The 72,089-nt window shown below is 35.5% G+C and overlaps 6 protein-coding genes and 1 non-coding gene across 8 annotated transcripts in view; 3 read left to right on the forward strand and 4 right to left on the reverse strand.

The window, feature by feature from the left end:
* The window catches only part of LOC139694751 (uncharacterized), a 2,452-nt gene extending 803 nt beyond the window's left edge, over positions 1-1,649 (reverse strand). Inside the window, exon 1 of the mRNA XM_071593256.1 lies at positions 1-1,649. This exon is cut by the window's left edge and continues 803 nt beyond it. Coding sequence (XP_071449357.1) covers positions 1-928 — 928 coding nt within the window. The 5' untranslated portion in view covers positions 929-1,649.
* A 100-nt stretch (positions 1,650-1,749) lies between these two features.
* Positions 1,750-10,383, reverse strand: MED9 (mediator complex subunit 9). Its single transcript, XM_071593254.1, has 5 exons — positions 10,337-10,383; positions 10,144-10,252; positions 9,868-9,973; positions 3,530-3,818; positions 1,750-1,861 (listed from the first exon to the last, which is right to left on the reverse strand). The coding sequence occupies exons 2-4, from the start codon at positions 10,242-10,244 to the stop codon at positions 3,552-3,554; spliced, it is 474 nt and encodes a 157-aa protein (XP_071449355.1). The 5' UTR covers positions 10,245-10,252; positions 10,337-10,383; the 3' UTR covers positions 1,750-1,861; positions 3,530-3,551.
* Positions 10,384-18,078: 7,695 nt separating this feature from the next.
* Arfip (ADP ribosylation factor interacting protein arfaptin) lies at positions 18,079-37,063 on the reverse strand. 2 transcript variants are annotated; one of them, XM_071593295.1, is made up of 8 exons: positions 36,998-37,063; positions 36,509-36,717; positions 35,483-35,914; positions 32,426-32,535; positions 29,000-29,211; positions 28,165-28,414; positions 26,478-26,675; positions 18,079-22,650 (listed from the first exon to the last, which is right to left on the reverse strand). In XM_071593295.1, the coding sequence occupies exons 2-7, from the start codon at positions 36,678-36,680 to the stop codon at positions 26,511-26,513; spliced, it is 1,341 nt and encodes a 446-aa protein (XP_071449396.1). In that variant the 5' UTR covers positions 36,681-36,717; positions 36,998-37,063; the 3' UTR covers positions 18,079-22,650; positions 26,478-26,510. The 2 variants fall into 2 exon arrangements, with proteins under 2 accessions (XP_071449396.1, XP_071449395.1); XM_071593294.1 differs by having other exon boundaries at positions 35,483-35,917; positions 36,998-37,058.
* TRNAS-GGA (transfer RNA serine (anticodon GGA)) lies at positions 23,329-23,401 on the reverse strand. The gene has a single exon. It is a non-coding gene; the product is annotated as a tRNA-Ser (tRNA).
* A 10-nt stretch (positions 37,064-37,073) lies between the features above and the next one.
* On the forward strand, positions 37,074-37,612 carry Tim9b (Translocase of inner membrane 9b). Its single transcript, XM_071593298.1, has 3 exons — positions 37,074-37,158; positions 37,225-37,320; positions 37,407-37,612. The coding sequence occupies exons 1-3, from the start codon at positions 37,135-37,137 to the stop codon at positions 37,608-37,610; spliced, it is 324 nt and encodes a 107-aa protein (XP_071449399.1). The 5' UTR covers positions 37,074-37,134; the 3' UTR covers positions 37,611-37,612.
* A 3-nt stretch (positions 37,613-37,615) lies between these two features.
* On the forward strand, positions 37,616-40,718 carry Pstk (Phosphoseryl tRNA kinase). Its single transcript, XM_071593297.1, has 2 exons — positions 37,616-37,730; positions 39,330-40,718. The coding sequence occupies exon 2, from the start codon at positions 39,405-39,407 to the stop codon at positions 40,632-40,634; it is 1,230 nt and encodes a 409-aa protein (XP_071449398.1). The 5' UTR covers positions 37,616-37,730; positions 39,330-39,404; the 3' UTR covers positions 40,635-40,718.
* Positions 40,719-41,542: 824 nt separating this feature from the next.
* LOC139694757 (uncharacterized) lies at positions 41,543-56,577 on the forward strand. The gene is made up of 8 exons (XM_071593264.1): positions 41,543-41,640; positions 41,703-41,819; positions 42,124-43,485; positions 45,204-45,323; positions 47,003-47,197; positions 49,048-49,206; positions 53,886-54,023; positions 56,070-56,577. Exons 1-8 carry the CDS (start codon positions 41,572-41,574, stop codon positions 56,328-56,330), a joined length of 2,421 nt encoding a protein of 806 aa, XP_071449365.1. The 5' UTR covers positions 41,543-41,571; the 3' UTR covers positions 56,331-56,577.
* The last annotated feature ends 15,512 nt before the right edge of the window (positions 56,578-72,089 follow it).

Here is a 72,089-nt window from a genome sequence, read left to right on the forward strand (position 1 = left end):
CATAACGAAATGTTGGGTGCACAAAAGAGGCATGAAGAACAATGAGTAAAAGTAGATGGCATAAACAAAGTATTGTCCCCAGGATCATACGGCCAGGAGGCGACTGGATTGGTGAGAGGAGCACAAGGGCAACCCGCAATGTTGCTGGCCCTGCCAAAAGGGGCAACGAAATCAAAAAGGCAGTGTCTCCGCCTTCGTTCAATGAGGGTCGACCGGAATTGGCAGCCATCATGGGATCCAAATCCTCTCCAAGGGCCGCGGCATGAACACCTGTGGATAACCCGGCATAGTCTCCAGCATTTGACAGACCAGATATCCCAGCAGCATCATCTCGAGGCATAACTGCACCTAACACTACATCCCTGGCATTAGCAACTTGTCCCAGTTCAGTTGATGGGTCCTTATATGAATAGAGTGCAAAAGAAATCAAAAGGGAGAGGAGATGGCCAACAAGGGAATATCCCAAGAGAATCAAAATCTGAAGGAAAGATACAGGATATCTTCCACCTGTGAACACATAACCCAGGAAAAAAACAGTGGAGGATGAGATGATCACATACAACCCAATGATTACGACAGCTTCAAGCGCATGGTACTTGAAAGGGGCGGTTTTGGAAGAGGCATATGTAAGAAGACAGATGAGGAGAGTTATCACAAGAGTAGGTCCGACAGGATCCAGAGTAGGTTTCGTTAGAACCCTCGAGGGATGGAGTGGAGGCACGAGTGATAATGCCATTCGCCTTAAAATTTCGACTGGTGTGGCATAAGAGAGACGATGGAAAGCCGGGAGCAAAGGAGCTTCACTGCCACCTGAACTCTCAAATGAAGAAACACTGGCATCGGATTCGTCATCCATTATGCCCACTTTGCACCTCTTCCTTGCTGCTACGAATTCTTGATTAGAAAAACTTACATTATTTGAGAACATTTTCACTGTCGGAAATAAAAAATCCAATGAGATTTGATAACCTCCTACATTACACTTTTTTCTATGATTGAATCACTTTCCGAACATTCCCATAAATACATAAACAATGGCTTTCCTCACATTTACCTTCAATCAGAATAAACTGAGGAAATGAAAAAAATTAACTGAAAATCATCACGGCTATCACAAAAGAATTATTACACAGGATACAAGTTTAAACAGTATTACTCAAATTATATTACTATGGTATCAATCCCCTGAATATTTTGACTGCTCATAAATTATATTTTTTCCAATACTGATAATAACTTTTACGTCAAGACAGCACCCTCATAACAGACACCAAATGACATTTGGTTTTGAATTAAACCAGTATTAATGCTTGAATGCCATTTAAAAGATACTGTAAGCCAAAAGGTACTCATGCCACACTTAAGTAAGTGACTTTTCCACAATTAACAATGCCAAATCATCAACAGCATTATCACATAAATTTCACTGTTCAGCAAATTAAGAGGTTGATGACATCGCAAACACTCATTTAAATACTTTCTTCCCTTAATTGTTTGATATTCATAGCAACAGCAATTTTGAATAATTTACCGTAGTCCTTCATTGTTTTGATAATATTTACAAATATAAATACACCAGAGTTTTATTTCTGACAAAACTGCAATGATATGATGAGAAATTTTGAAACCTTATCCCAAGTAATGCAGCAATCAAGGTCTCCTTATTTTCTTGAGTTCCTCAGACAGTTTAGACACAGCTCTTCTCAAGGTCTCATCACTTTCAATGGCTCTTTGGCTTTTCACAAAGCCCTGGACCAGTTTTCTGGCAGCTGTTCTTATTATCCATGAATCAGCCAGTTTTTGAATGACCTGCTCATTGGCCAAAAAACGCAACAAAAAGCGTAACACCATTACGCTCAACCTTAAAAGAGGAAAAGAATGATAAAATAATTAAAAACCGGATTTTTACAAGGCCTTCTCCAGCAAAAAGAGCCATCATTAAGCGGGGCATACAGTTTCTGAAGTGGTGGTCACACTGACAAGAAAAAAGTGCTTCAAATGAATTACTGAAGGCCTACTACTACCCATGCCGTGATTTTTTAAAAAGCAGTAACTGCAGAAATCATTTCTTAAGCAGCAACAAATAACTATATTTTTAGCAGTTTCAAAAATATTTATACAAGGGAAAAGATGAAATTACACATCACACTGACAAAAATAGGTAGTGTTGCAAAGATGTGAGAGAATTTCACTTCTTTACATGGGCCAATCTTTGGTTGATTAATTTAATTAAAAATGACTTAAAATTAGGCCACTATTGACTGTTCATAATTCAGAAGAGAATTACAAGAGCAGAACTTGTTCCTGAATGAGGGCAGGGAAGAAACAACAGCTCTTTTCATTGGAGTACCAAGAATATTCACCAGAGATACACATCAGGAGGTGGAATCTATTCTGATCATTAACACATGGGTTGTTCAAATTGAAACATATCTAGCATGAATTGCAATCTCATGCACTTTTTGTCAGAGTGAATAAATTGTAAAAAGTGAACTCCAGCAAAGTGAATTTCAGCAAAATTTCCAGTGCTCAGTTTTTTATTGAAAAAAATAATTTCCCCTATGCAAAATGAACACAGTAATGTACTCATTGCTGTATCAAGATTTTTAAATCTCATGCAATTTGGTTATTACACCCAGGCATTGTTCAGGAAAATGATATTTTATAAAATGTATTTTTTTTCATTTTTGGCCATTTTTTTATGCTTGAATGCTTCTCCTCCCTATACCTATAAAATGACTCAGTCAAGTACATACTGCTCATGAAAAATGATTTAAATTGATCTTATTTGGCAATCTTAATAATGTTCTTTACAGATTCCATGCTGTAAACATGGAAGATTATTCAATATCTTCACTTCCATACCCTGCGAAATCTTAGGCAGAGATATTGGTTCAGGCAGTCAAGTAACTGAAGGTATTTCAGAAAGTTTCTCCCTATTTCCCAAACTTTAAATCGGTTCTGCACGTGTACACTGCAATTTTTTTGTTAGAGAAAGCAATTCGAAAATCCCAAAAATAATTGGCAAATAAAAAATGAAAAAATCAAGCAATGATTGTGCAATTCAATCAATTTTGTAATGCAATCAGTATTGCATTGCATTGCAAACAGATAATTATTCTTTTAGAAAAATTTATTCCAATTCATTGAATAAAACTTTCACATGAGAGAAAATGAACCAATGCATTCTGTATTTTTTTGTTCCCATAGTCAATTTTGAGGTATGAGTTCTAATAATCCATTAAAATTTCATTATAAGTATGGACATTAAAATAACTTGACTCTTTTCACAAATATGTTTAATTTATACATTCTGTCAAATACAGTTACTACATAGATGATTTCTTTCTTTGTAAATGTCCTGCGACCATCCAAGTTTTTAAGAATACGGTGCCTCGATTATCTACAGGTTAGAAACAATCATCCCACAATTCATTACTAATTACTCAATACACTGCTCTGCACACTTTTCACAAGAATGTCAAAATACACTACTTCAATATTACATAACTTAATTCTAACAGCTTACCTAAAACACTAATGAAGAGACACTATGCCTTTCCAGTGTTGTTGACTATGGGTTGTGCATTAGATGTAGGCAAGGAGTTGGTATTAATCTGCTGCTGCTGCTGAGCAGTAGAAGACAAAGGGGATGAGAAAGAGTTCGAGTTGCTGCTTCCACTTGGTGGTATTTCAAAGGTACACGTAGTCCTATACTTAAGGAGAAGTTCCCTCTTCAGACGCAGTTGTGTCCTCAAAAACTCCAAACGTTTCAGTTGCTCCTCCCGACTGAGGTCTACACCTGGTAGCCTCTTAACCTGACAGAACAAAGAATGAGACATTATTATTCCACCCATATCAGTATGGAATTTGCAATGGTCAATCGACTGCTCCCAATCTTCAGTGACTTTATTTACAAGAACAAGGGTAAGCAGGTTGTTGTAATCTACACTCAGGTTCAAAGATAATAAAAAATTTGATAAAGTGGACCACAGGTTTGTCAAAAGCTTGATTATTCAAAGTTGGCATTTGTCATGTGCTCAGTTAAATCCTACTCAAGTGAAAGAAAACAGCATGTTACATTCAAAGGTTGTTAATGTGACTGGTGAGAAGTCATGTCCAGGGCCTTGTTTGGGGCCCTTTATTTATGGAACTATTTATTAATAACCAGCCTGATCAAATCAATAATTCACTATGATTAATGTCCATGGACAGTGTTATATTATTCAGGAAGTTAGTAGTAGTAGTATTTAGGGGAGGCGACCGACAGCTGAGGGTGGAGAGAAACCCGGCATCGGCATTAGCCTACTCTTTATGAAAGGCGCCAAGGGATCCGCAGCTTAACGTCCCATCAAACGGATGGCGTACTCACTCAAAGTGCCCTCCACAAATCACCTCAAGTAGGGATCGAGATACCTCTGAAAAATATTCGCCACCGCCAGGATTTGAACCTGGGCCCTATGGGTGGGAAGCCAGTACGATAGCCACCTCAACATCTTGATCCCTTCAGGAAGTTTAAAGCAATTTGAGATGGTATTTAATTACAAGAAAATTTGCGCAATGCATATGAGTGAGTAATCAAAATTTTTTGCTCTTCAGCATATAAAAATGATATTATCTGTCATAGGCTGTCAAAAGGTTACAGGATTATTGCTACATATTCAGCGATTCACTAGTAAAAAGGAAAAACAAGTTAAACATCTTGTGGGTAACACCTGATGATAAGTTTCAAAATGCATTTTGGTCAAAGGATTCCAGTTTTTCTCAATGTCTAGATGAACGATTTTTCATCAAGTTTCAGTGATTTGCATTCATTGCCTACCTTGTATGAGGTATAAATTGTCCATCACAAACAGCCCTTTTTACTCAATTGTATTGACACTGTTACATTTATTCTGTGGGGGATTTAAATTTTGCACCACAGAGATGCTGCGTGCATAAAATGCATCACGATTGACAAGTAGATGAATACTTTGGTGTCAAACACAGAATAATGAGGATAAAAAACCAAGGATTACACATTTCCAGTACAATGTTATGATCTCAGAATTACCTATTCTGTATAAAAGTGAATTCACCTCACTTATAATTTTTTTAATGTGATGACAGGTAGCATTTTTCAGTTAAAAATCAGTTATAAGTTAGCTATAAGGTTTCCCCTATTCTGTGCGAGAAGAAGATAGGTTTTTAACAATATATGTTATTACATGACAATATTTCTGATTATTGTAAAGCATTTATCATTCTACAGTTAAACATTTAGTGCTCTTAGGACTAAATTTAATGAACTTGAGTTACTTATTGTGATATATAAGCATGATATCCTCTGTTCATGCAAGCATTGGTACAAGGAAGGTAATTAATTCATACTTGTGCTGCAAAATTGTTGCTTACTGAAGTAAAGAAAAAAATGGAGGGGTTAGCATTTATCCCTATGCCCAGCAATACCGTATAAATTTAAACTGCTAAAATACTAGGAATTAATATTGATACAAAACACTAACTAGGAGACCCACATCAGTCAGATCTGTAATAAACTGGGTAAAGCTGTTTATATGTTAAGAAAGCTCAACTTTCTTATTTCAAATGAGTATCGTTTAACACTTTACCATGCCTTCTTTCAATGTCATTTGCATTATGGTGCTGAGTTATGGGGTCATTCCCCACATGCTACACAAATTTTGCTAGTACTAAAGAGAGCTATTCGCTCTCTTGCTAATATACCACCACATTATTCCTGCAAACCTTTTTTTTAGGTATGGAATCATGATTGTATTCAGTTTGTACATCTTTAAGGCTCTGATTCATGTGAAAGTTAATTTAGAAACTTACCAATTAAGATCTCACATCCATAACTACTCCACAAGGGGTAAAGTGAATCTAAATATAACTTATTGTTGATTGTCATCAACTTACAACACATTTCATAATGTGAATATACAACTGTATAACTATCTGCATATTTAGTTGAAATTGGATGGTATCCAGAGTTTCAAGAATAGGGTAGATACCTGGTCACTTGCTCACCTACTTTAATAATAGGATGAATTCTTTTGAGGCAATCATCATCACATTTAAGAACTTATGTTTATATATTAAGTAATATTTATATTGACGATATTTAATATGGTTGTACTATTTCTCATAATGAATAAAGTATTATTATTATATTATATCACCTCATCCAGCACCTATCAAATGATTTTGTAAAGTTCACACCAATATTGTCTGGATGGGATGATGTGTGTGTTGGTTTTGAGATAGAAAATACAAGACCAAATGATTTGAATAATTTATAAAGTGTTATGCTCTCCTTAATTTTTCAAATCTTGCTAACATTAAAAATCTATTATGCCATTAAAATTCAAAATCAGACACAACACTGCCTAAAATTGCTCCAAGCATGCATTCAGATCTTTGAGTGACCAATTCACATCGGCAAGGAAGATTCCTTTACAACGAAATATAGCTCCATAACATAATCATTTCATATTTTTGCATAATAAATTTTGAATTCAATTATTGTTTGAAACTTTTAGCACAAAAGCAACTTTTGCTCACACTAAAACATGGCTGAAGATATTGAGTTGTTGGACAGAAATTCCGTGCCAGGAAGCTAAACATTATCTTTTAAAAGGGTGATAATTTTGATATTTTTTTTTAATTTCCACAGGTCATACGTAGCATGTAGGTATGGGAATCGTCAAACATAAAGAATAGTACAAAATACAGGTAAATTACAGCATTATGAACATGCTTGAAAAAGAACATATGCATGCGAGTATGTAATAGAACAAAATGCACAATTGCTTTCCATTTAAAAATTCATCAAATAAATAATAGCATTTCATTTGGAGGAGTTTCTTGAGCTTCAATTTGAAAGAAAATTACTATGCTTAAAGTTTGTCTTAAGTTACTTTTACTTTTTATGTGATTCCATAGTAAAAACTAATTTCTTTAATGCTTTGGGTGTTTTGACAGGAGTGATGTTTTCAGAGGCAAATGAATACAAACGGCCAATGGTAATACTTTACAAAATAGTGCAAGATCATTTGTTTCACTATTTCATATAAGAGTGTATTACCTGCCACAAACTATTCATAATATAACAGTGCTAATCATAAAATATGATATAAGGTGAACCATGACTATTCAAATAAAACTATACAGGTATTCAGTGAACATTAATAATCCGAACCTGCTGTTTTTCAATTGCAGGGAACTATCATTTCAACCAATGGCATTGATTGAAAGAATATGTTTTTCTTCTATCAACTTTCCATCAATTTGGAATATCATGCATTAGGCATTAACTTCACTTTCCTTAATTCTTCCTTCTTCTTTACAGAATAACTACAAATGAAATTCACAGGTGATATTCAAAGAATAGCATTGAGCAAAGATGAATCAAGGAATAACCCCCTTGGCATCCCAAGTTTACATCATGGGCCCCTACTATTTCATATATCTATATTTTATGCAAGCAATGTTATTTTCTCATTTCTTTCACCCCACTCAATGCACGTCAACAACATAAAAATATTTAACATAAAACACAACAATGATGAATTTCTTCATATTAATGCTTCCCTATCAATAATTTCTGATTGGCACAAAAAAATTAATGATGTTAGACATTAAGAAGTGGATTTAATAATTGTTTTCTCAATACAAAGTCACCCATTAATTTTAAATATTCTTTCACAGGGGATACACCTGCAAGAAATTCAGTAATCAAAGTCTAAATCTTAGTTGATTAGTCACCAACATTAAACAGGCAAATCTGGAACTAAATCTTTTTGCATGTTAAGATTTTTAAGAAGACTTACAAAAGAGATAAAAGATATATCAATCCTAAAAACCTTTCTTTTATCACTATATCCATTATGTATAAATGTGCATATCTTATGTAAATGTATTAGTATATATTCATATGTATACTATGAAAATACACGTATACACATGTGTGTATGCATACATGTATATATCTCATGAGATGCAAAAGAAAATGAAAATAACCTGAGAATATTCAATGAATATTATGCATACCTACATAATTGTACAAAAAGGAACACACTGAAGTCATAATCTTGCTCGACTAAGACCCAAAATTGAAATGCGCAGTCATCTAGTTAACTTAATCAATTAGCTGTTCCTTCTCGCAGCTAACACTGTAACATTCAAAACAAAATTATTACTTGGAATTAATCAAGCCATTCTATTCCCTTTAAGATTTTTCTGAGAAAAGACTTAACCCAATGAGTTTTCCGAATGAGTACAAATACATACAATGTACCAAGCATTTAACTATTATATTTCATGGAGCATCATATTTTGGCAATTTGTATCCTGACATGTTAAACCTACATGTCATCAACAAATATGTACTATTATGATTACGAAAAACTGTTGAGAAATTATTAGGATTACAACATGGCCCCTTAATTCACTTCTTAGGCATCAATAGCACAGTATTGCTCAAGAGAAAAGCCCATGTCTTTTAGAAGTCCTTCCAGGAGGACTGGAAATAGTAATTAGCCATTATATGAAACCTGAGTTTAAGATTTGAAATAAAACTGGCTAATGGATTATCTGACTATTCCATGAAATGACAGGAAAGTACTTTGCATTAGTAGACATTATCTAGTCTTTCTAGTAACTTTAGGGGAGGCAACCGACAGCTAAGGTCACTTGCCCTCTTGGGGATGGATGGGAAAGGAGGAAGGGTGGAGAGGAACCTGGCATTGGCATTAGCCTACTCTTAACTAAAGGTCCCAAAGGGTCTGCAGTTTAATCCGATGGATGGCATACTCGCTTAAACTACTCTCCAAAAAGCACCTCAACTAGGATTATCAATACTATTGCCTGTATTTATACAAACCTGTATATCTTTATCAAGAGTCACTAAAAAAGTTCTAATAAAGCTATCAGAATTCCAAATATAAATTAAATTAAGGAACAGGAAGATGGATGTGGTAAGACAAGTTGCATTATCTCAGCAATGCCTAAAATCCAACTGAAAAAGATAAATTTTTTTGCACAAAGCTTTTGCTGCCTCTTCTCATGTTTATCCTCTTCTACCAGTCGATAGATTAATAGAAAAATCTTAACCAGTGGGTTACAGATAATAATACATTACTGTAAGTAACAGCCTCCATTAGTTTCACATAAAAATATAGGGGGGATGATATACATTAGATCCTAAATGGGCCTGGACCAGCACACAAGATATCATGACGAGACGTAGATGTGGGATTAGAGACCATTCTGAATTCTATTGTTATAGATTCTTTTCATTGGAAGATTAACTTTCAAGTGTTTATATCTGTTAATACACACATGGGGCAATGGAAGATATAATATATGCTAAGTGAAATTAGAAAACTTCAGCTTTTCACGGGTATCATATAAATATGCTGAAATTTCTCGTGTACCTCGAGGCTTACTACCATTTCTACCACCAGCTTTATTGTACTAATCACATTCGATAATAATTTATAAAGTCGTCAAAGTATTGTGATGTGTAACTAGAGTCGGCAATGTTGTAAAACATAGAGGTAAAATATAGTCCAACTGAATTTCCCGCACCACAACATTGTCACTCAAGTTAAACAATGTATTTGATAACTTGATATAGTAAAAGATAAATATTTTCAAGCAGTGAATTGATTTGGTTAATTAACGTATTTATGACTCTTGCAAGGGGGTAACTGCTCTTCTAGAAGATTCACAGCCCATTTTAATGAGAGTTGACGTTGATGAAATATTAATAAGTCTAACTTTATGTAACTATTTAAATATGCGCAATCAAATTCTATAAATCTAATATACTAAAAGTCATCACTACATAAACGCTTGGATACAAACCTGATCTCTTGCCTGATCAAGCTTCTTCTGCAACTCCAATATTTTCTGAGCAGTATCCTGCGATTCTCTAGGTTTTTGAGTGGCGTCGTGTGGATCTCTTTCAATGCTGTAACGAAATACAAATCGATTTAAATATAAATCGGGTTACGAAATCCCGCACTTCAATTATTAATTTATTTATATCCGCCAACCACACGTTAAATACAACAGACTCAAATTTTACTCGGAACTTTATACATATAGTAGCCAGTATCCATCCATCCCTGAGCTTTATACCTTCTGATTATTTCATAAATTAAGGGCAAAATTTCAACATCAACTTCTTCAGCAGATAGTTGCGGTAGAGGTACAGATGTTTGCTGCTCCTCGGCGTCCATTACATTGTCTTGGATAAGATATTAAAGAGTAATAACTTTAAATATATTATAGCAACACGAGGAATAATGAAATTATATATTTTAACAATTACCAAAAATCTGTGCGCTATACTAAAACTTCAGATGCTACTATTCAAATGTTTGCAATTCGAAACTCCTTTGTTAGGCATCGAAAAAGAAGCGCAATTTTGAAACCTACCACATTTGCCAAAAGATCTCTTATGTCAATTTCGATTCTTTATTTCAGGAAATTAAACCAATGAGAAAAAATTGAGCATATTTGAAAAAAATTGCATATGTTAAATAACTGTAATAGTTGGCAAGTGACAGTTGGCAGCTATTAGAAGATGTATCACGAAAAACATATGTACAAAAAGATATATACGAGATGGTATGGTAAACATTTTATATAAGTACGATAAAAATTAATTAATATAGCAAGCACATTACATTATAGTTGAAGTAATAATGCGATTAACAATCAACAGGTCTCATAAGATTCAAAGAAGAGATTTTGATTTATTGAGATTATACCAATTATCAACATTAGAAATGTGAAGCATTTATTCATATGCTACTCAATCATTCTTAGTAGTCCCGAATTGGGATACGGTCAGTGAAATATTAATGCTGAAAATAGGCAAAGCTGCCGGGAAATTTCTTGCATTCTGAATATAAGAATTAAAGCATAGTTTGGCAAATAGTCTACAACAAATGGACGAGGGTTACATGGGTAGTAATTGGGCGTATGAAAGTTTAATACTGAGAGAAGTTGAGTGTTGCCTAAGTGGAAGTTAATACGTTTATTAAGGATTATTAGGTAATTGGAGGGCCTTCTGTCACATTTAGATTTCCATTTGTGGATTGAAAGATGATGAGAGGGATTGGAGTTGGGCCTGAGCATTCCTAGTTTGTAATTTATGAATTTGAGGAATTTATCTGAAACACATAGTATTTTAATTTGGAATATAGGTATCAATCCAAAAAATGTTATCCTCAAAACATAAATATCAACAAAATTATGACAAATACTCATAATGAAATTCTGTGTATTCAATGGTTTTTGGCTCAACTTTGTGGACCTTCATTTAATGAAGAACACAGTGTATTTTTCCACTGACCCTGAGTTCTGTGCCCCAGCTCTCCAAGAAGGGTTCCCCATCCTCTAAGCATATCCTAGTGTCATTTGAGTTTACAAACCTTTTTACGAGTATTCCGGTTTTTGAAGCATTGGTAGTGGCAGAAAAACTGTATAAAAGTACTGGGGCCAAACCACCCTTCCTCAATGAGTTTATGCCACTACTGAGATTGTGTGTTGAAAAATCTATTTCCAGTTCGACAATGAATACTACAGACAAGTGGTAGGCTTAAAGGCTAATACGCACTGGGATTCTTTGTTCAGACTCTTTGTCAGGCAAACTGCATCTGGGATTGCTTTTTAGCATCCGGGACTCTTTGCAACAATGAATCTTGCATCTCATGTGATGCGTTTTAGTATTTTTCGAATCCAATCTGAGATGGGATTCTTTACACAATGTTCTGCAATATTGTCTTGAGTATGTGAATCTTAAACAAGGTGAGCCTCTCTACCATTTTCACACTTTCCTGATTGTTTTTTTTTCACTTTCCTCTTGATAGCAGTGATAATGTAGACAACAGATTCCTCTTTACAGTTGATTGAGAAGTGGTAAGTGCGGACAGTCTACCAGAGAGTCCGATTTTTCTACCAACCAAGTGCAAAAGAGTATTTAACACTCCTGACAATATCAGCATCGAGGCTTTGCAGTGCATGAAATTTTTGACTGAGGTGGTTGCGAAAAGGGATAGTCATTCAACTTTTTCCGATTTCATAAGTGATTCTTTACGAACCGCCAACAGGCCACAATACAAAGTTATAAGCAAAATAGAATGTAACTCCGATTATTCCTAATTTACTAAACAGTTGATACGCTGATAATTCACATTCATTGCCCACTACCCCTTCACACTCCACTGCACCCTACCCTGATGGCCATATTATTTGTGCCGTTCCTTCACAGAGTGGGAGTGATAGCACATTCGACTACAACACAGTCATTATCCTCCTACATGAGGAATTTCATGCCAATGTAAACTTAGTTTTAAATCTCCAATTTTTACATTTATAAAAATAATATTTATTTTTAAAATGTAAATTGAGGATTAAATAATTACAAAAAATTTTTCCTTTTTTTATAGCAAATTGAGCAATAATTAAACATGCTCCTACTCCATTCAATAAACAAAAAGTTACCTTTATACACGTTCTCAATGTTGGTGGCTGTGCAGACTCCAGGAAAAACCTCTGATATTATCTGTTTAGAAATGTTGAAAGTATACATGAGGCTTGTATATGAGTCTCAACTTGCAAGGAAGCGGAGAGTGACTGCAAGCATGTTGGTAGCAGAGACAGCCATCCTATAATTCGTCACCTTTTTTGAAATATGTGGTCCGACCATTTCCAGAAGATTTTCAAAATCGACTGGACTCATATGAACAAAATTTCTTAATCCTATTTCATTCTCCAATCTAAGAGTGTCAAGGAGATTGTGCCCATGCTTATTCCCATCCATAACTAAAACACGCATCCACCAACAAAGGTGGTGGCTATTTGATAGCCTTTTTATCTACTCCGTAGAGAGATATACAGTGCTACTGCAATCTCTGAAAGCACGACCTCGTTCAACATGGCTACAGACTAGATATGTACAAGATTTCCAGGGCAACAATGTTGCGGGGCAAACAGTCTGCAACATGAATCTAAGTATCTGCGACAATGAGTCCAAACAAAGAATCCCAGAGTGTACTAGCCTTAATGATTGGGTCTCCTTAATCACCTCTCCTTGCTAACCTTTACATGAACAACTTTGAAGAAAAACTATTCAGCAGCTCCTCTATTTTTACAAAGAACATTCACTGTTGGTTTTGTTACGTAGACGATATATTTGCAATATTGACAAGCACTGAAAGACAATTAGACAATTTTGTGAGCACCTTTAATTCCCAATTCAAAGCAATCAATTTCACATGTGAGAAAGAACATAATGGGAAACTCAATTTTCTAGACATCATTGTGTTGAAAAAGGAATGGGGTTTTGAATTCACAATTTTTCGTACAAGAACCACCACAGACCGCATCCTCCCCTTCAACTCCTGCAACCGCATATCTCAAAGGTTATCCACTTTTCATTTCCAGCTAAATAGACTGCTGGACATGCCTCTCTCTAAAAGTAATTTTGTTCAAGAACTAAAGACGTTAAAAGATATTCCAGTGAAATATGGGTACAAAGAAGATTTAATAGAAAAAATGTTACACAGAAAAAGTTCCTTCAGAACAAAAATCTTTTGTTTAAACCAGTTAATATGGATGTGAAAGATTACAAATGGTGCAGATTCCCTTCTTATGGATTGATTTCACCAAAGATAGCCAATCTCTTCCCTAGGGAACAATATCGGTTGGCTTTTTACATTGTGAACAACCAAAAATCATTCATTAATACTACAAAAGACAAAGTGGAAAAACCAAATAAAAGAGGCATTTATAATGTTAACTTGTAAGGACTGCAGTGCTATATACATAGGCCAAACAGGTATAATTAAAAACATGAGCGGAGGAACATAAACGCTGTTTTAGGAAATGTGACCTCACGCAATCTCATTTTGCCAAGCATCTGTGGGAAGAAAATCATGGGAGCGATTTCAACCCGAAACTGATACACCAAATGGAAAAAAGGAAAGATTGACAAGTGGGAAGGGCTGGGAATTAGAAAGAATTTGAAAAAGGGTCATTTGGTTAACAATTTATTAATTAACTGAAGAAAACAATGTACGAGGGTCATCCGGAAAGTAGTACCCGTTCGTGCCGCATAAAGTGCTGACGACGCGAGTAGCCGCTGGACGAGGTCAGATAGCTTCAGTGGCTTGTCTGCCTTCTCTGAGCCAAGTTGCGTGACGCTAGCATTGCCTGTGTTGTTTCTGTGATTGTTTACAATGTTTAAAAAAATTGAGAACGCCGCCAGTTGTGAAGTGAGGGCAGTGATTAAATTCCTCAATGCAAGAAACGTTCGCCCATGTGATATTCATCGCCAATTAAAGGAGGTGTATGGAGACAATGTAATGGACGAGTCGTCTGTTCGGCGGTGGTGTCGCAACTTCAACATGGGGAGGGGGAACACACACGACGATGAGCGTTCGGGGAGACCGTCTGTCATTACAGACCAACTGGTGAGCTCAGTTGACGAATTCGTGAGGAACGATCGGCGCGTCACAATTGATGACATCTGTGAGCATTTTCCCAATGTTTCTCGAACAATTGTTCATGAAATTGTTAAACACCATCTGCATTATGCAAAAATTTGTGCAAGATGGGTCCCTCGCGTATCTCAATGAGCTGGCGGCGAAGGACTATGCAGCAGGAATACAGAAACTTGTCACACGTTATGACAAATGCCTTAATTTGCTTGGAGATTATGTTGAGAAGTAGTTTAAAGTATCCTCTTTCAAATAAAATTTTTTATGTTTGTTAATATTTACTTTTGTGTCTTTATTTCACGAACGGGTACTACTTTCCGGATGACCCTCGTATATTCCCACTATTCTGTATTTTGGTACCACTAGTTTCAACGCTTAGGTATCATCATGAGAACCTGATGATAACGCCTAAGCATTGAAACTAGTAGAACCAAAATAAAGAACAGTGGAAAAATACATTGTTTTCTTCATTTAATGAATAAAATCCAAGTTTTTCATACAGTAGAGTCCAAGCATCACACATAGATGAGTTCATGTGAGCCTTACAAGAAATTTATCATGTAACTACACTCCTAAATCACCAACAACTATAGGTCTGGATAATCTATTGATCAAAAAGTGTACTCATGGAAGAAAGAAGTAGATGAATGCTGAAAGCCCATAACATTTTGATACATTAAATGACAAGCTATTAGCATGGGCCCATTTCACTAGTTGCTCAATATTCTGTAACAGTATGAGAAAGTTATGAAAATATGTGATATAGTTAAAAAAATTTCACTGTTAGTAAAAATCAATAACTTAATATCACATAATATATTCTTAATGTCATTTATTAAAAGACAAAATAATAAATGGCTAATGTGGCTACTCTGGGGTATGCCAGGGCAAGAAAAGGGGTAAGAGAAACTGTAAATAGCTCACACAATAAGAGACCAAGAGTTCAGGTAACTCACAAAACAACTTATAACCTTGTCATGAATGCTCTAAGAATGTTGCTCAGATAGGAGTAACTAATGGCTTACTCTAACAAATGCCTTGATGAAATCAATATATATATATTTATATATATATATATATATATATATATATATATATATATATATATATATATATATATATATATAAAGAGTTAAATGGTTGGACCAAAAGCCTCTTTTTATGAAGTCTTGCGACACTAATTAAGTTGTTGAAGGGGAGCAGCCACAAGTGAATCTTTACTGTCATGAGGTTATAACGCATTCAAATTAAGGGGTGACTTGAGAGATTAAGATTTTCTTCACAATAATAGGTTTACAAAAGAGGATCACAACAGAATGGTAATTATTAAATTCAAGTTTGTAACCAGATTAAACATTGGTGTGATATATCCGTTTCTAAAAAGATATCCGCATTTATGGAGAGCTAAAAGAACAGTAATGGCAGCTATAATGAAGTTCTTCAATATTATTGGTGGGATCCCATCTGGCCCAGGTGACTCATTGATTTCTAGGATATTTCGAATCTTCAATAACCTCTGAGCTAATGATTTTAAGGATTGTCAAATTGATTGAGTGAGGGTAGTTATGACAATTTAGTTTATGGTAAAAGGGATGTTTGAGAGTATAATTTGTCATTTCATTTTTTCCCTCTGCCTCCAGCATTATAGCCTTGAGTTTAGTTGGAGCAGCTGGCCATAAAAAAGGTGCATATCAGAATTCTTCAATAACTGTACCAAACTTGAATTCAATACAAACTCTGCAGCAATCACAAAGTGGGATCAGAATTTTAAAAATTAAAAACCTCATAAAGCTGTACAAATGATAACAGAGAAAAAATTGTACATACCACTTCATTCTATACTGGTGGTGAAATAATTTTTACTATACCAAATACTGTAATCTCTATGTTTACTCCTATGAAGAATGGATACTCTCCCCCCCTTTATTGGTTGATGACAGCTATTCAACAAGGGACAATAAAATATGATGAGTTTGTAGAATTTTTCTACCATAAACCATATAACAATCACCATACCATTATCACAAAAATCCTGACTAAAATAATTAAAAGACCTTCAAATATTGTGAGAGTAACTCAGAGTAATAAATGCACTGAGGGTAAGTAGATTACACTAATACAGTCTCATTCTTGAGAACTGCTTCATTGTATTTTGGGACAAAATCAGATATTCATTCCCTGTCGATCATAATAAAGATTTTTTTGCAAATTGTACCCTATCACAGGAGATTTTACGCCCTATTATGTTAATACACACGGAATTTCAGTGATGTCTACATTATGCTGGAAAAGTATAGGTTAAAAGAAAATTAAGTCTAAAAAATGCAATATGTACTTATCCCATTGCACTTCCTTTGAAACTTCAAATCAGTAAATATTTTAATGATAAATATTTGACTTTCTTTTGATCTAAGAATCATGACTACTGCTGATGATAATACAAATGAACACATATGCATGAAAACAGAAACTGCTTTCTATATTCAATACTATAAACATGAGAAAAAAATCAGAGAAGCTCATTAAAATATGACACGTGAGGTGCTTCCATATGATGAAGATCTAATCTGACCAATTTGTATTGATCATTTGAAAACACTGATAATAAAAATGAAAAAATAAAAACTTGAGTAATCTATGCACTCAGTAATAGCATGGTCTTCAGCCAGACGAGATACTATATGAAAGCGGAGAATCACAGAAGCAACAGACTATGTGAAATGGATGAAAAATGGAAAAAGCATTTAAAAGCAAAAAACCATGTAGAAATAAACCCATGTATATGTACATAGGAGGCATGATTAAGCATCTTAAAGGATTTATGTTGCAATGACAATGGTTGATGCACTTTAAATTCCAATTTCATAAGCCAAAATTCTTATGGTGGAACCAAAAGCATTACTTCCAATGTTCATTGATTCATTCATGACATAACTTTATATTTGGACAACTTAATTTCTTTCAATATTATGCATAATATTGCCCAAATAATTATCACAAAATTGCATGAAGTTACAGCAATTCTGATGAGTAACTTTTAAATTTTGTTTGGTAAGCAGAGAAAAAAGACATTTGAACCAATCTGCATGATACATTGGGTCAAAACTAATGGATACACGTTGAATTCAACAAATCCAATAACATGACAATTTTATTTATTTTATAATTTCACCTACTAGTCATCCATCACAGTAGCCTTATGGATAAGCACTCAGTTACTGATATTATTTGGACAATTCATCTGGGCACTTCTTGCTGAGGCAACAAGTAAAATTTTCTGGATTTAGGAACATTATAGCGAGAAACCACAGGAAGCTAAGGAACAATAACTAGATCTCCTAATATGAATTATTCAATTTAAATTCCAGATAGTTTAGTGCAAAGTGAGCCCTACTTTCCTGTCAAAACATTCTCCAGGATGATTATGACATATATGGTAATAGCTTACCAGGCCAACAATTTGCACAAAAGGTTATTCAATATATCTCTTAACTTCAGCAGGTATCATGTACATAATTAAAAAATATGCTTGCCAGTAGTTGTTGAGTAAAAAACACAATTAATTGCTTAAAAAGTAGCTAACTTTCACAATTTATTTCAGAATATTAAAAGACGAGCTCAACATTATTTCAATTTTGAAATACATGTTTCCTGAAACAAGCTACCTCATTAAATAATATTGCATTAACAGGATACAGAATAACATCACTTGCTTTCACATGACATTAACTGTAAAAAATATTTCAACTATTGTCGCATTTATTTCAGTGAACATTAAATGTACAAGCTGAAATTTCACATTCCACTTTACTGCCACAATCGATTCATTGAAAAAGATAATTGCAAGAGTCATGGCAGCTTATCAAGGGAAAATATAAGAGCAAGGCAGCAAAAATCATGCAGCAGAGACCAAGATACCTAAAAAATTCAAATTGACTAGAGTTATTTCTCTTCACAGCTATTTTCAAGGCTACAGACTAGATTGAGAGAATCAACTCTCGTACATTTTAAATAAAAAGAAAACATGGCCAATAATGAGGAAACAAACAGGCATAAGCCAAATAAATTTGATTTGGAATGTTGAAATAATATCACATTCACAATGTACATACACCAAAAATGTAGTATATAAAATACATCATAGGGACCTGTGAATTGATTCTCAAATCAATTTTCTATTGCAATTTGATTTGGATTAAAATGGGCTCATTTAAATTCACTTTTGTAGTCATACAAGTTTCTCAAAATGTCACATCAGTAAACAAATTAATCATTTTGAGAAGACATACTCAATTTATTAATTTTAAGCATACTGCTGATGGGCATTTAACTTCAGCCAGCATTACCATGTACCAAATGCAAAACAAGTCTTAATTTACATCAACATGTGATTATGATACATCAATAACACATAAAGAAAAAACGTTTATCAAATGGGTACCATGGTTTAGATACCATGTGTCCTGAAGCAACTGCCACCATATCAATCACTTTTCAACGCAACTACAAGTAAATTCTCAGAATTTTTCTGTGATGTGGGTAGGGTAATCTTGGAAGATATATTCTAACACAATAGACTCATTTCATACATGAATAAGCAGTATGCAATCTTTTACACTGAAACAAAATTCTGAAAAAGTGAGTTTGGAAAGAATTGTAAAACATGAAAAAATCAACCAAAACAACATCATTTAGACAGGACTGTTAAAAATAAGGGTCAAATTTCCGATGGCATTGTTGGCCTAGATTGTCCAATAAATTACGTCACTTTGGAAGGAGAGGGAACTCACCAGACTAAGTAACAAAAACATTTATGGCATCAATTTGTATATCCTTCTTAGTGAGCTAAAATATCTGAGTGTTTGGATTGCACCAGTAAATACGGTAATCACACATCAGTTAGGACAATTATGCCAAGACCTTTTAGATAATATGGCAAGTGAAATGAATTAATTCATTTCAATATGCATATGTATTAAAATATCCTAGATTTGTGATTTTCATGTATTTAATGAGGCAGACAAAAGATTAATGTACTGCAATAAATAAAAAAATAGCATACACCATAATTGTTATTGGAATTAAGCATTAACCCTCATATCCAATAACCAATTAAATTATTAATCTGATTTGACACTGAACCAAATCTAAAGTTTCACAGATCCCTATTGTGGTTGTAAAAAATGAATACAATGAAAACAAAATTACAGTAAATACACTTAAATAAAAAATACAATGGAGAATAAGTCATTTTTGTAATGGAATACAGTGCTTATTAATTGAATATTTCTGCCATAAACAACCATGGAATGTTTAGTATGATTTCCTTTGTGTAAATATGTTTCAAAGGACTTAGACCAATTATTAAATAAAGCACTTGAAGATACAAAACTTGTTTGGCTGTAAAATGAAGATCACCATTTGAGGTAAATAAGTAGTCAGAGTGATGGGAAAGTATAACCTGAAAGATTGATTTCCAGTGAATTTCTCTCAAAAAGAGACTAACACATTGCTGATTAAAAGCAGCTGTAGAATAGTCAAATTGGGTCACCTCGGTAAAAATAAATATGAATAACATATGGGTTTCACATTAAAAACACTTAAGTATTTAAAAGTTTGAAAATAATAATAAATCAAAATGATGACAGCAATATTATCAACAGTCATTGATACAAGAAAGAAAGGAAAAGGGTAAAGAGTAATACTTACTTCATTTCTAAATGGTTAAGACAGAACAATAACTTAAAATACAAACAATTAGTTTCTTAAATAGCTGAATATAACAAAAATATTAAGTGGAAATTTTGGCGTTTATCATGTACAATTTCAAACCAAAAAATAAAATTCATAATAACATACAATTTAAGAAACATTCATGAATCACAGATTTGCACAGTAAAGAGAATGGAAAGTTATGCATATGAAAAGGTATTTTATTTATAAATTACATTAATGAATATTTGGATATTTTGTGTATAAAGTGATTCTAATATGTAAATATCCTTTGTCTTACTGTCACAGTATCCCTATTTCACTATGCATACAAATCGAGAACACAAAAAAACATTAATATAAATTATTCCAAAATAAATCAATAGTTATATAATTATTATAAATAATAACATGTTTTTATCAATTTTTAAATCTCTGGGTAAATGACATATGAAATTGAATGCAATAAAGTCCTAAAGAATAAATAATCCAATTCAAAGTAGTACAATAAACATAACTTTGACTGATTTTATTTTATATCACCTATAAACTACTATTTTTGGCTTTTCTTTAACAACTACAGGCTCTTGTGTAAGTGGCATGCTAGGATTCTGGGTAGAGCATTCCCTTACGGGCCAAGATGTTCCATGTTCAATTCTGGGTGATGCCTTTGGACACTCCAGCTATGCCTGTGTGGTTTTCCTGGATAACAGACTTTGGAGGGAAAGCACAGGTGGCAAGAGGAAAGGAACTGGCTGAGCCACCCCAAGTGGATAAATGTCACCCACAGAGGAGCTTGGCACAAGGTGAGCTCTACCCTCTGATTAAACCAACTTTAAGGTACTGAGATTAAAGCCAAAGCTTTCAGGGTGTAATTAAATGGCATTTCCAAAAAGGTAAAAAAATGAATTCATCAAACTGAGAACTGCAATGATTTCAAAAGACTATGTACATTATGAAGCCTTCAAAAAAATTACTGATTCTCATAATGATGCAGTAGTCACTGTATCGGATATGTCACTTTCACATAGCATCTTTCGTCCTAAAAATTTCTCGATTGACACGCACATGGGATTTCAAGAGGAACTTTCTGAAAGGTAGTAACTTGAAGAGGGCAACTGGGGATATTCGGCAATCCCTCATCAGGGATTCAAGTATAACAAATTTTAGAGCTGAATTTTAACACATCATAACTTTCCAATCTCCAATTAAAGAGCCACACATCAAACCAAGTATCTCAAGAGCTCATGGCCAATCAATGTATCAGTATTGAGAATACACTCAATATGGCAAGAAAAATTACTGGTTCACTAATTCCAAGGCTGCATATTATTAAATTAAATAATTCAAATGATTCTATGTATAAAGTTGGTCCACAATATGACAGATCTCTTTCAATACAGTGCAAATATTTCTTAATGCTGCTATAACTACAGATCAGCAAGCAGCTTAGGACTTAAGTGCAATATAATACTTGCAATGCAGTTTCCAGCAAAAAATGGATGAAATAAAACTGTCATGTGTGCATGAAAGCAGACTGATGAAAAATTGAATAATGTACTTCATGTCAAACATGGATTTTGCTTACCAAATGACAATTGACAACAAACAAGGCATTATTCCAAGTTGACCAATTCTTTATGAAAATGAAAAGTTAATACTTCATTTTTCAAATAGATATCCCCTCTGCATTCCGTCCTCGTAAAATTGCTTCATCCTCAAACAGTCTGACATCATATAAATATAGGATGGACATTTTCAATTAAAATTATTCATACCAAATGTTCCTTGATTATAAAAAACAACACTTTAAAGCCACGGTTGATGAATGTTTAACAATCATTTTCCGATGTAAATTTCAAATTAGAGCAACAGTCAAGTCAGTCCACTGCATACTTTCACATGAAACATAGCAGATCATCTAGAGAAACATGGCGTTCATAAATAAATGCTTATTTTGACCTTTGCACACATATTTGGAAATATAACAATTAATCTCTTCTCAACAAACAAATTTATATTAAATTCAAATAAATATCATAAAATATAGTGAAATCTTTTTTAGGACACCACTTCTACATCCAATGAATGAGTACCTTTCACTATATTGTAGGTGACAATAACTGGACATATCTACACTGTGTAATGTTCATCAAAGAACTACATTTTACACTCAGAAAAACTCAACCATCCATTTCTTACTAAGTCTTCAGAAACTGGGATGGAGAAAGTGATTAAACACATCAAAGTAATCCATAGCCAGCTGGGAGTGCTCCCAAAACAATATGAGCATCTGTCCATAAAAAAGTAGTGAACATCACACTCGCATAACAGCACTTTGCTTCAGTTCAATATATTCTCGGCAGCATTCACCTTCCTCACATCCAGGGGATCACATTTTCTAAAAATTAAAAACCTCATAAAGCTGAAAAGAAGGTAAAAAGCTAATTAAATCCTAAAGCAGATTGCTTGGTAATCATATGGCACTAAAATTTAATTACTAAATGCTATGAATGCTAAAAAAACATTTTTAATCACACGCCTACACTAGAAATATCCTTATGAAATGTGTATAAAAACATTGTAAAAAAATATTTCCATTAAAACATTATAATAAAATATTTACATTTAAGTTTTCAATATTTTACATTAACTACTAATGATTAATTCCATGAGTTGAACAGTAATGGTAAGTTTTGGATGAGCAAACAAAATAATCTCCACTACACTTCTATGCCTCACCTAACGTGAGACAACACAACACCCAATTCCAAAATAAAGTCTCCTTCAATTCCACATGCATTCCACCTCCTCCATTTTGTCCAACATGACAATTATTCTCTTCCTTATTTGTCCAACATTCCACCCTCTATCACTGTCTTTAACATGACATCACCAATCAAAATGCCCAGGATTGATTTTTCCTGCCTTCTTTGAATTTCTCTCCAAGCCTTTCACTCATCTCCTACCATGCCTACAATTTCTTAATTTGTTTTCCTTTCTAACAATTTTATTTCTTCCACATCATCCACATCTACATGTCTAAAGCCTCTCCTCTATGCTTATCCTTTTGATGCAACAATTTCAGAGCGTAAAAATCATTCACCTTGACTGGGATTCGAACCCAGATCCCTCAATATCCAGTCGAGAGCTTTGGCCAGTTCAGCTATCAAAGCGTTCTCTTAAACTCTGAAATTTTGGGACTTTTAAAGGAACAAGATGTTGTGATGAAATACCGTACATACAATGCCTCAGAGTTTAAGAGGATGCCTCGATAGCTTAACTGGCTAAACCACTCAACTGGATATTGAGGGATCTGGGTTCGAATCTCAGTCAAGGCGAATGATTTTTACACTCTGAAATTGCTGCATTGAAATGCACATTAGCAGATGACTCCGTTAAAAGTTACTCTTGCGGCATGTCCCGCAGTTTCTTTGGCACTTATTCTTTTACTGCATTCATTAAGTTTTAGAGTCCTACAAAACTACGCCCCAAATCAAAGTTTTCCCACATTTTTTTAAACGACTTGACTCAAGGCCAAGGTCCTTAATAGCAACTCCTTACTCTTTTTTAAAAGCTAATTACCCAATACAATTCTTCTTCTTCTATTCCCAGTGCTTTGGCCATCTTTACCCAAAACACTTCCTAGACATGTGAACTGGTCAACCACCTTAAGTCTATGCTGCCTATTTTTAGTTTAACTTAGCCTTCCTATTTCTTGTGGACCTCAATACTTCGGTTCTATTTACAATGATTATCATTCAAAACCTATCTCACTGATTCTATAGTGTGATAGGTCAGGAGTAACTGTGATCCTTTCATTGACTGACTAGACTAAAACTTGATCTTATGCCAATCTAACTGATTTTATGAATTCTCCACCTCTGTTAATTTCTACCTCCAGCCCATCTCATGCCTTACTTATCTTTTCCTCCTCAAATATGTTGAAAGAAACAGGTAATGATTGACAGCCCTGTTTACCCCAGCTCTCCAACTGCTCTGGGACATGCACAGACCCCAGATAAGTCATCTATACCTTCAGGCTAACCATATTTTCAGGAAAGTGTTAATCAACTTCGTCCTGTGTACAATGTCTAACATATCAAAACTCACAAAGCATTCAAATACATTCCAGTTATACTCTATGCTCCTTTCTATTAAGGGTCTCATCAGTGTGATGATATCATGTTTTCCTTTCTCCCTTCTAAAACCAAACTGATCCTCTGCAAATAAATCATTTGTCCTCTTTTCCATTCCCTTGTTGATGACCCTAAGTACCACCTCAAGTGAAAGTTAAAACAAACTTATTGTCCAAACATATTGTACTATGTGGACTTTTTCCAGCAGTCACCTCTCCCTTCTCCAACCTGCGATTCCCCGGACAAAAAACAAAATAGTTCTTGAAATGAACCCAAAATTACAGGTATAACCAGAAATGTTGGATGACTTGGAAACCTTGCTAGATTCCAGCTTGGAGGTAGTATTTTTTTAATTACAATTAAAAGACTAGCAACTCTAAACTATATGTACATGATTGATGCTTGAGGGGTGTTAAAGCTTACTTTACCACCTGTGCCACTCACCTATGCCATTTAGGCTACCACTGTCTTCTCCACTACAAATTAAGTGTCACATTGCCATTAAATGTAGGTGCTTGCAAAATTACTCCAAGGGTCCCCTACTTTACCTCTCACTCTAAGGATCTCTATTTTATAATGACAAAAATGTTACCTGTGTGGGGCAAAAAAGGGATGGGTACTGAGGAATCAATAGGAGTGCAGAATTATGTGGAAAGGGGATCGAGAAGGTGCAGTAACTATCGTACTGGCTTCCCACCCAGAGGGCCTGGGTGTGCATCCCGGTGGTGTTGAAAAATTTTCAGTGATATCGCCATCCTTACTTGAGGTGTTTTGTGGAGGGCACTTTGAGTGAATACGCCATCTATCAGATGGGACGTTAAGCTGCGGACCCCTAGGTGCCTTTCGTTTACAGTAGGCTAATGCCGACGCCAGGTTTCTCTCCACCCTTCATCCTTTCCTGTCCATCCCTAATAGCGCAAATGACCTTAGCTGTCGGTCGCCTCCACTAAATACTACTACTAGCACGTGGAAATCTTTTAGCAAGATATTTTTACCCAAGCAGGTAGCCAGAATATTTAGCGGTCAATAGGTCACCAAAACAACTATTTCATCTCCCTCTGTTCTACGTAGGTCTTATCTCAAGGACTGCTGATTTGCTGGAATGACATCGCCTGAAGTAGTGCAAGGGGAGGCCTAGAGCAACTACCCTTATCAGCTGAGCTGATTGAATTCTCTTGATCCATATCTCTCTCATGCATCCATACCTTGAAAGTAAGGTTGTAGGTAACACTTACTGTTGTAGGTAACACTTTATAGAAGACAAAGAATTCCACAGATATTTCAATGCTTAAATTCGGGTAATATAATGAAAACCCACTCTGAATAACAAAACAAACTAGATTATTTATAAAAATAAAAATCCTTTATTTAAATTATGCCAGAGAACAGCAGTGACAGTTTGTTGAGTCACTATTTGGGAAAATAACAAAAGAGAATAAGTATAATTTTCTAATTTAAGCTCCCTTTTTTTAAAAAAAACTGGATCATTGGATATCTTACAAATGGAAATAGATAAATGGGACAACAATACAATGCAGTTTGCATAACCACTGTTTCGTTCACAAGTTTTTACAAATTCTGTCCCCTTAATCTTAGTTAAAAACGATGATACATTTAATTTCGTTCATTTCAAATTTAAATAGTATTCTTACTCTTTGGGGCTTTAATTAATCATTTGGAATCATTCAAAGTCATCAAAAACCAGAAGTGCAAAAGGTCAAATAGGGAAAATGTCCCATGGAGTTGAGTGTGTCAAAACCCAAGATCTATATTTCGCCTAATCTGGAGACTCAACAGCACCACAGAGCCTAGATTAGAAAAGGCTAACCATTATTGTATTTTCTACAGATGATATCCACCACATCTGATACCATGCTATGGATGAATAAAGAATATTGCCTGGAGTCTGCCAAGGGTTCAGCATATTAAACTGCTGGATGATTGTACCTTGTCAGGTACCATGGATGGAACAGATTCTTAATATTTTCATTAAATGAATGCAGTTCTTACAGTTAAGAGATCAGAAAACAAGCCTATTTTATATGTTCCCTGTATTTGGAATGTCAAAAACAAGATCAATTCAAACAAGTAATAAAATGCAATTGTTTCTTACCTCAACTTATCACTTAAGAGGTTACCACTATCATTAAGGTGAATGCCCTTCAAGCCATGAAGGTGATCCGGCAGAAGGTGACTGAGAAGCCTTTATATTAAACTGACGGAGAGTTGCTTCCAGTGCCTGCTGGTTTCCAGAGAAATAAGCAGAAATTGCATTGTGGAATAGCAGGAGCTGCTTATGCATTACCTTGATCTGAAAAAGAGATATTTTCAATAAACATCAGCGAATTAATGTCTATGAGATCACATATACTTGAATTCAAGTCCACAACACACATTCTGGATGCTTCTCTGAATTAATGGAACAGCACCCATTTATTTCAATACGATATAGTATTCTCCCGATGAAAATTTGTGAAATGAGGTCATACATGTATGATACCCTTGGGCTTGCCAAGGTTTTGCCTCGCTGTACATTGCCTTATCAATCAATCAATCTTCTTCCATCAAAGAACAGCACTTGCCAACATAGATGTCGTCAAATTAAAAACATATCAATGCATGCATTCATCACCGTGGTGAAGAGATACACATGTATTATAATTTCACTCCTGAGAAGTCCAATTCAAATTTTTCACTTCAAACATAAAAGGGGTTTGGAATCAGTCAATCCTCAATTACATTTTTGAACCTATTACAGCTAGTCTGTTTTGTGGTATGGGGAAGTTTGATATAAAACTTTAAGGGAAGGTTATCCAACTGGTTGCATAGTTTATAATTAAGTTCTTACATGCATAATTTATAACGATTTTATACAAAACTGTAAATTATAACACCTATTAATTTCACAACATGGTTAATAAAAAATTAAAACCTAGGTAACATTGATGGCTGCAGATATTTAAATTATGTGTAAGAATGGATGAACATCTTGGCAATCTGAAGTTAACCATAAAATTTATCACATGAAAGAAACTAAAATGGAACCTACATTTCTGAAGAAATGCTTCTACATTCAATTTTTTTGAGATAACGGCAATTGAAAATTCCCCATATTGGACCATGGTTGGCTGGAAGGTCATTATGTAAATTTACTCGCATACATTATATCCAGAAGAGCATGCTAGATAGAACAGCTCACGCTAGATAATCCAGCAACCAATCCTGTGGTATGTGTTTGATCCCCCAAAATTCCAATGTTTGTCTTTTATTTAGTTTAGCATAATATTTAGCTACTTGAATCTTCAGCATTATTTACACAATCTTTGATTGTGCTTAACGCCAAGAGTTAGCTCATTAAGTGCTTACTATACTTGAAGACAGAAAACTAAGATACTCTGACAGCTTACACATTTCAATATCATTCACTTTACAGCCTGTAAGGTGTTTACAACTACGACTCCAACCAAATTAAAATTATTTGTTATCTGTCTTATCAGCCAGATTGGGAGAAGCCAGGCCATTGACGTGACCATTGGTCTTGGCCACTGACTGGAGGGGTTAACATTGTACCTGGGAAGAATAAATTGACCTTGTAGGAATTTCATTCTGTTCCAAGTAATAGTGGTAATTGGAAGGAATGGCTGTTTAGAGAGATTTCACTGAATTTGATTAATAACCTTTTACAAAAAATTAACACATTCTGCACAACTTATCTCATCAATGTTTTGATATTTGAAATTTATAAAACAACAAATTATTATTTTTAATTAAATGAAAACAAATGCAGGAATGACAATTACCCTATTCTCATCAAGGAACCTGAGTTTTACTGAAACATCAGAGCGTAGTCTTTCAAAAGCGGCACGCTGTGCATCATACTGTCTCTGGGCATCTTCCAAGCGGCTATTCGCTGCAGCAGCTCCTGGTGAGCCAGAGCCAGCGCCCACTGGCTGACCTCCACCTCCCAAAGGTGGAGGAGCAGAGGCTGGTGCTTGCGACACTGCTTGCATGGCTGACTCCAAGTCAGCTCTATAGGCATCATATTCTATCCTATAATGGCAAAAATAAATGTCACAAGCCAACATTACAAATACAACAAAATATTTTTATTAATTTGGCAAAAATTTAACATCATGACTGAATAATAATGAAACAAATTAGGTTTAGACAGTTTCAATTAAATCATGAGTTTGGTATTTTTCAGAGTAATTCCATTTTTCAAAGCATGAAACTGTTCATTTGCAAACATATTTCTAGAAACATTCTAACCAAGCACTTGTCTTCCTATTAAATGACCACCAGTCTTAATGACCATTTTTCAGCGATGGTCATTAAGGCTTCACTCTGAATGAACCACCCAATTAGGTTCAAAAAAACATCATACATAATTGTCAAATGAAATTATACACCATACCAGCTACATGGATCAAATGAATTCTCAAATAATTTAAGAAAAGGAATCTTTTTCAGGTGCATATCAGGAATAAATAGGAATAAGTTAAAATTCCATTTGTTTTTTATGTAGGGAAACAAATGTTTTTGCGGTAAAATATCTCAATTCTAATTTAAATTTTAAAAATATAATGGGAACATAAGGTCTTTTTAAAACACACTAAAATATAGACATCCATATACCTTGCAGCTTCATAATGACGTACAGTGAGAAGAGTATCTTCTATTGTACGATTGGTGAGTGTGGCTACAGAAGAAACAAAGAAGTGAAGAGCATGAAGAAGGGTCTCTCCATTACGTGTGAGGCGTCTCTGGGCTTCAGCATTCCATACAAACTCTTCTCGGAGCTCAGGACTCTTCTGAGCCAATTCAGAAAAGGATTCTCCTAGAGCATGCTATGAATAGAAATGGAAGAAAAATCCACTGGTTGCAGAAACATTCATATTCATGATTAAGAATTTTGTGAACGACTGGTTCTAGTCCCTTCATTGACATAAAAGCCAAAAGCTATCTTGAATATTGTCAAAAGATGGCCATGGAATTGGAATTCACACTCAATAAATGAAACATGTACTTTACTAAGAGGCAAGAAAATTTGAATGAACATATCTACGCTATCAGGTAAAATTGACTAAAAATTATTCTTGAGAAAAAAATAAATATACTTTGGTAGTTAAATTTGAATGTGACACACATTCAGTGTTACCCCTAGATAAAATATGATATTTACAACCTTAGCTAAAAAAGGAATATTCAGGCCCGCTTAAAAATTATGTACAAACAATGCATCTTTTTACATACTCTGGAAAGTAAGTAATATTTTGATCTAATAACAAAGAACAGAAAATGTTGAAATAAATTCCTTCATGCAAATATCCATAGAGAATAGAATAAGAAGCCCAAATCAGGAAGGAATATAATTTCATGAAATGAGCTCAAAGTAACTCAAGAGACTGGTAATGACTCAATTAACAGAAAGCACAATTAATTCTCATTTCAACAAGAACAAAATATCTACATCATAAAAATTCAAGGAGATATAAACTTTATAAGAAATGAGCCGGGAATATGACTGCAGAATACCTTGACTATGAGGCGGAGAGATTTCTAATACTCAACCAATTTTCTTGACTTTTACATAAAGTTTACATTTTGAACAACGGCACTGATTCCATGAATTGCAATTTATGCAAATAAACTAAATTGAAAATCCATGTCGTTGATTTTTGAGCTGTTTACACCGAAACAAAAAAAGATCTATCTGCTGAAAATTTGACAGACATATAACTTTAACAACTTATGAGGGCAGTTTGAAAAGTCTGTCCAAAGTCAGAAAGATAGTATTCAATTGTTCCCGGCTCAACTTTGTAGAAGTTAATGTTCATTAAATGAAGAACATGATGCATCTCTCCACTGTTCTTTATTTACGTACAACTAGTTTCAATGCTTAAGCGTCATCATCAGGTACAAATTAATTAAGTTGCAGTCCATTTACATACCATTCATTAGGGAGAGGTGGGAGAGAGGGGGGAGAAGGAGGAGAAAAAGTGGGGTTGCGATCGGTGTTGATGGGGAGGGGGGAGAGGGGTGTTAAGTGTCAGGAAAGGTGATTGATGGGTTCACAGTGAGGAGGTTTGTTGGGTCTTTCTGTGAAGGAAAGGGGTACTTTTAGGATTGGGGAGAGGTATTCAAACAATAAATCATTAACCAAATGACCCGTTTTTAAATTCATCCGGATTTCCAGCTCTTCCCACTTCAACTCCTACACCAAATGGGAAAAGGAATGAGGATGGACAAGTACCTAATGGATTAGTCTTATCATGGATTGAGGTGTACCCCATTCCCCTCCCTCGGTTTTGAATTTTTTCTGCAAAGCCATCGAATTTTTGTAATATATATGGTTGCCCTAGGCTTCTTAGATATTGAGTCTTCCTAATCGTTCTGTTTCCGCTATATGAAAAGGCACTCTATAAGGAATATAAATCTATCAAGTCAGTCCTTATGATATATGTGAGTTCTTTGCATTTATGCTTTGTCCTCAGGTTCTGTTCATCTTTATTACTTGATATGATCTCCCTATCTAATTTCTCTGGAACCATTTGTGTATCATTCTTTCTTTTTCTTTCATCATAGCAGTTGCAGGGGCAAAAGGTCTCACCACCATCTATGGTCTCAATTGCCAGATTTCTTTCTTGAGAAAGAGAAGTAAAAAAGCCTCGTAAATAACCCTCCTAATGGATTCCAAAAGGGACAAGCTTTTTTAAAGTGAAAATAGTATACAGAATTTAGTTGAACACTTGAATGGAGAAAAAGAGAAGTGAGTATTGAATGTGATAGTGCAAGTTCAAGGGAGGAAGATTGGTCGAGAGGCACCACGTTGAAAAGATACAGCCCACCCGGGAGAAGTCCAGGCCTCAAAAGAAGATGCCAGCTGTGCTCTGCACGAGGTAAAAGGAGGGATACAGTGTACTAGTGCCCCGACTGCAATGCAGGCCTATATTTAGAGGATTTTTTTCAAATTATATCGCACAAAACTGAACTTTTAGAACTTATCCACATTATCTTAAAAAAAACCATAAACACAGTAATCAACCCAAAGATCAGTTTGGTAGGTGATGGTAGGAATCACCCAGTACTGAGCCTGACGGGGCTGAAATTCACACATCAGGGTAGGGGGGCCAGTTCCTTCCCCTGTGCCGGTTATGGTTTCCCAGGAGGATCTGGCAAAAAATCACATAGCTTGGGTGGAGCAGCAGGTGCCCAGAGACTTGCCTCGGGGAACGAACCCGGGACCCTCTGGTCAGTAGTCCAATGCTCTACCCACTGGACTACCATGACCCATATTATCTTATGATGGTAAAATTAGGATAATCAGGATGTGCATAAATCTCAAATCCAAAAGGTACGGGATACCTGACATGAGTTTGCAGTGAACATAGGAGAGAAAGGGTGAGGAATGGATCGATGAGAGAATGTGGATTGGGAAGACTGGTAATATTGTCTAACGTGAAAGAGTGTACTGCTGTGTGCTGTTTGTACGGCATAAGCTCTGTACTTGTTTCTCTAGGTTGACAGTCAAACTACCAAACAGGTTTATGGGAAAGGGGCAATGGTAAGACAGGGGCAAATCAAGAAACTCGCAAGTGAATGTGGTTGATGGGAGTCTCAAAATAAGGATAATTAGAAAACTCATAGGGATATGCAAAACACTTAGTTAATAATGACCAAGAATGACAATGACCAAATATGACATCATGAGATTCACAGAAGAACAGCTATTTGTGGAATAAATAGCCAGCATTTAAAAATGATACAAAAATTTTCCCAAAATCAAAATTAAATGTTTAATGAAAAATGCCGGCTTTTTTCCAACTATGTACAGAGAGTGGCAACATAACTTCCTTTTTTATAAAGCAAAACACCCTTAAAAAGGACATTATGTTGCCACACCCAGTATAATGATCCACCTTAGTAATAAAATTCACATTAGGGCATCAGTTGCTAAACTAGGTACTCTTTACGCTCCATTTTAACAGCAGTAGAAATATTCTCTAATCAATCAATTAATACTAGTACCAATCATTAGTGAATGCTGAGGTGAACTCTTACCTGAGTTTGTACAACATGATAAAAATGAGACGTTAGAGCTCTGGAAAGTCGTAACACATTTGCATACTTTCTTTGGGTGTCTCGCACTAGCTCAATCTGTGCTTCAAGTTCTGAAACAGACCAAAATAAAAATGATGTAGCAAACTAATATCACGACAATATTGATAAAAATTATTATTTCACAAAATATAGATTCCATGAGTAACCATTACTACAAATGACCAATGAGTAACCATTACTACAATAATGGCCAATGATGAGTTCAGTCAATATAGAGCCAAGTGCAAGAAAACGCACATGAACTGTCAACCCCATGATGAAGTACATATTCCATTCCATTCCATATACGTATATGTGGAATGTATGAGAGATGAAAGTTATACGGTCCTTGGGAACATAAAATTATATATTTCTTCCAATGCCAGTCTTGTATCAATCGACATCCTTTCACATACAACTAAAGTAGAAAGCTTCAAATTCATTAATAATATGTACCTAAATTTTTCTCAAATCTATTTATCAAAGAAGAATTTATTCATCTATCTCTTCTCCTCCTTTTGTAATTCCTGACTCCTTTTCTTTTGGAATGGAACTTGAAAAAAGCTCATATGATCACAATCTCTAGTAAATACTCACCGAGGTAAATGCAATGGGGAAAATACATACAAGGGCATAAAACTCCATTTGACCACATGCTGCAACTGCTATTTCACAGCATCTCAGGGGAATTTTTCGTGAGCGAAGAGGTCTTGTGACAGATCGAAAGCAGACCCTTCTCGGTCTTTAAAATCAACACATAAGCAAAAGTTGACATTGAGTGTGGGCCCCCTACTCTAAACCAGTCACCCATCTTCCCTGTCTTGGGGATTTAGATCTTACGGTGGTGCAACTTTGTATTTCCAACATGTGGACATTATTTTTGTCCAGTATTCACTGTAGTGAATCCAAAGTAAATTCAGTCTCTGGACACAAGAGACTACTTTTTCTTATCTAATTATCGTGTCTAATTAAAGAGGAATAAATTGGATATAAAATTTTTCTATCCCCTTGGAATTGCAATTGAAAAGCAGGAAAAGGCCATTCACGTGAAATAATAAAGAAATTGAGGAAACCTTATCCTTACTCCTGAGAGGTCGAAATGATGAGCTCCCAATTGTGTGTTGCACATGATATACTACAGTGCAACAGAACTCTTCCGGCCATATACCTCCCATAAGAGTATGGAAACAATAAACGTGTTCTGATTAAATTAGAGCACGAACTAAAATGAGAAAAGTGAGGAATGGGGCGTGCAATGTGGGGAAAAAGCCATGTTATGGGACAGCATTTCCTAATATCATAACATAAAATTACCTAAATTGTAGTTAGTTTTTCCATTGCCAAAGAGGACTATGAGGCCACAGTCTCTGGACCAATACTAATAAATACTATGACATAAATGTTGAGAATAAGGGTTCTTAGGTAACTTGTCAATAGCAGAAAACGTTTTGGAATGCAGTACAAGAAGACCCATTTCGAAAGTGCTTTAAGAACCATGTGGTGATTAATTGTGAATAGCACTACACACCAAAGGCACTGACTCCCTAAAAAATGCAACCCAGACATGCCTAACAATATACTGATAAAGTATCAAGTAAACTTATTCTGAATTAATTCCTTACGTAAATTGCAAAGAAACTGACATTTTATTTAATATTTGTATAATAAGATGTACTTATTGATCTTTTGAATTGGAGTCTTGAACATCACCACCAAAATTTTCAAATGCACATTGAGAAACAGTAGCCATATTTAAATTTGTGGTTTAATCCATTCTGAAATATACGATTTTATGCACATCTACTTTGATAGAAAAGGATGGGTTCAAGTAGACTTCCTCAAGGCTTTAAGGGATTAAATAATATTATCTCTTAATTTAACACTTCATCCCTCTATCAATCCACTTTCTTGATAAATACTAGGGTAAAATTAAGTACAAAGCTGCTGGAAAGTGTTATGGTTCAATCAACATTCAACCAACTAGTAAGTGATACCTATTGTATAATAAAAAGGCATGAATCCCCAGCACTATCATCAGCAAGAGATGAGTAATTCCTCTCATGCTGATGATGGCGGCAGCTAGAACCACATAATAAGTGAGTTGCTTTGACATTTTTTAGCATTCCTTTTCTATTTATATCTCCTATATATTCTGACTGTTTTACCATGATGTATGAATTTAATCAACCATGGTTATACATGGTTCATTTAGATGTGCGCTAAAAGAAATAGAAAAAGACTCAAAGAACTGAAGGAGATGTCATGGCAGTTACTTTAAAATGAGTCATCATCTAATGCACATTAATACGCAGCAATTTCAAATTTTAAAAGCATTCACCTTTACCAGGATTTGAGTATGGACCCCTTCATTTCCTGCCCAAGTACTTTGGCCTATTCAGCTGCCAAGGCATCTCCTTACACTGTGACTTTATAGATTTCTTGTAAACGCATTGTAATGGAGCAGCTGAGGAAGAATGATCAACCAATTCACTTTTCTCCTGCTGATGCAGGGGCTGCCTCAGAGTGAGTTTCACCCATACCTATGAGTTTCACAACTGTATTTTTACATTCCTTTTAGCATCCGCCCAGGGTATATATATAATACATATATATATATATAATATATATATATATATATATGTATATATATGTATGTATGTGTGTATATATATATATATATGTGTGTGTGTGTGTATGTATATGTGTGTGTGCGTGTGTATATATATATATATATATATATATATATATATATATATATATATATATATATATATATATATATATATATATATATATATATATATATATATATATATATATATATATGTATATTTATATGTGTATATATATGTATATATATATAAACACATAAATATACATATATATACACATATATATATACACATATAAATATACATATATATATATATATATATATATATATATATATATATATATATATATATATATACATACACACACACACAGCATAAAAATTCACAAAGTGGTTACACTAACCAGCATCAACAGTGCGTGCAGTTTTTCCAAGTTTTTCAAACACCATCTGACGAGTACATTTATAAGTTGAAATCCCCCAGTTTCTCAAGGACTCCATTCGAGACTGGGCAGATGGAGAGGCAAGGGTCCTTGGCAGCTGGTTAGCTGCATTCTGCCCTGTTGGTGATGATGCACTACTTCCACTGCCTCGAGGTGTAGTCGGAGCTGACTGTCTTGTGGTGGATGATGACAGAGGCAGAGTTGGAGCCCATCCCATGCACTCCCCATCATCTCTTTTTCGATTACTGTTTCCTCCATTCACAGGTGATGATAAGGATACTGGATACAGACTAGGACTAGGAGAGTTTGTTTCACCAGTACTGGGAACTCCTGTTGGAGTGCTTCCTGCACTAGAAGTTGGAAATGGTGGTGGTCCTTGCGGTGGTAAGGGCACTGCTAGAGAAATAAAATATAATTAAAGCTCTTTCTGGTCATTATTCAGAATGTAAAGCCAACGAAAGCAACTTTATACAAAAAAGAAATCCTAAAACGCTCATTAAGAATGTGTATCAGCCAAGAGCTTAAAAATTCAATTTTATTCGATTGCAGATCTTGTCAAAATAAGTATACCCCACCGATGAATTTATTTCCTAAACTCCTGATTGCCTTACAGAAGATGATTACGATTGATTCATCAATTAAAAATGTTAAACATTGGCATTTCTGAAATAGCAATCAAATCTTATAAAATTGAAAAATATCTAAATGACAAAAATCTAAAATTGCCACAACTTTACCAATTCTAACTTTTAGAAAGAATAAATAAGTGTTCACGTTTTCATCGTCCACAGATTCTAATTATCTTTCTCAACTAAATAGATTGGGAGGGTTTTTATACCAATAAAAATTAAATAATTTCCAGTAATTAACTGAGGAAAAAATTAGACAGTTCACGCAATTAAAAATGCATAGTGCTTCCAATTTGAGAGAATTAATTGGGTGCTAAATTCATTATTTCAAGAAAAAAACAAATAACAGTCAGCTAACCAGTAGTCGAGGACAGAGACAGGCTCATAGGATGCTGGATAGAAGGCTGCCTCTGTGGTGAAGATAACGGCGAGGACACCGAATTAGCATTCCTATCATTGACTAAATTATCAGCACTATCATCTTCAGACGTCGCATCACTTCTCGGGGGTGGCATTGTCGACTGAGACATTTCTAATCCCTCCTAAAAGGTCTCCTGCAGGACAAACCTAAATCGCCAGTGGAAGAATGTAGCGTCTATATATAATGCAAATTCGATTCTTAATTAAACGACTACACTACATTATGAAAATATTATGGTAATAGCATAATAAAATGCAAACAAAGTACTTCATATTATAATTGAAAACAAATTTAAAACGAAAAAGGCGTTGTGCTCAATGAAAAACTACTTGCGAGAAAGCCCATGAAAGAGGTAGAATTCTCTCATAATGCTTAAATACATTTTAATTTACGATCTGAGCAATTGTGTAATATGTTTCTACTCACCGGAAAACGTACGACGTCCAAACAAAGTGATTTTTACCCCAACATGACGTCATGCCACGCAAAATTTTACTCGGAAGTAATACTAAAGATGGCAGTAGCGAGGTCCATATGAATGTCTGTCTCCGAACTTTCCTATAATGGATCACATGGACCTACGAAATGTAAGAACTTATTGATGTTTTCCGTAATTAATCTTTGTCTGATTGATACTAAATTTATATTTTTAGTTCAAGGACTTCTTGCAACTATACAACCAAATGTCAGAACTTTGTTTTAACCGTTGCGTGTATACATTTGGCGGAAGGGATCTCACGCGAGAAGAAGTAAGAGTTAAATACTTGTACACGATTTATTACGGCATTTATCTTCATACTCGGCATTCATCTTCATATAAAATAACTCGTTTCAGGCTCACTGCGCCGAAATATGTGCCTCAAAACACGTCAAGATTAATCACAAGAGCATGGCGGTGTATATGGAAGTACAGCCTTTGATAGTGAATAAGCGTATAGAGGAGATGAATGAAGCTCAGAAAACATTGGAGCGAGAGGCAGAAAAGAAAAAGTTAGAAGAAGACGCAGCAGTAAATCCCCAACCGACTGCTGAAGGATAAAATATGTTGTGACACCATTATTATACTGAGTCAGTAAAGACACTTCGTCTTTTAAGCTCTTTATCATTTGTTGGGACCATTAATCCTTCACGAATGATGACGTACTGCAATCATTTTCGAGTAAGTTAACCTCATTGGTTTTCAATAGTATGAATTTTAGCTTTTAGGGAGAGAATATTTTATATTTTCCGGCGGGTCCAACTCTGGTATTATTGTATTCTTATCGGCTCGAACAATGTCTATCTAAACAGGTTAATTTGTTGGGAGAACAGGCTGTTAACATGACATTTTGTCTGGTGATAATTGAATGGAGAATGGTTTTGTTTGTGATTTGGGTTTAGGTTAGAGCAATATATCCTCGTAAATTATTTTATTTATTCAGATGGGTGATGATTAGGTTTGTATTTAAGTTGTTAGGCGTGACATATTCTGTAATGAAGTTGAAAACTTTTTCAATTATCTGAGGAGATATCTTGTGGATTGTAAGTACCATGTAAAATACTTAGGGCTAGGAGTTAGTAAATTAAAGTGTCCTTGGTGTATTGAGACAATATTTCAGTGTGAATGTCATAAATATGATTAATAATAATTTATTGAGAATATATATATTTATAATCATTGAATTGCTGATCACACTGCTTGATTTTTCGGGTGGCAGCACAGGGACAGTTTTTGGCCTCATCTATCAATTTCACTTGCCATTGGCCTTAGTACTTTGTGAGCTCACCTTTCAAACTGACCTTCAGGTTGGTAACTTTGGTATATACGAAATAAATATTAAAAAAACACCTACAAATAGGTATGTCTTCATTATACTGTCATACTTGGTGAAATTAATGTTGTTTTTATAATAAACTGGGATTTTAATTCATGAGCTACTTAGGGGTAATACATCATTTGGGTGGTAAATTAGATATCCATTGATAGGACCCTTGTCAATATATTTGGTTTTGACCCTCAAGCTTGATCTAAAAACTATAAATTTGAAGTTTTAGATTAGAAGTTGATGAATTTAATAAAGCTAAGAGAAACTGGTCCAACAAATGGTCCTAGTGCCGCTAATGTATTTAGTTTAGATCACAGACTGAACCCATTCTGGATTGGCTCATCCGAGGCCTTCAAAAGAGCTCAGTTTGAAAGATGAGCCAGAGCAGCACCCATTCCAGCGGTTGGAAGGTATTATTCTTCCCTGAGCAGAGGCCATTGCAGACCTGTTTGAGCCAGATGGTTCAGTTCATTTGCCATCCCTGCCCACAGCAAATGTGCTATCATAGCTGTTGGAATTCAAAAGGAGTCCTGCTATTAGTATTTGAGTGCACATGACCTACTAAGATATGCTTTTTATTTTAATTTCATATTTTCTATGGCATATTTTTTATAAGATGCCTTTCAATTAAAATATTATAAAGCCTCCTAATCTTGCTGCCAGTGTATCATGTATCTCTCTCCCCTCATTCATTATAGCATTGGGTCACGTTTGGGGAGTGATCAAATTGTCCTGTCCAATCAATGGAAGTATTGATTGGCTCCTGTTGTGGCCGTCATGTATTTAGGAGGTTTTATTGCTCTCCTTCCTTTTTAGGGTCTGTAAATTACTCCTTGTTGATGCACTTAACCAGTTATGAATTAGTACATATATTTCTTTCACATATTTTTATGTGTTGGGTGATTTTTAATGTTATTTGATCAGTAATAATGCTTAGTTACTTTTTTTTCCAGACACAAGTCCAAATTATGAAGAAATCAGTTGGTTTTGATAGATGGCTATGAATTCCTGTGAGACTCCTGAAAACTATGTCTAATTCATCAAAAGTAGCTGTTCTTGTTTTGATTGGGTTGCCTGGCAGTGGAAAAACAACGCTTTGTGTTTCACTGCCTTATTTTCTTGGACCTAAATACCATATTATTCACATTTGTTATGACCAAATTATCCCATTCAAAGAAGACAGGAATTGGGAAGAAAAAAATGGCTTGTGGAAGGATGAAAGAGCCAAAGTTGTGCAAGCTGCGGAAAGATTAATATGTAAAGTTATTGGTGCAAATAGGCCAGGAAATGAAAGATGCACTTGTGATGAAGTTTTCCAGCAGAAACCCAAATTAACTGCTAAGACTAGTTGTGGCTGCTATCATAAAGACCCAGTATTTCAAAATACTAGTGGTGAAGTCGTAGTTGTAAATGAGAATATTGAAGATGATATTAACAGGAAGCATGAAGAAATTGACCATTTGACCCAAAGTATGGGCTCCTGTTTCAATTTAGAATGTGCTGTAATCAATAATAAAGGGCATTACACCATTTTGAATTCTATCAATGATATTGTTTCTGTGTGTGAAAAAATTAGTGAATGTGTTCCAGAGGATGAATTGTTTATTATATGTGTTGATGATAATTGTTACTATAGAAGTATGAGAAAAGAATGGTGGAACCTAGCTACAAAATATGAACTTCCATTCTGCTGTGTGACACTTAAGTGTGATGTTGAAGTTTGTGTACGTAGAGTAAGAGAACGGCTTAAAGCTTCGACTTTTCATGGCCCAAATGTTCCAGAAAATGTTATTAATAGGATGGATGAACACTTGGAATTTCCAGATGGCGATTCCTATCCTTGGGAAAAGTACTCCATTGTGATTGACTCAAATTCCCTTAACGTCCTTGTGGTAAAATATTCTAATCTTTTATCAGAAGGGCTTATTTTAGATAGATTTTCATTGGAGTCCTTGAATAGGATAAAACAGCTGATAAATGCTTCCCTGCTTGAGCCAGCTAAGCCTTTGAGTAAAGATAGACATCATTGCAATACTCCTGTGGCAATTTCTGTTAGCCACATGGCCGATCTGGCCTTGCGAAAAATTGTCCGTGAAAGTGATCCTGCAATTAGACCTCTGGTCAATTTAAAGCGCAAAAACATTTTAGAGGATATTAGAAATGGGAAGTTGTCCATTCCAAGTGATGCAATAGAGGAACTTAAGGATGGCTTTGGCAATAAATTTGATGAATACATGGCCACATTAGTTGATATATAACATAATTCCTGTAAATTGTATAGTTGACTAATGATGAATTATGTATAATTGGTTGCAATTGTCATTAAATGCAAGCAAAGTTTTCGTTAACTAATGGACTACATGTTATTATTTCTTAAATTTAAACAAATTTTCATGTGAACAAATGCACAAAAAATATTATTGGAAGAAGACAGGGTTTTCCTTCAAATCTTTCATTTTATTTTGAAAGGAATAGTGCTTGAATTGTTAAGTTGGTGTGCTAATCAATAGTTGTTCCATCTAAATTTTATAATAATCCTGGAAGAGCAAACAAATTTCATTATTTTCGTTTTAATTTAATGCCCGGCAAAGATTTTAATTCGTGACGTCGTAATACATATTGTTGGCCTTTGCGTATTTGTTACAGATTAAACTATCATACGAGAACTACCATTTTTCTGTTATTGCTTTAACGGTGAAGCAAATAGTCGTGAAGGTGTTTTGTTTGCCTAAAGCTGGAATTACTTTTCCCAGTAAAATCGTGGACTGAAATAAACTCAAGTTTTTAATGCTTTTCGACTTTTTCAGATATTGGTTATCATAGAATTTCAATACATCTCGCACGTGCTTTAAGCTTGTTTGTAGTGCATACGATTAGACACGTTACATCTAAATGATAGTACTCTTGACGAGAGGAATAAAAATATGGACGGCCGTTGTGGGACCTACCTGTAATAATTTTTGTCATCATAATGTGTATTTTTCCTGTTAGAGGGCGAGTTTATTAACTCGGGCCGCCTGAAAAGGTTTTTAGAGCGCAATTCATGTAATTATGATTACTGTCACTGCAAAATCTATCGTAAAAAGTTGACGTTCGTGGGCAATTCGCATTTATCGGTACCGCGTTAGGTACCGACCTTGCTTTCAGACAGATGACTATCGATATCCAAAACAGTTGTTCAAAAACAGGAACACAATGGAAAGTGATGATTGTATCGATTTCGTGAATCATTTAGCTTCCATCCTTGAATCATTTTTCAAAGGGGTAAATATTTACTGAAAGTTGTAGAAATATAATATTTTTGTGCCTTACAACTTTATTATTAGCTTTCAGAATGCGGGTTCATGTCCACATACTCTGTTCAGCTCCAAGCTGTTGGTTCCGATGTAGCATTGCATTTACGTTTTCAGCAACTTGTCTACCAAGTAGTGAAAAGCCTAAAGGTCAGTTTACTGAAAGTTATACGATTAATCTCCACTTTTTATCTGCTATAGGGCGTGGTACTCAATAGTCCCAAATTCAAGATCTTTCTCTCCGCTTCTTATAAATGCTCTGCACATTCATCATTAGTTTGATCAAATATTGTGAGTCACAAAATGTAGTGATGCAAAACATTTTGATTCATCTATATAGTTCGCGATATGTTTTTTCCAGCTGTTAAATTTATTTTCCTCTAAATTATGTGTTGCATGAGTGAAATAATCTGAGAATGTTGCCTTTCTAAAGCGAGGCTTTTTTATTATACAGGAGCTTTTACGGCGGCTCTCAAGAGTTCCTGGATGTGAAACCATCACCACGGAATGTGGTGCACAGACAGATAATAGATCCTCATATCCTTTTGGTCGACGGTGTGTGTATATGCCCTGCTCAGAAAATGTCGATTCTAAGAAGATAATGTCAACATCTTCAGAAATCCCCTTGAAGGTTTTGGTGAGAGGAGCCAAAACATGCATTGACTCCAAAGTTAGATCAAATTCAACTCCTTTACCTTCAGGAAACACAATGGGCTCAGGTGGTGATTTTAGTGACCCACTGGATACTGCCAATTCAACTACAGTATTAAATTGTCATTCATCTCGAGATTCACGACACTCAGATCAACACCATTCCCTTGAGGACATTGCGCACTTGAATGGTAAAATGACTAAGCTTCCCCTATCAACTAGGCTTTCTACCATCCCTTCAGACACAACATTTTCATTGGACTCTTCAAGACAGAACAAACCTAGGACATTTTCCTCTTCACTGCAATCATCAGTCCCCAATTCTAGAAATGTAGTTCAGTTGGATGAAAAAGTCTCATCTGGTCGGCTACCATTAATTGCAAGTAGTTCAGAAGATGGCCCACATAAAACCTCCATGGACCATCATCACATCCTGAATTCTAATACCTCCAATTACTCAGAAGCAAACCAAATACATTCAATTGAAACCTCTTCTGGATTAGTTTCTCAAGATCTAATAGCAGTTCTTGGTTCTGAAGATGTATCTAACCAACAGCAATCTGCTGTTCTGTTTATCTCAGCTGAAGATGCAAGAGAGGGCATTTCGAATGAAGGGACTGATCTACCAGAGCGGCAGCTTGATGGAGGAAATATTCCCATAGAAGTTGAAGCTGAAAATACACAAAATGATTCCTCCATTTATTCTTACTCAGATGTAGGGAGGAAGGACAACTCCAGTGTGGATAAAAATATGAAGGTGGACATTGTTACGTCACTCAGAGATAATGAGGATGATCTTGTTTTATTTTGCAAAGATGAAGTAGAACTTGATCCTATGACATCAGTTGGAGCAGTTGAAAAAGATGGAGAGTTAATGTCAATATTTACTCGTGACAGTGCTAAAGAGGATGAAGATGAGGGTTCTGCAATTCTTTATGCTAATGGAAATGTTTTAAATGCAAAGAAAAGTGCAAACTTCAATGGTATAGCGAGTACCAAAGACACAATAAATGAACATTTCTTCAGTAAGAAGCTTGCCTCAGGTGGTTGTAGAGGGTCAGAATTTGGGTTAATTGCCATAAAAATGGAAGACTTAAATTCTAGGTGCTCTGAAGAGGAATCAGGAGAATTTTCTAAAAACCATTCTGAGGAATCATGTGCTCAGGTATGAAATGGTTTCTTAATGCCTACTTTTACTCAGTTTAATGATGCAAGAAATGATGAATTGAGATTTTTTGAATGATAGTCAATGTAATTAACGATTTATGTGCACCCATTAATACTAAGGTCCCTATAATATTGCAAATTGGCATATAAAAGCGAAATTCACTATTTCAACAGAAACGCTACACTTGTACCTTAACAACTTGTTTTATTAAAACCCTAATTCATTATTTTATCATGCCTGCTTATAAAAATTCAGAGAATAAAAACGTTTTTGCAACATTTTCTAGGTGCCAATACCTCTACAAAATTTGAAATTCTTGTAAAATTATGGTGAAAAACTGCAGGTTTCTCAATTTTATGAAACAAAATACTGAAAATATGTCTCTTTCTTATTTGGCCACTGTAGGAAACATTCTGGTGGTGTGCTTACTGTTATTTTAAAGTGAATGTATATATTCTCCAATCAATGAACTCTACCATGCATTAAATTCCTGAATTTATGTTTTGGAGGCAAATTCCTTCCTTGTGCCACCTTGATTTGGGTAATAAAAAAATAGCACTTTCACAGGTTAAATTTAAATACATTTTCCCATTGTATAAATTAAGTTATCCTGTTTTTCTTTTAGTCTCGTGCTGATGTCTTAACAAATAGTAAGTGGAACTGAGCCTAAGCTGTAGGGCTTTGACATGTCTATCCCAGGAAATATATTTGCTTAAATAAATACATAGAAGTTTGTATTCGCTCACTTGATTGGTCATTAATTGTTACCGGCAGACTTTCTCTCACATTCTTATTTTGTGAAAAGTACACTATTTTAATTATACTTACAAATAAGTCTAGATAATTATCAGTACACCACTTGTTTATTGCAAGTGTAACAGACCTTGATTTTTCCACAAAACTGGGATAAGTACGTGTTGGTAATATTACATTAGTGTCATCGGCATACGAAACTGGGGTCATTCCTTCATTATCCTTTAAGCAGTTAGTCATTAGCATACACGAGAAAAAGGAGTAGTCTCAGGGTTGAACATGGTGGAATGCCTTTTGAAACTTATCATACTTCAGATAAATATCTTAACCCATCTGCTGACAACACTGCCTTTTGAGTTCAATCTTTGATGTTTAACTTTGTACAATTTGGAGGGATACCTCTAATTTCAATTCTATCTAGTTTAATTAGGAGTCTTTCATGGGTAGCGTGATCAAAAGCCTTTGATTAATCAAAAAGTATCCAAAGAGTTTTGTGTTTAGCATCTAATTAGGTAAGTATGCTGTGAATAGCCTGATATATGGCAGTCATAGTTGATATTCCAGACTAGAACTCATGCTCTGGATTGGAAATCGTTTAGAGATGATAGAAAGGGAAGACGATGTTGATATTGATAGCTTAGAACCTGGAATACTTGACTGTTAGATAGAAAAGGCATTAAAGCAAATAAAATTAAAGAAGGCTATGTGATTTTTTGTGTACCAGATTTTCCTGGGAAATCCATAGATGGCACAGGGAAAAGGACTGCCCCCCCCCCCTCCTTGATGTGTGAATTTTGCTCTTTGACGGGCTTAGTAGTGGGTGAACTAACTCTATCATCACCCACCAAACTGACCTTCGGGTTGATTACTTCCCCTATTTGTGTCACGTATCATATTTGCAAGTATCCACTGTACTGAAATACTTATTGAAATATATTATTTAGTAAAATACTTTATTGTAGTTAACTGCAGATAAAGTTGGTCCTGGCAATAGTGAAGACATGATTGGCATTGAAGATGATATTGATCCTGAGGATGAACTTGGTTCAAATTTTGTTCACATTGTAGTGACTGCTTCTAAGGTATGTATTTATAGTTATTTTTTTCTGGTTGAAGCATTATCTATAGTAAAGGCTTCCCAAACTCAGCATCTATATGAGGAAATATAATGTCCTTTAATTATATGTTCCTATTAAAATCAGGAGGTATGTTTGTTGATTTCTATTAGATTAAATTTATAATGCATGAGCATATTTCCCTTGCTTCATCATGTTTAGAATACCTACCAGTCATCAGCTAGAAAAGCATGGAAGTAGACAAAAACACTTCTTGGCTTGTGATTCCTTTTCCTAAAGTAGCATATGTAGCTGTTGGTAATTTTGCAAACTTCCTCCTCCTTGGAGGAGGAAGTTTGCAAAATCTGCCTCCTCCCCCACCCATAGTCAACCTCCTTCCCGACCTCTCATTTCCCCTGTCACCTCGATGACCTCTTATTGGTGTTGGCACTTCATACACTGTTGAATCCCACTCCTTTGATGATGGATATTTTCTTGAATTTTGTTATTCTTTTGATTTTCAGTATTCACTTGATTTGCTTGGTGGCTTTAGTATTTGTTTTGGATATCCTTTTGCTGTTGATGGTTGAGATTGAAAATTGACGGTTTTACTTATTTGACTTTGTAATTGGCAGGGTTTTCATTTAGTTTATTTTCAATTGCTTTGGCCAATCAGTATATTTGACTTTGCTATTTTTTTGTAAATTATTTTTCATATAGTTTTGCCGTATCCAGCGAGTATAATCTTTTTCTGTCCTAGACCTGATCAGTAGGCTCAATAGGTGGTTATAAAAAGTTATTAAATTTTGATGAAGGGGAAGAATTTATTTGATGTTTGAATATTGATATCGATGTGTACCCCAATTCCACAAGATACAATGAATCTTGGGTATTTAAGGTACTTCTAAATGTCAAAACTGACATGAATGCTTATTTTCCTGTCACCATCCTGAACTATATTATTTCAAGCTGATGACATTGAAGTTTGGCATCTAGATCTAGAGTAAGAAAACTACATCTCATTATTATGAGCCGACATTTCTATCATTTTGTAACTTTAAAATACATAATTTGTCCCAATCAAGATTTCATGACCCTCATGTTATGATCAAGCACTATTTCCTCTCTTGGAATTTTTTTTCCTATCGCTGGAACTGAAGACATTCTTTTATATCTTGCCAAATTATTCTTTCCATATGTTTATGATGCACATTTCCATAATTTTAAGCAACCAATATGTTGTTATTAAACTAGAAAAATTTTCTTTAGCATCTAATTCGTATGGAAAATAAATGTATTTTAATACCTACGTCATGCTGTATGAAAGTGCATGACATATGGTCCCTGGTGCTTGGTGATTAGATTTGGGAGTACACTGCATATGTGCCTTCTTTGAAGTCAGTATGTGGAGAGATGCGCATAGCTCTAATACCATGTTTGGCTTCCCCTTTGCATTTCCAATGAAATTAAGATTAGCATGCATGTGATTTAAATGACATTGAGGATAGGGGCCAAATGAAAGTAAGAATAAAATTGAATGAAAACAGCTTGAAGTTTGAGTTTAAAATATGGAAAATGTAAATAAATTACACTTTATTTGAACATAAATTCTTTTTTTTGATGGCATGAAAAAATTGAGACTCTAGTTATCATTTTAAAAAATTGAGCCTCTTCATAGCATGATTTGTCAATATAATCTATTTTAGGTGATGCCTGATGGTGCTAATGGAGGAAAACATTTTGATGCTCCTCGCAAAGTAAAGTGTGGAAAATGTGAACTGAGAAATGGGAGTGAATGCTCATGTAATTCCTGTGAAACTGATTTTCCAATGTTATCTAGTGTCCAATGCCAATTGAAAAAGAAGCATGGATATGTGAGTCAGTGTGATTTCTGTCATAAGGTTTGTATTCCTATAAATATTTTGCTGAATATAATTTATTCCATGTAATTTGTTACTGTTGTTTTAATCCCCCCCCCCAGACGAAACTTAATAGCTCAAAACTCTTGAGGCAGTGCATATTTGGCTCCAAGGAATGTGCTCAGACCAGGGCTTGGCCCCTCCCACTTCCTGTCAACCCATGCTACCACCCCTCACCTACCCCCTCCCTCCCACTCCTGCCCTTCCATCCCTTTCCCATCACTCCTGCTCTCAGTCTTCTTTCTTCCAGTGAAAAAGATGATGATTGTACCATCGAAATATTCAATAAACAAAATTGTGCAGGTATTTTTTATGCCATGATCATGCCTGTGATGATATTAAATTCACTTTTCAGAGCATTTATGTATTAATTCATAAATATAAAGGCACACAAACACAACCATTGTAAGAGCATTAACATGACACACACACAAAAAAACTCACTTCTGAGATATTTTGGTGGTCCCAACCACCGTCATAAGTGTTGGAGGATTTACTGAGGGAAGAGCAGGGTGGAAGGAAATGGGAAATTGGGGGTGGAAGAGGGAGAAGGATATTCAGTGGGCATGAGTGTTAGATGAACAGATGGCGAGAGGTCAGTGGATGAAGTGTACGTTAATGTAGAAGGTTCAATCATGAAGTTGGAAGTATTTAAAAAACCAAATGTGAGCATGCTCTAGTGTCTGTTAGTTCATTGATGTGACTGTAGGTGAGAGAGAGGAAGTTATCTTCATATCATAGTAATTATTATAGAATTTGTTGTGGGTAGCTGTGGAAATGCATTCCATTGGGAAGCTCTGTGAAGAAACAATGAATCAGCCTGGATTGATCGTTAGGTCTATGAATTTTTTAAACAATGTAGAATGGAGGAGTGGTAAGATTAGGTGGAGATGTTTTCCTTGGATAGAGCTTCACCTGGACCTTTGTATTTGAGAAAGGAGACAAAATCTTTTTGCAATTGGGGGATAGCTTTGCATGAGGATGTGAGGGAGCTGTCTGTTGGCTTCTTTGATATGATGGGTGTTGCCGAGGGTTGAAACTGTGGAGTCTTCATCTACAGAAGTGATGATCATATTGGGATTGTTGATTTCTTTAAAAGTGAATGATTCAGATGTGGAAAGTTTTTTATGGGGCAGTTACACTTCTCTTGGAGATCCTCTCCCCCTGCACCACATTAGGCATCATTTAGAATGGATATTGTTCATAATTCCCATTTTCTGCCCCACTGCGTGCACTTCATACCTTTTTTCTTACTTATGCATTTCAGCATCTCTTCAATTCTTCCACTCTGTTCCAAATCAATAAAATAATCTGGCAATTACTTAGTATACATCAATACAGTCCCTTATAAAAATTTTAGCTCTAAGCACCGTAAAATCCTCTCATATGTCAGCAATTTCCAAAACAGGCTCCTTCTGGTACCTTTAGTAACCTTTCTCCTTCTACACTGTGGCCTGTCATTATCGCTGCATCTCACTATTCCCAACCCGCCTCCTCCACCTCTGCACCTATTCAAACCTGGCCTTGCAACCCTTTTCTGCCTGTTACCCCCACTTTCATCAATGCCTCGTTTTCCTCCAAAATGCTTTCCTCGGCCCAAAGATCATTAAGCAAACGTTTCAAATCTCAAGTCCATAGCAGTGCAAGTGCATAGCCAAGAGCAAGTTCCCAGTTTGTTGATTCACCATGTGGTGGATGAGGGTGTTGTTTGCATCATTTCAATAATAATCATCCAAGATTACCATGTTATTTGACATAAATTTGACGTGCTTAGTTTTTCAGCATCCAAACTGGCAAATATGATTTTCACCATTTGGAATTCTGTTGCATAGGTTTTTCCTACAATCGGAAGTCTTGTGGATCACTGCCGAGATGTTCATGATGGGGCTGGCTGCTTTGAGTGTGAAGAATGTGGCAAACGTCTGAAGAGCCGTCTAAGTCTGAGGAGGCACATGGAATCTCACCAGGGCCGTAAGGAGGCTATTTGTTCAGTAAGTACCTCCTGACAAATTTTTTTGCTGCATTGCTGTGTTTGTATTTCTTTTATTGATTTCAAAACCTTAATTATTTGACCTTTTATTGCTTATTAATGTGATAAATAATAAGAGACCTGGCCATTTCAATGAATATCATATACAGAAGATGATACTTGAACCAATTTCCATTTGAAGTGCAAGCATTTGTTAGTTGAAGTCCCATAGCAAAACAAGTAGGAAAGTGTTGCAATATAAAATAAAAAAAGCACTGTTAGATACTATCAGATCATGCATTGTCTTTTTAATGCTCGGTACTAGAAATTTTAGAGAAAACACATGTCGCTGTCCAATAATTACAATGTTTAAATCCATCAAATCGTATTAAGTGAACATTAATTATTCTTATATGATTCACACATTTCAATTCTCAAAGGGAATGATTTAAAATTTTATAATTTCACCAATGATATTGTAAAATAGGAAGATATTTAAAACATTTAAAATATTTTCAAATCTTAAATTGACCTTGATTAAGAATTCAACTGCTTTTCAGTAGATGCAGTGTGGGCAATGAGACTCTCTTCCATCCCTGGCTAGTTGAGTAGGATGAAAAGATGTATTACGTGTTAGGTTTAATGGAAAATGGTGTAGGAAAGTGTGATGTTTTATTGTAATTATGGCAAAATGAATATAGTTAAATCCAATTAAAAGACAGAAGCAGGTGCATTAACAGTAATATACGAGGGTCATCCGGAAAGTAGTACCCGTTCGTGCCGCATGAAGTGCTGACGACGCGAGTAGCCGCTGGACGAGGTCAGATAGCTTCAGTGGCTTGTCTGCCTTCTCTGAGCCAAGTTGCGTGACGCTAGCATTGCCTGTGTTGTTTCTGTGATTGTTTACAATGTTTAAAAAAATTGAGAACGCCGCCAGTTGTGAAGTGAGGGCAGTGATTAAATTCCTCAATGCAAGAAACGTTCGCCCATGTGATATTCATCACCAATTAAAGGAGGTGTATGGAGACAATGTAATGGACGAGTCGTCTGTTCGGCGGTGGTGTCGCAACTTCAACATGGGGAGGGGGAACACACACGACGATGAGCGTTCGGGGAGACCGTCTGTCATTACAGACCAACTGGTGAGCTCAGTTGACGAATTCGTGAGGAACGATCGGCGCGTCACAATTGATGACATCTGTGAGCATTTTCCCAATGTTTCTCGAACAATTGTTCATGAAATTGTTAAACACCATCTGCATTATGCAAAAATTTGTGCAAGATGGGTCCCTCGCGTATCTCAATGAGCTGGCGGCGAAGGACTATGCAGCAGGAATACAGAAACTTGTCACACGTTATGACAAATGCCTTAATTTGCTTGGAGATTATGTTGAGAAGTAGTTTAAAGTATCCTCTTTCAAATAAAATTTTTTATGTTTGTTAATATTTACTTTTGTGTCTTTATTTCACGAACGGGTACTACTTTCCGGATGACCCTCGTATGTGTCCCTGCAGCAATCATGTTACACAACTGGTGAAACGTAAATCAGATTCAAAATTTCCTACTCACCTGGATGCAGTCAGTTGCAGTAATACTTAGTGCAAAAATTGAAAACAATTTTAAATTAATAATCTATTTGGATACCTCATATGCATATGTTTCTGAATGGACCTATTAATTAAGTTGAGTATTAAAGAAGATATTGGATGAAATTCATAGGAAATTTTTGAAAAATTGTAAGAAAGTGTGACAGGTTTTGTAGTTGAGATATTGTGTGAAAAAAGATGAGGAAGTTCAAGGGCAGGAGGACTTGGACCACTGGGCAGCACTATTTTGGTGCTTTTATCTGGTTAAATAGTCACCACTCTGTAGCACACCAATGCGCATTTTTCAGATGTTCAGAGTGGTTCAAAATATTGCATTCATTCACAGAAGACTGAACTGCTGAAGATGCACAACAGATGTGTGCTCATGTAGTCATGCTCAAATTCATAGTTGCCTCTAACACCACCTCAAATACTCATTAGTTGTGGTGCGCTGCAATGTATCTCGAGGAGATGCTTACCACTAAGCAGCATCATGTCATGGTGCTGGTCACTGGCTACTAAGTAAACTAATCACTGAATGTGTCCTGTGGTTATTTGTGGAATAATTGATTCCACACGAGGGACAACATAGGATACAATCACTTTACCAACTAGTGGGTCTCTACCAAGGCTTTGAACTACCCTGTACAATAGCAACATTAGTAGGACACAACCATGGAAGTGGTTCAAGGAGAAATTAATCCCATGCTTGGGACAAAACTTTTCAAGTAACAAGAGTAGTCCAAAAGCCAATAGTCCAAGCGTAATGGTTTTTTAACTCGATTGAACAGAAAGAAGTCACAGGGAGCCAAATCAGGTGAATTCGGTGGCTGTTGGATGGTATTTGTTGCATTTTTCGTCAAAAAATTACGAATAATGATAGCACTGTGCGACGGTGCGTTATCATGGTGCAAAATCCACGAGTTTTCTGCCCACATTTCTGGTCTCTTTCGGCGAATTGCTTCACGCAAACGTCTCATAACGCCCAAATAATACTCTTTGTTTACTGTCTGGCCTTCTGGCAAAAATTCATGATGCACTACACCGTTGTAATCCATGAAAACCGTCAGCATTGCCTTCTTTTTTGACTGAAAACGACGTGGTTTTTTTGGTCTCGGCTCATTTGGTGAACGCCATTCACTTGCCTGATGTCTGGATTGCGTGTCGTACTCATAAACCCACGTCTCGTCTCCAGTAATGATCCTTTTGATGAATGTGGGATCGGATTCAGCCTCGCAAATCATGTCTTTTGCGACGTCAACACGGTCTCTTTTTTGCATGAAATTGAGGTCTTTTGGAACCAACTTTGCTGCTACACGACGGAAACCCAAATCATTAACCACAATGTCTTGGGCGGATCCATAGGCAATGTTCAAGTCCTCCGCTATTTCTCTGATGGTTAATTTGCGGTTATTGACCAACATTTCTTTTACTTTATCAATTTTTTCACCGACTTTCGATGTCGATGGTCTGCCACTGCGTTCATCATCTTCGATTGACTCACGACCACTTCTGAACCGCTCGTGCCACTGGTAAACGACCGTTTTTTTTAGAGAATCGTTGCCGAAACACTTTTCCAACATTTCCAACGTCCGTGCGCCACTAAATCCGTTTTTTACGCAAAATTTAATACAAGTTCGTTGTTGCAAATTTAAATCCATTTCTGCAATTGTAAAAAATCGCCAACACACACAGAGATAGATGTACTCTTGGCTACGTAACTTTTGCAAATGTCAAGTTATGACACTAAGATTTAAAGGGAATATCAACAACAGATGTACCAATTTAACAAAAAAAACAGAACTCAAATCGGAACGATGGGAGCGGCACACGGTGGTTATTCCGGGAACTTTTTGATCAAGGTAGTATATCTGGGTTCTACCAAACTCTCCAAAGAAACCGCCACATCAGATTTCTCAAAAAATTTCATGTTGTTTAATCTTCTAATTGCATTTCATTTTACCATCACTCTTTGTTGTAGCTATTATCTGAAGTTACTTCAGTTTTTGTGACACATCCCATAATCATTAGATTTGTCAGTATATGGAGACTTGTGAAATTGAATGGAAATAATTAGCCATCTATTTGAAATAAGTGTGCATCTACAGAATGTCTAGTGTTTAGATGGACACATAAATTATATTTTATTCAGCAAATGCTATTGAAAATTTCAAATGCTCAGCTTCTTTATGTTACAGCTTCCTTATTGATTTAATTTTGTGGAATCATTGATGTGAGCTAATGCTTTTTAAGTATTTATGACAGATTTTGAAGTCCAAAGAGCCCTTAGAAATTTTTAAATAGTAATTTAATGCGTGAATAAATCTATAAAATATTGCTACAGAAGATGTATTAATCTTCTTGGACTTGTGTTAAACTGAAAAAAAGTGCTCATCCATACAGATTATTTTCAAGTTTCTTTGTCATTTTATCTCTATCAAGTTGAAATATTATGAACATAATATTAAATGTTGAAAGCATTTGTTTATAAAAGAAGGACATGTAGAATATCTTTAGGCTGCTGAAATTAGGGACTTAAAAAATTTGCTAGTGGTAAAAGAAGTGCATACATTCATTGTGAAAGTGTATGTATTGTAATTAATGGTTTCCGGCATAACTTTATGGAATCGATTCATATTGGAAATGAAAAACAGTAACTTTATGATTCCACAGAAAAATTTTTCAGTGAAATCACAAAGTTACTGATTTTCATTTCCAATGTACGTATTGTAATGTTTCAGTTAACATTAGATTTCCCTGGAGAAAATCAGCTGATCTTTATTTTGAAATTGATGTATTTGTGTAGTATTTATCATTAATACTTCAAAAAGCAATAAGCATCTCAAAATCAAAATATAACCCCTAATAATAAATGTGAAACAAATTAATGAACAAGCCCTAGACTGCCATGAATAGATACAGATTAGTGCCTAAAAAAACTAAAATGAAGTTATAAAAATTTAAAGTTGATTAAGATGCAAAATAGTTAGTTAAGGGTCTTGTCATAACAGTGAAGCGGTTTTAAAAAATTGAATATTTTGGAAATAAAATTACTTGCAAAGCATATCATATGATAGTTCCTGCTGATTATCACCTATTGGATTTGTTTTTCAGAAATGTGGGAAAACATTCTGTCGCTGGGACTATCTTATTCGGCATTGTCAAATGGTTCATGCCAAGGAGAGACCCTATCAGTGTCCGCACTGTTCACAGCGCTTCCTCTCTCGTGGGCACCTTCAAAATCATTTAGCGGTAAGTGGTTTTTGAATCTCGTCCTTTATATGTTTGATGTATCACTTACACCATTTCACATCTCTATGACTGCACACTTAAACTTGAAAATTAGGCTGTTAGTGTTTTGCATTTATATTTTATGCTATTTTCAATATCTATAATGTCTTGATAGTTTTTCATTTATTTTAAATAGCATAGATTTACGGTGGAACCTCGTTTAATGAGATGATCCGTTCTGGGATCTTTCTTGTAAAGGGATACTATAAGGAAGTGTAGAAATTCTTCCCGTATAAATTAATGTAAAATACAATAATGTGTTCCATGCTAAAAAAATTAATGATGCACAAGCTTTACTCAAAGAAAGTAGTATATCTACATTCTGAGAAACAAATTTGCTCTTCTCTACAGATTTTTGGAATGTGCAACGAGTTTCAGTTCATTGAACCATCTTCAGGTACAAGACAAGATTCAACATGTGATACATCATATTTATACCCGTTTTTGGGAGAGAGGGGGTAGAAAAGAGTGAGGAGTAAGGTAGGTGGGGACAAAGAGGGTCATTTCGGAAAAGAAAACACTCTGCTCCTCCACATACAATCCAATACTCACAACACAGGCTATTGTGGTAATTATTTGAGATGAAAATTAAATATAAATCTATTTCAAAGTTATGCTCCCTTAGTCTAACATAAGAAAAGTCGAAAAAATGATGGTGTCGTCTATTGTTTATGGGTGATGTTTCCAATAAGATTGCCCAAAAATGTAATTTAAAGAAATTCAATATCTCATTTCATAATCCGTATGCTCTGGGAAAAAATCCTGTGCCACAACAAAGACAAATTAGAACCTTTCTTAAAATCCGGCATTTAGTGGGTGAAGTGTGATTCCTGTGATATGTGCTACATAGGTCATACCAGAAGGAGTTTCAAAACCAGAATTAAAGAACATGAAAGGTGCTGGAGGACCTTGGATGAAACTTCACTCCTAGCTAAGCATCTACTAAAATTATCCCACTCATGTGAATTTGATCCGGAAATTCTTCGCTACGAAAACAAGGGCAAAAGACTTGTTTATTTAGAACAACTTGAAATTGTAAAATTTAATATGACTGTTATTTTAAACGACAATATTTTTGTAAGCCACTCTCCTATCCTCAGAATCCTGAAACAGCAAAAGTGAAACACTCTCTCTCCTATTGACTCCACCCTTCGTGTATTATCCCATCCAACCACCCCCTACCTTTCACTCTATGTAAGTGCTGAACATCCCTTCCCTGATAATATCCTTCTTAGAATTACTTATGCCTTATCCCTTAACCTGCCTTAATCTCTTCGATGTCTTCTTCCCGCTTAATCCTTATTTATTCTTCCCTCCTTCCTATAGCCGGGACACCAGCTACCTGCCACCCTCCTCTCAAACAAAGTGATGCCTCAAACCATAGAATGGTTTGAGGCATCACTTTGTAGAAGCGATTCATATAGGAAAGGAGGATGCTTTGTTCTTCCACATATAATTAGTTATTCACGACCTAAGTTTCGACTTACAGAGATGTTGACTTTGTAAGTCGAGGCATGTGTCGTGAGTGTTGGATTGTATGTGGAGGAGCAGAGTGTTTTCTTTTCCGAAATGACCCTCTTTGTCCCCACCTACCTTACTCTCAATGACACTCATTCCTCCTCCCTCTCTCCCACAAACGGGTATAAATATGATGTATCACATGTTGAATCTTGTCTTGTACCTGAAGATGGTTCAATGAACTGAAACTCATTGTACATTACAAAAATCTGTGGAAAAGTGCAAATTTGTTTCTCATAAGACGAACTTCCGCTACATCTTGCCTGAATCTGTTGAGTAAATACATTGTTTAGGATTGTGGATCATCTTCATATATTCATTTATCGTAGAATGAACCAATCTGGAATGGGAATTTGAATTTTAGAAAATAAAAATTATCAAAATAATTAGTTTATTATTTATGTTACATTCCTTATTCTATTTTACTATAAAGCTGTCTAGGGACAATTTTTTTGTCATTGCTTCATTTTTAATATTTTTTGTTCATAGGTCCATAGTGGAGAAAGAAATCACAAGTGTGGAATCTGTGGGAAGATGTTTAGTCGTGGAGACAAACTGCGGGAGCATACATTTAGACACTCCAGCACCAAGCGCTATTCTTGCTCGACATGTGGGCGGTCATATGCTGACAAGAGAGATCTAAACAAGCATCAAATAAGGGAACCAGGTTGTAAATCGGCTGGGAAAAGAGTTCAAGTTAAAATTGATGCTAATGTTTCAGTTGGAAAACAAAATGAAGAGATTTTGTGATGTTCAACTTAAATATATATTTAATAGTTTTTAATTAAATTGGCTTTAACAATCTTCCAATTATTAAATAGCTCAATAAGTTATGATATTATTACCATGTTATTTACCAATGTTTTCTGTACTGACTCAATATGAGAATTTGAAAGGTGCTTAAAAATTATTAAGTTTTCATCTTCAATATTCATTACATCTTATCATGTCTGAGTTCCTAAATTTTCCATCCCTAAAAAGTAAGCACCACACTTGCATAAAGTCAGTCCTTTGTGTTTTAAATAAATATATTTATACTGTTTATTGAAAAGCCTTATATTTTTGGCAGTAAAATTAATATTAAAATATTGTGTAAATTTATTTTATATAAAAATACAAATAGGCATTAACAAAATAATGATGGCATGGTAACCTGGTGGGTAAGAACTATAGATAATAATTGGTGAGTTTGTGACTAATCCAGTAGACTTCCCTCCAATGGAGCATTCCTTCACTAGAATTAAGAAATTATTGAGACAGGAATAAAGCTCACACCTACTGTCCAAGGTCTTGTATATAATGATGGCTCATCAGGCTGAAACACTATAATATTAAAGTTCCTTTTCAGTGGAAAAATGTACTAGTTACTTAATTCTCCAATATTAATTATTACGAATAGAAATGCTACACAATTACAACATTAAATATAAGCAGTCACCTGCAGCCTAACTTAAGCTATGCTCTCTAGTGGCCGCAGTATTGAATAGCCAACTTCCAGGACAGCAGCCAATGCAGCAAAGAATGCCTCACCTGTAGGTTTGGGAGGTACATGGTCTGTCAGTTAATCTCCAGCTCATTTCCATCATCAGTGGCCACAGCACACCTGATTCTTTGCCAATCTGATGTTTGCAGCAATTGGGTTTGCAGAGATGAGCAGAATAAGCATACACTCACATGATCAGATATTAGAACAAAGATGCCAAGCTGAAGTCATGTGTTTTCTTGGTACATATTTTACATGACTCGCTAAATGGAAGCAGTTAATATATAGAGTAATGTAAAACCCTCTTAACTGCCAAATTCAGGAGCTTTTACATAGACTCTTTTCTCCATGGCCTTTTTCCGAGGGTTCATATCATGAAAATGAACGGCCGTCAAATACCACTGGCAATGTTTTTCAAGTCAAGAGAAATTATAATTGTAGAGCAAGTATTGTCATTATAGGTATTCGTTGAAGGATATCATTGTATCGTTCATGTAAAAATGTTTTCTGCTCAGTCACTTGAATCAAGTTCAATATTGCATTCATAATTACATAATAGTGTAATAATGTCACATAAATTCATTTTTATATGAAAATGATGAAAACCAAGAGCTTGCTACTTGTTGTAGTTACAAAGTATTATTTTGCCACTGATGATATTTGGACGTAGCCCAAATGTACGCAAAGTTGTCAATTCAGCAAACTCAAAAAGTCATTCCTGGCAAGTTATCCCTAGTATTACTCACACATTTTTGTTATATTTTTTCTCCTTCTTCCTAACTTGAGTTCAGTTTATCTTCAAACATGCATCCACTCACAATTATAACGTTTCTTCTGACATCCTTTTTACTTTTACCTGCATTGCTTGTGAACTGTAATCTACTTTTCTACAATTTTTCATCAATTCCACTTTAGAAATTAACAAATAGTAGTTTGCTCTACATTAGAGCCTCTCTATGCCTTGTTGTCCTGCACCAATAAAGTCAGTCCCTCTACATATGTGTTGAATGAAATCATTTCAAGAATCACTTTTGTTAGGTATAGACATGAATATATTTATGCGTAATATAAGCATTCATGACATATTTATTTATTATTTCATCTCATTATTTTACAAGGGTAAAATACAGGTGCCTGTATATGTAGATGTTAAATAAAATACAGAAAAATGTACACCTATGGTCATAATAAAAAATAAATGATTAGAGGTTGTCAAGTCCTGATGCAAAATACTCATTCAGGTCATCAAAAAAACTCGGGGTTAAAAACATATTAATCTTAATTTAAACATCTGGAATGAGTCGCTATCTTTAATCCTTGCTGATAAATGGTTATAAATTTTAATACCAGCATAAAAGGATCCTTTTTAAAACAAATAATTGGAATTCTGCACCTTTTTTCTTTGCCTTGTGTGATAACAATGGATACTCTTCACCATTGTTAAATAGACACACTTTTTCTTGAACGAACACACGTACCTGATATATGTACACACATGTTGCAGGTAAGATTTCAAGATAAATAAAATGTGGTGTACATGATTCTATTTTAGGAATTTTGGCCATGTTTCTAATAACTCTTTTTTGCTTGAAGAGCACTTTGTTAAACCTGTGGCAGAGCCCCTAAGAGATAATTCCATAACACATTCAAGGTTGGAAATTACCAAAGTGAAACTGCTGTTTTTAAAACTGCTTGATCTACAACCTTTTGCTTGGTTTCTTAGGGTATAAGAAATTCTGGAAAGCTTACTGCATAAGTGTTCATTTCAGTTTAAGCTTTCATCAATTATTAAACCAAAAAGTTGGTGCTGATTTCATTGTGTATTGTACTAGCATACCAGAGCACAATGTCAAAGTGACATTAATGATGAAGTAACCAATGAAGTTAGACAAGGGCACAACCCTACAAAAGCACCATTCTAAATAACATTAGAATAAGTAGCACATGAAATCAGAAAGGTCAGATGTAGCATGAATATTGAAGAAATAACTTCAGTTGGCAAAGTTAATAATTTAAGAAAGAAATGCATGCATAATTTAGCTCCCATAAAATTTTAAATATTTGAAAACAGCAATAAATATAATAAAAATACAGAAATTATTTACAAACATTAGATACAAGATATAGAGGAACTCCTGGATCAAATAAAAAGGATGGTCTTAGGTAATGCCCTTGATTTTCTTTTGAAAGTTGACATCTTGTGGGTTGCTAATCATTCTGGGATCTAGTCTCAAAAGAAAGCATTTAAAAATTTTTTACATTTGAAGATGACAAATTGTTTTGTAACTTAATGCAAACAATATATACATATATGTACAGAAAAGTTAGCGAGAGGAGAATTAAAGAATATAAAGGGAGAGATGGGAAGAGGAAATATAGATAGGTTACTGGAGTGATAATTATAGAATAATACACCGCGGAGGGGAGGAGACGAAAGCCAAAAAGGGGTAGCCATAGTATTGAATGAAAAAGCAGGAAGAAGCAAATTCAAATTATAGTAAGTAAGCAATGGATAGATTATTAATAGTAGAGATAAAAGCAGAACCGATAAACTTGGTCATTGTTCAGGTACACATGCCACTGCGCAACCATGTGGAGGAAGAGACCGATAGGATATACAACCAGAGGACATAATCGAGTGTGTTGCTGTAGGAAAACATTTGAGAGTGATAGGGGTTTGGAATGCGGTGGTAGGCGAAGGAAGAGATTGTGATGAGGTAGGGGGCTAAGGTTTAGGAACAAGGAATGACTGTGGGGAGAAAGCAATTTAGTTCTGCAGGAGACAGGGGTTAGTCATCACCAACACTTGGTTTAGAGTCCACAAAAGGCGTAGGTATACATGGAAAATGCCTGGTGACTTATAAAGGTATCAGTTAGATTATATTATGGTTAGGCACAGGTTTAGGAACTGTGAGATAAATTGGCACAGCTTCTCGGGAGCAGATGCAGACTCTCATCACAATGTAGTTGTCATGAAGTGTAGTGTCTGTTTCAAAAAGATAAGGCAGGGGCGAAGGGTTAGGAAATGGAATGTAGAAGCATTTACTGGATTGACAAGGTAGGAGTATCACCTGGCTGTAGAGAAAATCATGAATGAGAGAAATACAAATATATATATATAGTATGTAACAAATATATAAATACAATATATATATGTGTATATATATACACATATATATACACATATGTATATATATATACATATATATATACATATATATATATACATATATATACACATACAACAAAAAAGGGATATGGAAAGCTGCAAAAGTAAATATAGGAATCATTAATAGGAAAAGGACAATAAAACCATAGATCACGGATGAGATTATCAGACAGTTATATTAGAGAAGGAAATGGAAGAATGTAAACACAGAGCTGGGCAGAAGGAAGTACAAAGAGTTAAATAATAAATTGAGACAAGCAACAAATAAAACAAAAGAAGCATGGTGGAAAGAACAGCGCAAGGATATGGGAAGTTTGCAGAGGAAGGGTTAAATTGGTGCGCAAAAGAAGAAGGTTAAAGCACTATCAAGAAGTAGGAAGGGAAGAAATGTGGCCACAGCTAGAGATAAGTTGGGTAAGATAGCATCAATGAGGAAGGAATCTGGATGGAAGACTGTGAGATCAGTGTTGGTTCCTATTCTGAAAAAGATAAAGGCTACATCATGTGAGGACTACAGAACAACAAGTTTGATATCCCACGCAACTAAAGTTGCTCTCAGGATCATCAAAAAAAGGATAGAGAGTAGAGCAAATGATTACTTAAGGGATGACCAGTTTGGGTTTAGGAAGGGGAGAGGTACGCATGATGCAATTGCAGTAATGAGATTATTAATCGAGAGGAATATAGAACACAACAAGGAAGTATTTGCCTGTTTCGTAAATTTCGAAAAAGCGTTTGACAGAGTGAATTGGGGAAATCTAATGAGTATAATGGAGAAAATAGGAATAGATTGGAGGGACAGGAGGCTAATCCGCAACCTGTACATGTCTCAGACTGCACAGGTGCGAGTGGGGAACAGGGAGTCCGGATGCGCAGTGTTAGGAAGAGGTGTAAGGCAGGGTTGCCCATTATCACCATTGCTGTTCAATTTGTATGCAGAGGAAATGATTAAAGAGGCATGGGAAGAACTGGAGGTAGGAATGAAAGCAGGCGGGGAATTCGTGAAATCAGTTAGGTTTGCTGATGATCAAGCTTAAGTTTGTCAGTCAGCCAAGGGGCTGCAAGCATTGCTTAGTGAATTGGAAAGTCAGTGTGACAGGTATGGGATGAGAATCAATATTAATAAAACAAAGGTTATGCGATTTTCTAGAAAGAAAAAGGCTAAGCTTAACATTAAAATAGGAGGGCAAAAACTAGAGCAGGTAGAACAGTCTATGTATCACGGAAGTGTTTTGGACCAACATGGTCAAAGTAGTAGGGACGTAAGAAGAAGAATTGCGCTAGGCAAAGAGGCTTTCACAAGGAGGAGGGAGTTGATGACAAGGACGTTGAGTAAGGATATTAAGAAAAGACTCGTAAAAACTTTGATATGGAGCGTAGCTATGTACGGTGCGGAAACGTGGTCATTGAAGCAGAAGGATAGACGTAGACTGGAGGCTTTTGGAATGTGGGTGTGGAGAAGTTGAAATGGACAGAAAGGAAAACAAACGAGAAAGTACTAGATATGGTAGGCAAGGAGAGGGGATTGTCAGGAAGAATCATAAGGCAGAGGATGAAAAGCATATTGATCCGCAATGGAAGGCTGTAATAGAGGGGAAAATGTTAGGCAAACAAGGAAAGGACAGGAATGAGATGATGAGGAACTTGTTGTAGACTAGGATTTTGGTTTGAATTTTGTTGGTAGACATTTATTTGGCAGTTGTGACCATCCAAAATCTACCTTACCCACTAGATTACCTTATAATAATATGTATATACATACATACCTGACCCATGGATTGCAACCTTGGCATGGTGGAAGGCTTGTTCATTCTGATGACCCCTAGAGCTGAGGTGGTGGGAGGAATGATGATTGCTCCTGACAGGGTCACCACTGCCCAAAGATTTAAGAGTAGGAGCCAGATTAAAGGCAGTCCATGTTTTGTCTAATCCTCTCAGAGGTGGCTGCAAAGGCATCTGACCCCAGCGGAGTGGCCATTTGAGTTATAGTGTCACATTAAAAACACTATTGAGCAAGGCAATGGACAACCAACTCATTTATTTATCCCATGCAACTATGATGGATATAGAGCTCAGTGTGAGACTGGGTAACTATGTGACCCAGCCTGCTGAAATGTGAGTTATGCCCAGCAGTGGAAAATATAAGGCTATTGTGTGTGTGATCTCACAAAATTCTTGTAAAGCAAAATTGATAGCAGCAGCACCAAAAGAGATTGAACTAGTTGGAAAAGGGACTTGGAATGTTAAGAGGATATTGAGGACAGGAAAGTTAGATAATATAATACAATAGGTGAACTATGTATATTTTACAGTTGAGTAAGGTGAGATGAAAGAAAATATAGGGATTACTCAATCAGCTGATGTAGAATTTTATGCAGAGTGTTTTAGGACCAGAGCATTAGACTGGTGACCGGAGGGTCCCGGGTTCGATTCCCAGGCAAGGCACTCTGGGCACCTACAGCTCCACCCAAGCTATGTGATTTTTTGGGTACCAGATCTTCTTGGGAAACCATAACCGGCACAGGGAATGGAACTGGCCCCCCTACCCTGATGTGTGAATTTCACATGCCGTTGGGCTTAGTACTGGGTGAACTCTACCATCACCTACCAAACCGACCTTCAGGTTGATTACTGTGTTCATGGTGTTTTTAAGGAGTTTTTATGGGTTCATTTGTAGCATTCATAAAGAGGAATTTGGCCTAAAGACTTGATTAGATCAGCCTTGATATCAACTCAAAAAGGGAAGAGCAGAAGCATGCGATGACTATAAGCTTAATTTCACAAATGGTGTAGGTCTTAGTAATCATCAACTAAAGCATGGAAATTAGTGCTTAGAAGAAGATTAGTTTGGGTTTGGCAAGATGATGGATATGCTTGTGATGCCATAGAAATAATGGGATTGCTAGCAGAAGGAACATGGTGTATAACTGGATGTATTGTTACCCTCCGTAGATTTTGAGAACATTTCATTGAGTGAACTGCACCCAATTAACGAACATTTTGCAGAAGATAGGGGTAGACTGGAGATATAGATAACTTCTCTGGAACCTGTACATGTCTCAGACTGCCAAGATGAGTGTAGAATCAAGATGAGCATTGCTAGTTAGGGGATTAAGACTGTTAGTGTAATGACTTTAGAATGAGATTCTTAAGAAATAGGAAGACTACAAATTAACTTCAAAGTTGAGGGATATAAACTAGAACACACAAAACAGTTAACCTATATGGGAAGTGTTTTGGATGAGGATGGGCAGAGTGTTGAGAACATCAAAAGAAGAATTGCATTAAGTAAATCACTTATAGAGGAGCTTTTGGAAGATACTTTAAGCTGCTTAGGGTGCAGCAGTTAATCCCTGATTCCATTATATATTTTATTTAACATGTCTCTGTGCACTGGTATAGTTCCAGAGTCTTTTAAGACTTCCCTGTTTAACCTCTGTGCATAAATATGCAGCTAAAATGGTGATAAACCACTGGCTCATTCCTGTTCAATCCGCCCTAGCTAAAAGTCAATGTCACGCTAAATCCTTGTATTGATAATGTCTTAGTTAATGAGCAACATGCCTTCAGGACTCTGTTACTAACCAGGCTTTAGTTTAGCATGATGTTAATTTACTTTTACAGTATCACTACCAGGTCAATGCCATCTATACTGGCTTTTCCAAGGACTTTGATAGAATGAGCCACACACTCTTACTTCATAAGTTAGAGGCTTCTAGCATCTTTGGATCTCTTTATTCTGGTTAAAAAGCTATCTCTCAGAGAGAAAACTTATTGCCAAGAGCTCAAAATCCTCAGCCTTTGAAGTAACATTTAGTGTCCCTGAACAGTCACACTTCGGCCTTATTCTTTTTTTTATTTATTGTCAATGTTGGCTCTGTTCTTCAGCTAGGTAAACATCTCCTGTTGCATATGATTTAAAAAGTTTTTATCTGATTGACTGCTGCAATAACATCAAAGAGTTTCAGCACTGCATTGCTAGCCCAAGTGAATGGTGGGATGCAATCTCATGCAGCTCAACATAAAAAATATTATTTCTTTAAAACACATAGTAAAGAATCCAAGACTTTGTAACCCATCTCCCCAGTAAGGCTGATCATTCACAGTTCATGTCACAAATGATGCGCAAGAGGACATGGATGGATATTTACGATCTATTGGCCATATTGACCAGTGTACAGAGAGAAAGGAAAGAACACCATCACTTACGACCACCTTTTCCCTCTCCACTTCCCCCCTTCTATAATTACTTCCTAAGTATCACTCAATCAATCCTCCCCCACCCTGACCTCAGTGACTAACCACCATACACCAAACCCTTCCCCCCCCCCCCCTCCGGGTCGCCCTCTCTCCACCTACCTGGCCTCCTCCTTTTCCCCCTTCCCCCCACAATCCCCCACCCATTGACGATATATATGTGAGTGTGAACTTCTTGTAATTAGTCCAGATGATACTAGGGTGTAGCAAAATTAGTAGACAACATTAAATCTTCCCTGTGGGAATGCAAAGTTTTGGATTCTTTTCTTAGTGCTTTACCAATGAATTTCCATAAAACATAGACCTCGACCATCTCTCAAAACAGTTATTTAGTTACTTATTATAAAAATTAGGCTCTCATCTCATGTGATCATCATTTATCTGAGAATATCCTTGAAAGAAATGAGCTGATTTCTTATCTATTTTAGGGGTTATATTTCATAATAAACTAAGCTTTAATATATGGATTGAGCATTTTTCAGTTGAGGCCCATAAAATGTTGGGTTTTATTTAACAAATTTGTAAACATTTTAAGGATATATGTATGCTGCTTTATGTTTCATTCATCAGGTCGTGTACTGGAATGTGATTCCTTTATTTGGTATCATTATATAGGTCATACTCTTAAATTTGACTACATTCAAAATCAATTTATTAAGGTACTCCAATGTAAATTCAAACTTGGAGCAGCAGTTTGCTGTTGTTCCATCTTTTTCTGTATCATTCTGCGTTTATGTAAAAAGAATCTCAGAAAGTTCTTCTTGCATAATTCACCAAGTCATAATATTGTCTTCTGAGTTACTGTCACTGACACCCTTCAGTGTTTCCATAGCCAATACTAGGAGTAACATTCTTCTTGAAGTCCTTTTCTCTTACATAATCAATAGCACCTCCTAATGTTTTGGGCAATGTGGGACTGCAATAAGTATTTTAATAGTCATAATTATTTAAATTCCTCTTCAAATATTTTTCAGACTTGGTAAGTAATGACAAATAGAGCATGTAAAATAAATGCTCTGATTTCACAAGAATTACACTGAACCTAAGTCTATGCATTTGATATTTCAATGCTAATTATAAACGATTTTGTTACTGATGGGCATATTATATTTTTATGCATTAGATATGTAATTTTACTTCAATACAATTGCATTAAATTGTAAAGGGTTCAATACTCGTAAATGAATATGTTGTTATTATATTGCAAACTTCCCAATCTGTGTCGGCAACCTTTCGGTATCCTATGATACTAATACCCCTTGAGTATTTTTCAACAGTGACCGCCAAACTTCCAATTCCCCAACAGCAGACTCTTCAAAGCCCTTAACCGTCTTCATAGAAATTGCTTGACATCACTTTGTCCAACAGAGACTCAATCAATGCTTGTCAAAATGGTATGGTATGTCAAAACTCGTCAAACCAATAAAAAGAATCATACAACATGGATTAACAATAATATTTATTATTCCATGGTTACGGGATGTTAAAAGGTTACGATTGACCTTGTAATATGGCACATGAAAATGCGTGGATGGAAATGGCCACCTTTTCCTTTGGAAGCACTGGAAGTTAGGAAGCACTGGAAGTATTATTAATGTTGCCATGACTACGGTGACGTTTTTGTTTCTATGGTTTCGGAGGGATTTATTGAAAAAGGTGCAACCCTTTGAAGAGGATTTAAATTTGAGAGAAGAGAAAAAGTTAAATAAAGGAGTACGAAGCTCATACGTGTAGTCTTTACGATCACACCGAAAATACCAACGCAAGGAATTTAGGGCATTTAGCAGTAATTCTACACCAATATGAAAGGAACTAAGAGGAAATTTAGCTGTCGAGAATATAATAAAACAGGAATACGTAAAGTACCATTCCTACCTATCGTAGATGATAAGCCACTGTCAGTTCATCTTGAAGCGCTTATGGAAAAGGACATCTATCCACCACTTTTAGAGGCCGGGACATGGACGAAAGCAGTGCCATATAATGTGGGGATCCAATTAGCGTAAATCTGCATGGTATTCGTCATCTCCCCGGAGTGTATTCTTACATGATATATTTTTTGTCACAGGAATCCTTTTTGCACTATTCTCCGAGTGAATTGATTGCCAGCAATTATACCCCTGGTTCGCGCAATTTGAGAATCAAGCGTCTGCCGTCCTTCAAAACTTCCAAAGTGTTATTACGGCCAGTGGTCCATGCGAAGAAACCGAAGCAAAAAGTGGATTTTATCCCGGTCGATGTAAGACTTATCCCACAGCACTATTTTCTTTGTTTATGTGCATTGGATGAATCCATTTAAAAATTTGATGACATTTTTCAGGAACTCGTGATTGGCCATCATGACTGTCCAAATTCACAGCAGCGAACATCCCGCTCAGTTAAAAAAACACCGTTGAGAATGATTACCAAATTAAAGACATTAAATGAATTAGAGGCACTAAGGTCGAGGTGAGTTTTCATTTTTAAGTTTCCGCCAGAATGTTGGAAACAACGCTAACCTCGGCAGTGGTAAAAATATTAACAGGGAACTTAACTGACCATAACCTTTCGTAGCATGCTGACTGGTCTGAATTATAGTCTGGAACCGAATTGTTACTGCTTAGAGTGTTTCTAGTCTACATATTATAACTACTCATACGGCTACCTTCAGGGAAAATACCAGAAATTCATACTAGGCTGTTAACTGGAGAAAACTTGATTACATGTTGCAAATGATAGCTACCCAATGAAAACAAGGATGATCTTGACAAATAATTGAAATATTCTGTACTAAACCCTATCAGAAATTCACATTAGAATCTAAATGGGTCTGCATGCATTTTCTCATAGGACTACTTCTTTCCAAAAGGATTGAAAAAAAATGGCCATACAGTTATAGAATTTTCTATTTTAGATCTGATATTTCCAATTGAAATGGAAATTCTACCAATTGTAAAACTTTATACTTGGATAATAATTATTATTAGTCTTTAGATGGTAAATATGCAACACAATGAAATTTTATGGTTAACAAGGGAAAAACAAGACTAAAAGTCCAATGCTGCTACAAAATGTGAATGCAACTAAATCATGAAAACTTTAATGAGTACTTCAGTACTACAATTTCTCGACCTATGAATTGGTTTTCTTAAGTATAATCGTTTAATAATTATATTAACAAATTTTAGTGGATGCCCTAGGTTGCTCCTAAAAGAAATATTATACAATAATAATTATTGTTCGTTTATTTATTTTGTCCAGTAATAAAACAGTTTCTGGCATCACTTGGTGGAAAATATTCATAATGAACTTGAAATTAAACCGCTTGGCATTTCCTCATAGAAAAGTTTTTGATTTACGACCTAGGTTCCATTATGGTATAAAAACCTGATGATGTTATGTCATAACGAAACCGAGGTAGTAAACAAAAAATTTGTCCATGTGGGAAAGTCAAGTTGTTTAATTTCAATTTCAATTATCCAGTAATACCAAAAAATATATATCGGATAAGTTAAGGTATTCAATGAAAATAAAGGCTGAAACAAAGAATAATTAAAGCAACTGGTTGAGTATAAAATATTTTTGGGCATGGTACATTCTCTCTGTCTGTCATGTCATTTACCAAGAACTTGGTGACAATTTATGTTGATGTCAGTGGCCTGTGTATTAAGTAATTAGAAGCTGAACCCACTTAATTGTGAGTAATGGGGCAATTGTGAAGATTGCCCTTTACTTTTTCTCTCACCCTCATTTCCCTCATTCTTCCAATTCCCATTAATTTCATAGTGTTTTGTGCATGCTTTGTTGATTTGAAGGGAATATCCCCTCCCATTGTTTTTATGGTTTGAATTAAATATTCATTTGCTCAATGTGGCCTACTGATTTTCTTTTTTGGAACTCCAGAGTGGCAACTCCCCTAGTTAGCCCACTCAAGTCCCTCCCCCCCCCTTCCTCCCAATTGTCCAGGTTAAGCAACAATCAGGAATCTAATGTGTGTAGAATACCCAAATGGGGGACATAGAGTGGGGTTGGTAATGTAATTGGTATGGAAATATCCTTAATCAACAAGATCAAGTTTTTATGACTCGATATTGAGCAAGATGTGCACACTCTGAAAGAGTTCTTCTGTTTAATCAATGGCACTTAGTACTTCTTTGTTGCCAAATGTGTATTATGCACTGTATCAAAATTATAGGATGTTGCTAACAGCTTACGAGAGAATTCCATTCCCGTCCATTCTTTATTCATATTTTATATATGATAGTGCCCTGCCTGAATAATTTAATCTCTTACTGAAAACATTACTGGAATAGTTCTAAAATGATCCACTTGCCGGCTCTGGTGGCAGCAGAGTAACATCCTCACTTAACAACCCAGAGGTCATGGTTTCGATTCCTGCCTAGGTAGGTTTCCTCCCCATAGGGCAAGGGTACTTGGGTTAATTGTCTATTGTTATACATTTCATTGTTGTTGCTAAAAGATCAATGTAAAGATCAAAAAGTGTTGCTTTTGTTTTAATGCTAAATAAATAAATTAGTATGTTATTTATTTAAAAGGAAATGGCATGATGAACATTGAAGTCCCAGGATTTTGGTTCTTTTCCTCCATTTCTTCCTTATTTATTCTGAAATTAATTTTTCCATCAATGATTTTTTGAAATGAATGGGTGTTGTAAAATGTTCTTTGAATAAATAATAGTGCTCTGACCAAAAATATATTACAAACCATACTGATGTCCTTGTAACTCATGGTGTATACACACTATTTTTGTCAAAGTAATATCACATGGAGTAATTTAACTACGGAAAAGACTAAAAGAGGAAAATATGTGAAATTTTGGACTCCTCAAATCATATCACATGTGAATAATAAAATAATAGGTCTTCAAGAGTAGGTTAGATAAGTATATAATGTAGAGTGCTGATTATCTGCAATAATTTAGGGGAAGACACAGGTGAATAATTGTGCATATATACGTTTTTGGATATTATGACCCTATTTTATGGATTAAAAACTAGACATAGCTGAATGTTTTGCAGTCTCGTATGATCCCTAGACCCAGATGAAAGGTAGTCTGCACAGTGTCTGTTCCTCTAAGAGGTGGTGGCAACGGCATCTAACCCCAGGGGAGTGACTATTTTAGTGACGGTGTCACATTAAAAACACTCTCGAGGAAGGCACCAGGAAATAATCTGAATTATTTATCCCTAGAATATACAGGTATGAGCCAAGTATGAAAATTAGTCCTGACAACACTAGGGCTAGGCCATTTGGCCCAAGTATTTTGCTTGGCAGCAGATGATGAGGGGCCACCCCAGTCATTCCCAATCCCAATCACCCAAAATCCTTGCCCATCCGAGTGCTTGGTAGCAGAAAAGAAGGCACTGAAGAGGATCCCCTCCTTGAAACTAGAGACTTGGAATCTTAGGACAATGCAGAGGACAGGGAATTGAGAAAATATCAAACCAGTAATTGGGTTAGAAAATAGAGACATATTAGACCTATGTGAGGTAAAATGAAAAAAGTAGGGATTGTTGGGAGTGGTAGATTAATTTACAGAAGAGGAGTGGAGGGTCAGCATGGGAAAGACAGTATTGAACAAGGAACTGGGAATATGGAACAGTTAGATGGCCGATTATTATTATTGTATTCTCCATTTGGATAAACAGTGCTCCTTATGGAAAATTGGTATGGTGCTGCCGCTGTAATGGAAATCAAAAAAAGCCTAGCAAAAATATTTTTACATTATTGGAGGAGTAGAAACACCACTCTAATTTCAGTATAAAGGATAAAAACTTTCTTCCCATTAATTCTTTTCTTAGAAAATATTCGCACTTGCAAGCAAGCCTTCCTGTTCATCCAGATGACCAGCTAGATGAAATGAGGAAGTTTATCAAAACAGAACAAAGTAAATATGTCAGAGAGGAAGATTTGGCAAGGATAGAGCATTATATTTTACAAGTAAGTCTTGATGAAAAATAATTTCAGGCTCAAGCAATATCTGCTGGTACGCACTTTAGTTGGATGTCTATCTTTGATTGCATTCCTTTATTCTCTGCAAATTTTGGTATTTCAGGAGATAAAAAATGACATGATAGAAAATTATCCAGTCATATTTCTTGAAAATGCCAAGAAGAAACTACTGACAAAATATTTTACAAATAAGAGGTATGATTAAACTCACTTTTACATGATGATTTTTTTAAATGTCTAATTTTTATTTTATCCTACTTTAGATTAGATCCAGTTTTTGAATCCTTGGAAAAGGAAATAATTGATGACTATTACCTCAGTGTCCGGAAAACAATACTAGACTATATCTTGTTGGATAGAAGTGAACTCATACGGTTGGACATTGAAACATATCCAATACCGTATTCAACTATGACAATTCGTGCACCTATTCCCTGGCGTCAACAAATAATAAATTCTCATCAGTTCATTTCGCATAATTTATACATTGGTGATCCTTCAATGTTGGCACTAAGAAGATTATGGGAAAAGAGGTAAGTTTATTTCAATGCATATTTTTATGCATCATTTTTTGAAATGAACATATGTTGAATGATGTAGGAATAAAGGGTTAGGGTTCATTGGCTCATCTACTTAGAGCAAATCCTGAATACTGAAAATAGATTTTAGAAAAAAGTATAAACTTTGGTACTCAGCTCTATTCAAGCTAGTGTCAGGATGCAATGACATTTAATTTTTCAGTGAACATTGCATTATAATGCAGTAAACTTCAAGATAAACAGAAAATTCAAAAATTTAGTTTCTTTCTGGAAGTAATTACTGGATGAGTAGTCTTTGCACAAGAGATACCTGAACAGTGTCACAGAAAGGCTTGTGTTACTGGCAGTGGGCCCTAAACTTCTTGTTTTGACCAAAGGCCATATAGTAGGGTGCATCCCTGGCCATATTGTGCTCATACTTTGTTATATTAACAGCTTTATCATGAAGGATCCATGCATTATTCTGGAATTTCAGTAATTTATAGAAAAAATTCTTCCTTTTGATTGATAAATAGCTGAGACCTAAAATCAATTGAATGGTGAAGTCAATAAACAAAACACAAATTTCTGTATTTTTGTAATTTTTCTTTCTGATAGAAAATTAAATACATTCATAGAGCTGGAGACACTTAAAGACATATGGCACATGCTATAACCTGCTATTGTGAGTAATATCTAAAAATGCAAATGAAATGAATAGTGTCTAAACCCAACATACCCCTTCAGCATTTAGCTGAACATAGCCATCTCAGCATATCAGGTGCTCTGTTTTGTATAAAGTAAAACATTTTGTAGAGGTTTCTTTGGTTGATGGTCAAACTTTACCATGAGAAGTCATCTCTTATGGGTGCTCCTTACCATGGCTCAAATTGCTGCTTCAGACATTATTATTGCCACAATGTTACTGTCTGTGGTAAAATTGTTCTGTTTTTGTTGACATATTCATAAAAAAGGTTTTTATTTTATTATATGTGGGAGACCTACTCTAAAGTGTTGACAAAATCTATAGTATGCAAATTTTCCAATTCTGTTATTATTTAATGACACCAAGCAAAGAATTAAAGGGGAAATGTGAGTATCCTTCAAACCTTCCTATCCTGATTACAGTG

This window comes from Hetaerina americana, unplaced genomic scaffold (genome assembly GCF_022747635.1).
Source record: "Hetaerina americana unplaced genomic scaffold, ioHetAmer1.1.p SCAF_54, whole genome shotgun sequence".
Taxonomy (NCBI): domain Eukaryota; kingdom Metazoa; phylum Arthropoda; class Insecta; order Odonata; family Calopterygidae; genus Hetaerina; species Hetaerina americana.

Excerpts from the sequence above, each read along its gene's own strand:
- Tim9b (XM_071593298.1), top strand. The coding sequence starts at position 37,135 with ATGGATCACATGGACCTACGAAAT. Across the intron at positions 37,159-37,224 it reads ATCACATGGACCTACGAAAT|TTCAAGGACTTCTTGCAACT; the intron begins GTAAGAACTTAT and ends TTATATTTTTAG. Across the intron at positions 37,321-37,406 it reads GGGATCTCACGCGAGAAGAA|GCTCACTGCGCCGAAATATG; the intron begins GTAAGAGTTAAA and ends AACTCGTTTCAG.
- LOC139694757 (XM_071593264.1), top strand. The coding sequence starts at position 41,572 with ATGGAAAGTGATGATTGTATCGATTTCGTGAATCATTTAGCTTCCATC. Across the intron at positions 41,820-42,123 it reads AAGTAGTGAAAAGCCTAAAG|GAGCTTTTACGGCGGCTCTC; the intron begins GTCAGTTTACTG and ends TTTATTATACAG. Across the intron at positions 43,486-45,203 it reads CTGAGGAATCATGTGCTCAG|TTAACTGCAGATAAAGTTGG; the intron begins GTATGAAATGGT and ends ACTTTATTGTAG.
- Arfip (XM_071593294.1), bottom strand. The coding sequence starts at position 36,680 with ATGTCTCAGTCGACAATGCCACCCCCGAGAAGTGATGCGACGTCTGAA. Across the intron at positions 32,536-35,482 it reads TGCACGCACTGTTGATGCTG|AACTTGAAGCACAGATTGAG; the intron begins GTTAGTGTAACC and ends GGTCTGTTTCAG. Across the intron at positions 28,415-28,999 it reads CGTCATTATGAAGCTGCAAG|GATAGAATATGATGCCTATA; the intron begins GTATATGGATGT and ends TTGCCATTATAG.
- Pstk (XM_071593297.1), top strand. The coding sequence starts at position 39,405 with ATGTCTAATTCATCAAAAGTAGCTGTTCTTGTTTTGATTGGGTTGCCT.
- MED9 (XM_071593254.1), bottom strand. The coding sequence starts at position 10,244 with ATGGACGCCGAGGAGCAGCAAACATCTGTACCTCTACCGCAACTATCT. Across the intron at positions 9,974-10,143 it reads ATTTATGAAATAATCAGAAG|CATTGAAAGAGATCCACACG; the intron begins GTATAAAGCTCA and ends ATTTCGTTACAG. Across the intron at positions 3,819-9,867 it reads TTGATCAGGCAAGAGATCAG|GTTAAGAGGCTACCAGGTGT; the intron begins GTTTGTATCCAA and ends TTGTTCTGTCAG.